General features: G+C 44.4%; 3 protein-coding genes and 2 pseudogenes across 3 annotated transcripts; 4 read left to right on the top strand and 1 right to left on the bottom strand.

The window, feature by feature from the left end:
- Window positions 1-10,081: 10,081 nt before the first annotated feature.
- LOC117846256 (probable LRR receptor-like serine/threonine-protein kinase At2g16250) lies at window positions 10,082-14,442 on the top strand. Its single transcript, XM_034727388.2, has 4 exons — window positions 10,082-11,882; window positions 12,869-12,997; window positions 13,540-13,562; window positions 13,682-14,442. Exons 1-4 carry the CDS (start codon window positions 10,285-10,287, stop codon window positions 14,254-14,256), a joined length of 2,325 nt encoding a protein of 774 aa, XP_034583279.1. The 5' UTR covers window positions 10,082-10,284; the 3' UTR covers window positions 14,257-14,442.
- Window positions 14,443-16,625: 2,183 nt separating this feature from the next.
- LOC117843131 (large ribosomal subunit protein uL5m-like) lies at window positions 16,626-18,717 on the top strand (annotated as a pseudogene).
- Window positions 18,718-19,454: 737 nt separating this feature from the next.
- LOC117843136 (uncharacterized) lies at window positions 19,455-24,870 on the top strand (annotated as a pseudogene).
- Window positions 24,871-26,218: 1,348 nt separating this feature from the next.
- LOC117843145 (BTB/POZ and MATH domain-containing protein 1) lies at window positions 26,219-27,538 on the bottom strand. Its single transcript, XM_034723706.1, has 2 exons — window positions 26,321-27,538; window positions 26,219-26,227 (listed from the first exon to the last, which is right to left on the bottom strand). The coding sequence occupies exons 1-2, from the start codon at window positions 27,536-27,538 to the stop codon at window positions 26,219-26,221; spliced, it is 1,227 nt and encodes a 408-aa protein (XP_034579597.1).
- A 274-nt stretch (window positions 27,539-27,812) lies between these two features.
- Window positions 27,813-32,819, top strand: LOC117842978 (transcription termination factor MTERF2, chloroplastic). The gene is made up of 6 exons (XM_034723515.2): window positions 27,813-28,127; window positions 28,308-28,713; window positions 29,176-29,391; window positions 29,656-29,763; window positions 32,104-32,378; window positions 32,522-32,819. Exons 1-6 carry the CDS (start codon window positions 27,994-27,996, stop codon window positions 32,760-32,762), a joined length of 1,380 nt encoding a protein of 459 aa, XP_034579406.1. The 5' UTR covers window positions 27,813-27,993; the 3' UTR covers window positions 32,763-32,819.
- Window positions 32,820-72,089: the final 39,270 nt, after the last annotated feature.

The raw sequence follows: 72,089 nt of genomic DNA on the forward strand, positions 1-72,089 counted from the left end.
CCTGACATGGTCAGCTGAGAGCCGCTGGTAGTAGGAATTGCTTTCCTATTGTGAGTAAAATCAGGATAACAATAGCTCACCGTGGTTATGTAAGGATATCTCATGCATCTTTCTTTGACTGTGAAATTAAAGCATGTTACATTCGCTGTTAGGACCCGGTACTTCATAAAGATAAAATTAAAGACACATGTTTCCTGTAGTACTACTCTGTAAAAGTTTTTTTTCCTAGACCTGGCTAGATCGGCATGAGACAAGATCAGCGATGTTAGCAAAAAAGGTAGATAGATGGTGTTACTCTATTCATCCTGCAGCATGATGGCAAAAGGTTAGCCAATCATGGTGCCAGGATCAGCACGTTTAAGTAGGGCCTGTCTGTTACTTATGCAAAGATAATCTCTATTTTTCGAAAAAACAACCCTTTTCTAGACAAGTATTCAGTAGATGCTTTGCATTCAAGAGGTGATCCTATGGCATAGTCAATTCTTTAGCTGATGCTTCTCAGCGAAGCACTAAAGAACTATGGTATATGTTCCCTGCAACCAGTTGGTTGGATACGATTTTTGTAGATGCTGCATTAGTGAGGAACTATAGCAATTAAATTCAAGCCATGGTTCTTCCATTTGCAAAAAATTTGTTCGAACCAACTAGCTTGGCCTGCCTGTTTATGGGGGCTGAAATTGGTAGCACTTCTTGTTCTAGTCATCATGTTATTTTGTGATGTATTAATCATTTTGTCCATCGAGTCTAACTGTGGAACATTAACTCATCAAAGACGAAATATGAGGAATCTAGGAGGTTAGAGTCAGTAAATTATCATTTTGTGTTGTTCTACGTGAGCATTACTCATTTACATTGTATCCTAGCTTGTTCACCGTTTTTCTGTTAGGAGAGAGATCAAGGTGTACAGAAGAGTTGCCAAGGTCATGTGGTAATTGGGTGTTACCGCTACCGTTGGGTTATTCATATTGAAAGTGGCTAATAAGGTCGCAGAGGCCGAAAACTAAGTTCCATTTTCTTAAAAAAAAATGTGGCGACGTCATGAACTGCCAGTAAATTATCATTTTCTGTTTGCGGCATGTCCTGTATATAAGTTTTGGAGCAGCTAGTGTTTCTTTTTGCGGAAGACAGGAAGAGAGAACTTGACGTATGGCATGTATTTGCGTGAAGGCGGACATCGATGCCTTGTGATAAGCACGTTGCATTTCTGATGAAAGAAAAGGTACCCAGGCCAGTTATTTCTTTTTTTTTCCTGACGTGCCGATGACAAATGGAAATGCAGGGAGCAACATGCTGCATATTTTTCTTTGTTAGTATTTGATGCCTTGCTATTCCAGCCACATCCTGGCTTTAATTTGCTCCCATAAATCTTCACAAGTACCAACTTCTTCCTCTTCTACCCCCTTTAAAATTGCGGAAATGTGAAATGGGCTAGGGTAAAATGGGCCCATTTGTGATCCTGCTGGGCTACTGAGTACTTGATACAAACGCTGAGGTGGTTTCCGCGCGGTTGGACAGCAGAAGATTTGCTCACGCATTTCCTGGCCCACAAAAAGAGAAGATTTCCCATTTATTTATTTTTAATACATATTCAACATAAACATTTCTCCCGTGTTTTCCTAAATAGACGAGACTTATCGTCCTTCATAATTTTTTTTATATTGGATACTTTTTTTAATCAAGAAAACCAACTTTTTTTTTCAAAAAAACTAGTCATGCTCCAATGAGTAAATAATTCTTGAAAAAAATCCTACAATTAGACTGTGGGTGCACACTGCACACTAAGATCCAGTAACCTCACTTGTAGACGTAGCTCGAAATAAACTTGGCTGATTGGGACCGTGAATACCCGGCAATGCAGCGTGCAAACCGTGTGCTCTCAAGTTTCGAACACGATGCTATGAGTTAGAACAGTAGGAAAAAGAAAGCGTGGTCTTCGCATCAGAAGAAAGCCTTCGTCGTCCAAGTACAGTGGCTACACTAGCAGCCTCTGTCACTCTCTTTCCACACACACGACACACGGTAGGTTTAGGTACAGCGTAGCTAGCACCACCGTTGAAACGACTCGAATTTCTATTTCCGACAATCCAAGTCTCCGCACCTCCGTATTATCACGGAGACTATCACGTATGGCCACGTCACACGCTAGCTGTTGCGTTCCATTCCATCCATTGTCCCCAGGTGATCGAGCTGCCTGTATGTTGACTCAACCTCGGGTGTTGCGTCCACGGAGACGCTGCGCAGAGAGCAGGCCCGGCTCTGACCCCAGGGCCCATGACACAGTGGGGCCTAGAATTCTATACGTACAAGCACATGTGTATACCTGCATTATTTGAGGCCTCGAAGGCTGCTAACTTGCTAGACAGAGTCAATTAACGACTCATCTTCATTCTACTCTGCTCCAATTGGTGACTGAATCTTTACTTACTTCCTTAGCACCTAACAGGTTATTGACTTCCTGTCTAGATTTCTAGAGTTTTATTTTATATTTCTCATGTTTAATTTCCTTTGCAATTTAGGCCGAAGGGCCCATAGTTTTGTATGCTCAAGGGCCCTCAAAATTGTAGAGCCGGACCTGGCAGAGAGCACATCAGTTCAGCACTTGGCTCCAAAACTGCAATCTATGGCGGCTCTCTGACTCAACTTTTGGCCAGGTTAGTTAGGACTTAGGAGAATCTCAATCCATCAATCATTTGTACGTGCTGTGCCCACAGGTTAGGCCACCATATGTTAGGCAGCTGCCCTACCCATGCATCTTTATCAGTTTCGAAGCTTAATAATTATTCCCTCCCATCTTCAAATAATTGTCGTTTCCATCAGCAAGAGACACCGATTTTCACAGCGAATTCATGGTACTACAAAACACATTATATCGAATGACTCCTGAAGACGAATCTAACCATCCCATTTTCAAAAGTCGATTCAAAATATCCGAAAGGAGACTTGACGATACAAACTAATTAAAATGTGTTGAGTGCACGCATCTCAAACCAACAAAAATTTGAGGGCCAGAGGGGTAACTATCAAGTCTAACTGCAACTCTCTCTCTCTCTCTCTCTCTCTCTCTCTACCATCAACAAAGTCGATCGTTCAACTTTGACCATCACTGTATATTTACAGAAATAGCTAGCTAGCTATTAGTCTGCTGCGTTCAACGTTTTTAAGGATGTGACGGGTCTCCCAACCCTATCATGCATGGAAAAAATAACACAGCTGGCGTTGAACGTGTCAGCAATGGCTGCCTCGAGATGAATTATTCTCGCATGATGGCTGCAGCGTTAACAATAATTTTCCTCATTCAGGTACACGGGCTTCCATTCTAATAATTCCCTCGCCGCTCCATCCACCCGTCACTTCTGGATCAGGAGAGATCCCAGCCGTTGATCTACATTCTTGGCGATGCGTGAAGGACATGTCTAACGCCGTTGCGTCACCCGGGCGGACCAGCTAATCATCAACTACTAATCCATCTCTGATTAAGACCACGGCCATCACCACTGGACGCGACGACTTCGAAAACATTAATCTTATATCTCAGCAAAACGAAAAAAAAGGTTGAAATGTCGTACGTGTCCATGGAATCGTACGTTCAGCACCTGCAAGCCACAAAATGTAAACTACGAAACCTTGTAAAACGGGATAAAATTCAGCTGAATTAGCATATCAAAGTCGTCGTGTAATACCTAACTACCCGTCTACGAATGAGACTAGATGTATGCGTGTATAAAAAAAAACACGTCAATACGTGATTGCGCTGCTTGCAATTCCTCTGGAAAATGAGCTTTTTTTTTCCTTATTTTAACTTTTGCGAATGAATCTGGAGAATGACAGTTTCGTCTCGTAGTAGTTGGAGACCTGTATGTTCTTCCTCCGACCATTTCCTTCATTCAGTTTTATATATATGTATTGGAGACTGTTGTAACACCTCAGGTGTTAATCCTAGGATTAGTGAACCTCATTAGAGCATAATAAGCATTATGAATTTAAACTCTGCCTAATTTTTTAAATAAGCATTATGAAGTTAAAATAAGCATTATGGCATTGCATTGCTTAAACACCTCCTAATTGTTGTTTACTTGTCCAAATACAACTTTATGAAGTAACTCAAAATTTTGCTATGTAACTGTGCCTCCTATTATTTAATTTAAATACTAGATTCTAAATTATGAATTTACAGAATTTCCTTAATTTTTGGATGATGTTTGATAGGGCTAAAAATTCAGTGAAGCTTAAATTCAACTATTTTCCTTTTCAAATTCTATGCAAACCAGTTGAGCTCTGCCTTTGGTTACAGTTTCTTTTTGTTCTTTGTGATTTTATTTTTAAATGGGTATTTTTGGGAGTTTTTTATCAGCTCTAGCTTGCTCATTGGAAGAGCGAAAGATATTTTTAGAAAAATGGCGCGGTGCCACATGTCATTGCCTCTCTTCTCCCTCCTCCCTTTCCTCCGTCGCTGCCACTGCCACCGTGTCAGGCTCGCCGCCATGCGCCGGCGTCCGCACCCGCAGGGCCCCAACCCTCCACGCGCCAGCTCTCTCTCTGTCTCGCCGCGCTAAGGCCATGAGTGGCCGTACCGCACGTGCCGCGGCCGTCCCGCTGATGGCCAGCGCCGCCGTGCCCGAACGACGGCTACCGCGACGTCAAGCAGACTAACTCGCCGTCCTTGCCTTAACTCAGCGCCAAGCCATCCTCGCCCCACTATCGCTCGACCTTATCTTCTCAAAGCCGCTGGCCTCCTTCCTTCACCCTCCCTCTCCCTCTCACTTCCACTCCCTACGGCCAAAACCAAAAACAACCGAGCCGAGCAAGCAGCTCCCACCCGCCGGCCAAATCCGCCCAGTCCACTCCATCATTTTCCAATCCACGCCGCCCACGGCTATCAACCCGTCTCAGATACCTCCACCACTACCTCTTGCCTGTCTCTATCAGCCAGAGCGCCGAGGGTTGAAGTTCCCGCCACCGCCATTGCCGCCACCCGCCACCACCCACCTCACCGTCGACGCCCACCTTACCAGCCTCCTCTTCGTCAACCAAAAACCAAAAACGAGCTTTGGTGAGCCCCTGGTAGTGATGCGCCCTATATTTCGTGGAGATAGGCTAGTTGCCGTGCTCGATTTTGAGCTTGCCGCCGGAGTGCCGCCGCCGCTAGCCGCGGGTTAGGCTAGGGTTAGGGTTCGGGGGCAAGAAGTAGGGGAGGAGGTGCGCCAGGTGATTTGGAAGGCGAAAGGGTAGTCAAAGGGGTGGGAAATTCCGCCGCCGTGCCGGCGTGGCTGCGCCGCCACCGCTGGCCATGCACGCGCGCGGGCGAGCGTGAGAAGGAAGAAGGCCAGGGTGTTGTGTGTGAGAGAAATAGAAGTTCCAGGGGGTTTCCGTTAAATCTTGGGTTTAAGTTCTGAGGTGGAAAAGTTCAAGGGGCCTAATTGAAAGATCAGGAGGTTTTAGCGTAAAAGGAAGGGCTGATATGTGATTAAAGTTTGTTTTTGAGGGTTTATTTGAAAATGTACCTTTTCCTTTTCGTCTTCAGTTTTATTTGAAAAGGGCTGAAATTTTGGAAATCCCTATAAAATTGTAGAAAAAGGGTAAAAATGTAAACTAAAATTTTTTAGGCTTCTTATGAAATCTAGTTTAATATAAAAATGACATTGTGCCTTTTTCTGTTATCAATATTTACATATATTTTATCATGTGAAAACCATGTTTAATGCTTAGTAAATTATAGAAAAATACAAAAATGGTAAAATCAGTTTTGTTAGCTTCCTGGTGATGCGTAGACTCTAGATCTGCAACTTTAACTCATGAAAATGGTAGTCTCCATGTAGTTTTAGATTCACTTCTGTTTTGTTGAATGAATCTTGGCAAATGCTAGTAAAATTCTAGAAACAATCTAAAAATGCAATGTAAATTATTTTGTATCTCTGATGACCTTTTTTACTTACTAAAATTACTTATTCTGGTTAATGGTATGTTTTTGATGCTGAATAAAATGTTATTTTTTAATGCCCTTTAATTGGAATAAATAGCTCTAATGTTCATAAAATCTTGATAAATTATAATTAATCCATATTAGTTTTTAAAACTATTCTGAGAAATTTGTAGAACAAAATTATTGATAGAACTATAGCTATAGTTCATTCTTCATATCTGCAGTTTTGTCATGTTTGATTTTTAATAAATTTTGTGGTAGTCCAATCATGCTGAACTTTTTACAGTAAATTTGTGGTGTGATAAGAAAGCTCCTGTACATCAGTCATGTTGGTGTACCAATAGATGATTCCTGAACATTTATTCATGTTGAGAGTTGGTTTATTTATTAAATATAATTGCTACTAGAATTACAGGCTAATGAATTATTCTTTTATGCTCTTTGTCAATAGTATATTTATCTCTGAAAAGTTCACTAGTGAAACCATTATATTTACTTGCGTGTGTCATTTATTGAGTCTCTAGCATGTTGTCACCATAGCTTCATGCATGAACACCTTAGTAGTTCTTGGTTTATATAAATCATGTTCTTGTGTAGATAGCGATACGCTTTTATGCTCTACTTTGAACTTTTAATCCTGTATGATTGAGTTGCTACAGTCTTTAAACTTGATTCTATGCTTGTGTCATCTCTTTTCATTCAGCTCACACATATGCATTGTCATGTAGATAATCCGCTGGCCGACAGTATTTATGAACTAATTGCTGGGCCCGAGAGTAAGCCGCTCGAAGCTTCCCCAGTTGAAGAACCGCAAGCCCTGAACCAAAGTTTGGAAGAGCTCAAAGCTTGGGTTGAAGGCAAGCACCGGAGCATGACCCCTAATTTCAAAACTATGCAATTATCTTACTTAAGTAATTACCTTATGCATTAAGTTCCTAGGAGTTGAATGAAACCTTAGCTGCATGATTCCTAGGACTCCCATTTTCAAATACTAGTATGTATAGGTCGATCGAAATCCCATGCTTAATTAAACAGTAGAAGTCGAGTGATTGTCTGTCACCCGCAAGATATAGGCTCTTTACTAGTCATGGTTAAAATCTGGAACTAATGTGAACATGAGAAAAGTTGGAGACCGGGCGGAGATAGAAATAGTGTTGGTTATTGTTGTTGGTGGCACTCCTCCTGTGTTGATTAAGGCCTGTTCGTTGTGGCCCCTTTTGATCAAGTTTGAATTGTACTATCCACATGCCGGAAGTAAGTGGTAGTTGAAATTGGTAAAATCTAGTACCATATTACGCGATGGTAGATTTAGTTCGGTCCTGTTTCCTATTCGTGTGCTAGTCAGTAACTCACGACAAGCTCGGGGAGGTACTGATGGGAATTAGTACTCGAGGGTCGCCGGGTGGCTCAAATGCTATCGCTCTTTAAGGGAACCGTTTGCCATATGCAGCTTGACGGGGCATGCATATGTCGTGTGTCTAGGTCCACCTTGCAAGGTTATAAATCAAATCGATTCACCACCGCTCTCGGTTAAGATAACCTTGATCACTGAGTCACATCGTAGTAAGAAGTGGAATGAAAGGAATTGCGAACGATGATTATGTTGTTATTTAATCAATTATTTTTCAATGCTGAAAAGTTTGGATGTGATGCTCACTTAGAATGGTTAGTTCAACTTCAATTTAAAGGCTAAAACTTGATAGTAAGGATCCACTCTTAGTTGCTTTTTGGCAAAACAAACTCCTCAGCTAAAAGCCTCGCATCCTAGGAGTCGGCTAAGTATATACCATAGTCAGGTAAGTCTTGCTAAGTATTAGTATACTTAGTCTTGCTTTATTATTTACTTTCAAGTCTTAGTGGGGAAGAAATGATAGAACTGGTTGCTGGTCAACCTTGGGATGGCTATCCTTTGCCTGAAGGATGGTCGGTTGAGTGGTCCTTGGTCTTGCCCTGACGTGGTTTTGTGTTGGATGACATGTTGTTGGGCTACCCATGTCGTATGTATCTTCCTTTGCACTTTATTATTTAGACTTCCGTTGTGTTTTATTTAAGAACTCCGGCTTGTAATCTATTTATGTATTTCGAACTCCATTTGTAAATTAAGTTTAGAAACTTTAGGTTGTAAAATGAATGCCATGTTGTATCATCTGCGCTCATCTTCATATGAGATTTGTTGCATATTATTTCGATCAATGAAATCAGTGGTTAAATCAGGCTTGACTTGACAGACTGTCAAGTTATACCGTTTTAAGTGCGTATTGACCAGATTAACCATTAAGAGGATGGTTAGCACACTTAAGCCAGTTTAATTTGGGCGGTTCTGCCACATCTGACATTTTTCTTCTCCTAGTAGTTGGATGGCTCTCATTTGTTTCAAGCACTCTAAAATTTCCTGTTATATATATATATATATATATATATATATATATATACTTCATTCAGTAAGAAAAATATGGAGTATGCATCAAGTAACATCACCATAAAGCACCGAAACAGAAGAGAAGCATGTGACTAAAAGAAGATATTAATAATATGTTGGAGACAACTTGGGGTATGTTTAACTTACCTGATGAAGATATTTAAAGCTGATCTTATGGTGATTTGTTCAGTACTTCCACCTTTAATTTAGTGTCATCTCGGAACGCGCCAATCGGAAAAATATAGGCAGAAAATGCCATGTGTGTTGCAAAAGACAGTCATTTGGATGCATTTATAGAAAAATAGCACAACAAAGTAAAATAATGGGGTGAAACCTTTTATTTAACACTACAAAAGTTCAAAGTTGATGGTTATTTTTTTTTATGAAAGGGAGCCATAAGCTTGTTTCTTTTGTATGCTTGAAATCCCTTTAAGTTCCATATGTCGTCATAACTTCAAAGAGGTTTTTATCGGTACAGTCACATGCCCCCATTCATTCAAAAAAGTGGCTATTATTGTTACAAACTTGAGTTCTTCGAAGAGGATTGCTCAAACACGTCTCAATTGGAAGTAAGCGATACCGAGCATCTACCATCTATTCAAATATGGGCTTGAATTCAGCTACCTAGTTCGGTGTGATTTCTTCTGCTATTAGGTGATCTCCAAAGTTATGGTTTGTTTAAAAACACTTCTTCCTTTTTTCCCACAAATTATTTATAAATGTTCATCCGCAGCAAAACCTTAGGCAGACATACACATAAACCTACAAATGCCAGCTGAGGGAGTTTTTTGGGCAAGAGAGAAAACAATACATGGGACAAAAGAGAGGTGGGATCACTCCATTCTAACTAGAATTTTGGTTTTGGTGTTCTTGGAACAAAAGAAACATAAAACCTTCCACAATCTTGGAACAAATTATATTGAAAAAAAGAAGAAATCATTGACTGCATGGTTCACTAACCCCTGCGCGAGATGTCATGTTCTTGGTACGTAGACATCAAAGACCATTCAACCGTTCGTGCAACACACCATCTAGTCTCAATAAAAACATTCCTATACATAACACACTACGCTTGTCGATATATGTACACCTGTTGCTTGTTATCAACGTTCGCACGTCACTTTGATCTGAAAGGAAAAGGACATTGCAGTCCACATCTATCTGAACGAGCAAAAATTTAAATACATGAATATCCCATGGATTCGCAGCTATGAAAATCATACCACCCCAGCTAACAACAGATCAGGAGTCGTACAAGGAGCAAACCTCCAAAACTTGAGCCGAGCTGAACATTCCTCGGTATGGAACCTACGACGAACCAGTAAAACCCGGGGCCCCACATCGTTAGAATCAACCGCACTGCCTCCTCCTCACCTGGCCTGGTCACAGACACATGGGCCCCATGTGGTGGCAGCCCACTAGGCCGAGCCCCGGGCCCACCAGCACTACGCGCGCTCTGTCCGCTCCACCCCGACCCGAGCCGCCGCCTCCGGGGCGGCCCCACGCGCCCCCGCGTCGCCGACAAGTGGGCCCCACCATCCGTCCACCCCCCGCGTCGCCGGCCTGCCGGCCGCCTCCCCACCGGTGCACGGCGCTGCAGGCACGGGCGCATTGACGCGCGGCGGCCGCGGCGATGCCCGTGAGCCCGGGCCCACGTGAAAGCGGCCCGCGACGGCTGGGCGCGGGCCCCACATCCCCACCTCTAGTAGTCTAAAACTCGCCCCCGCGCACGCCCCGATGCGCCAGTTTCCTCTGGCTTCTATTCTTCTCCACCCCCGCTTGCTCGCCGTCGTGCTCTCGTGGGTTGGTCAACACCCTCCCCAAGCAATTCCGCGAGCACCTCGCGCGCGTCGCCGCCCACCCACATGGCCGCGCGGTCGCCGCCCGCGGCCCGCTGCTAGACGCCTCGCGCGCCCGCCGCGGCCTCCCGGCTGCTGGTGCTACCATGTTCCTCCTCCCGCGGCAGTGGCTGCTGCTCCTCGCGGCGGTGCTAGCGACGGCGGCGGCCGTGGCGCGGGGGCAGGCGCCGCTGGCGTCGCGGGCGGACCTGGGGGGGCTCTACAGCCTTCGCGCCTCCCTGGGGCTGCGGGCGCGGGACTGGCCGCTCAAGTCGGACCCGTGCGCGGCGTGGTCGGGCGTCGCCTGCCGCGCCGGCCGCGTCGTGAACGTCACCGTCGCGGGGCTCCGCCGCACGCGCCTCGCCGCCCTGGCCCCGCGCCTCGCGCTCGACGGGCTCCGGAACCTCACCGCGCTCGAGCGCTTCAACGCCTCCGGGTTCCCGCTGCCCGGGGAGATCCCCGACTGGTTCGGCTCGAGCCTCCCGCCCTCGCTCGCCGTGCTCGACCTCTCCTCCGCCGCGGTCAATGGGACGCTCCCCGCCAATCTCGGCGCGTCGGGGAACCTCACGATCGTGCTCCTGTCCGGGAACGGCCTCTCGGGTGCCGTCCCGGCGCCGTTGCTCTCCGACAGAGGACCTCGCGTCCTCGACCTCTCCCGCAACAACTTCACCGGCGGGCTGCCCAACGTTTCCGCCGTCGCCGGCGGCGCGTCGATGTTTAACATCTCCGGGAATTCGCTGTACGGCGTGGCCGGCTATGCCATTGCGGCGCTGAGGAGAAGGTTTCAGGTCGTCGACGTGTCCAGCAACTACTTGGATGGAGCTTTGAACGGGTCCGATGGAGTAGTGATTACCACGACGAATTGCTTCCACGGCGTGCCGGGTCAGCGCAGCCGTGTGGATTGCGAGGAGTTTTACAGGAAGCAGGGCGTGAACCTTGTTGATGCTCCAGCTCCCTCGCCGTTGCCGTCGGCTTCGCCTCTGCCACAGCCATCACCGGAGGTGAAGAGGAAGAAGCAGGGTATCTCCAAAAATGTACTCATTGGAGTCCTTGTAGCTGCGGGAGCATTGATGGTTCTGTTTTTGGCTGTATTGCTGTTCTGCTTGGTGAAGATGAGCAGCAGGGGAAGAAGCAGAGGGAGGGGAGTGGAGATAAACGAGGAAGGTACTGGCACACGCTCTGCGCGTAGGAGGGACAGCAGTGTGAATCCAGTGGCGTCATCTCCATCAGCAGTTTCTCCAAGAGCCAATGGTGGACCTAAAAAGGATGTGTCTGCCATTGCCGGTGATTTCAGCTATGAGGAATTGGTAGATGCCACTGGGGGTTTCGGTGACGACAAGCTCATCAAGCATGGGCATTCAGGAGATATCTATCATGGTGTCTTGGAGAATGGCTCACATGTCATTGTTAAGAAGGTCGGTTCAAAGGGTATCAACAAGCATGCTAGTGAATTGGACTTCTATTCGAGGTACTCCCATGACAGGATTGTTCCGCTACTCGGGTATTTGAGCAAGGATGATGAGGAATTCCTGGCTTACAAGTATATGCCAAAGGGAGACTTGACCGATGCATTGCACAAGAAACCTGTAGACACTGCAGATGGCTTGCCCTCGCTGGATTGGATAACTAGACTGAAGATTGCGACTGGTGTGGCTGAGGCAATGTGCTTCCTTCATGACGAGTGTAGCCCACCATTAGTTCACAGGTATGCCTTTCTATATGATCCAGGCATCTACTTTTTCCATTTGGTACTGTGGCGCTATGCTGTTGTTGCTTGGTACAGACCTAATATTCAAAAAATTAGTCATCCATGTACTAGTTTTTATTTTGTCCCAATACTTAGACTCTTAGATCATAGTCTAGAAAACCATGGAAGGTCCAGATGCCTTCCTTTTCAGCATCTTGTTGGCAAATTAAGGAGACAGTTACATCAAAGACCACAAAAGAGGTAGGAACAGTGAAGAAGTATCTAATCTTATGAGATAATTTACATCTTTAGTTTTATAATTGTTGTGGGTCCCCTTTGTTGCTTTTATGATGGCACCAATGCATTTCATGTTATCGAGGCACTGTTGCTGAAGAAAATGAATTTCTCTATGCTTCAGTCTTTTGTTTGTGAATCACTTGCTAGTGTGAAGAGGATCTCAGGCCTGTAGACTGACCATGGTCTGTCTCTGTATATTGACTAGAAACAACCCAGTGTAAAAAAAACATTTTGGTATGATTTGTCGTTTTCTTGTAATTCTTTATGTTGGAAAAGAAGTATTGCTAGTATGTATGACTATCTCAACTCATTTATGCATTATTCTGGAACGGCATGCTCTTTCCTTTTACTAAAGTCTAGAACAAGTATACCATGGCATTCAGTCTCTATCACAGAATTACATTTGCATTTGACAAAATTTACCTTTGTGTTATGCGGATGTCATCAATCATTCAATGAATCTTTGTTTAAAGTACGTTAACATAACTAGAAGTAGCCTTCTTTTGTTCCTCCTACAATTTTTGTTTGACTAATAACTTTTACTTGTATCACCTTGGCTTGTCTATCCTATCAGTAGGTGAGTTCAAGTTTTCTTAGTTTACAGGAATACCTCCAGTTTCATGCATGGTGCTCAATGCCTGTATTTTCCTTTATGTCATTGTTGACATCTGATTTATTGAGTACTCATTTCTTTATTGCGATTGCAGAGATATCCAAGCAAGCAGTGTCCTTCTTGATGATAAATACGAAGTGCGACTTGGGAGTACGAGTGACATATGCGCCCAGCAAAGTGGGGGAAGCCAGAATGTCTTCTCTCGGATATTGAGATCGTCAAAGTAAGATTACTACCTTTCACTTTTCTTTCCTTTTCATGTAGCACACAAGAGAACAATATTCTCATTAAATGGCTGAATTTTATGTTTTTTTAGTTTGCTTTGATTTTTATTGGTGTTAGTATGTAGGCAGTGTTGATTTGGGTACTGAAATGCACTCATAAAAGGCATAGTAAAATAAACATCACCTTTATTCTTACATATAGGTTAGTTTACTTAAGTTGTCTTTGTAGGCTCCGTTGAATGTATTGTGGTTGAGATGTCTGCCCAATACGTGATGTTACCATCGCTAGTTGAGTGGGAGTAGTTAAATGATACATGAACATGTTGTTGGTGATATTGCGCTGAATTTCAGATAACCTAAGGAATCTGCTTTTCAGGCATGTATTGGTTTATTGTTGGTGACTGGTAGTTGGTAGTTCACTGTCTTGTGCTGCTACTGTGTGTAGTTGAGCAAACTCCAACCTTGTGTGTGCCTGAGACCATTTGTGTTTTCCTCTGAAGTTGGTAACTGACCTTTGGTATCTGACGCTTTGTTGTGGCAGGTCTCTCGACAAGCACACATCAGGTTCGTAAATGTTCCACATCTGCTGCTCCTTTTTGTAATCCATGTTCATATGAACAAACTCTGGAAAATTTGTCAACGAAAAACTCCTAAAAAAAATTCTCCTCTACCTTGCATGACAGGTCCACCGGCCACTTGCTCCTACGACGTCCTCTGCTTCGGCAAGGTGCTGCTGGAGCTGGTGACCGGCAACTTCGGCATCAGCGGGTCGAACGACGCCGCCTCGGAGGAATGGCTGGCGAACACTCTTAACCAGATCAACGGCGGCGACAAGGCGAGCGTCACGAGCATCATCGACCCCTTGCTCCTCGTCGACGAGGACCACCAGGAGGAGGTGTGGGCGGCGGCGATCATCGCCAAGGCCTGCCTGAGCGCCAAGCCCTCGCGGCGGCCGTCGGCGCGGCACGTGCTCCGCGCCCTGGAGAGCCCGCTGCGGGTGGTGCGGCAGAGCTCATCGTCCCGGTCCGACTCGGCCCGGCTGCGGAGCTCGTCGTCGAGGAGCTCGTGGCAGTCCGTGTTCTTACAGGGGAACAACCACCGGGTGCAGAGCCTGGACCGGCGGCACTCGGTGAGGTCTCACGGGAGCGGCGGGGAGGCGTCGTTCTCGTTCTCGTTCAAGAGGGCCGTGGCGGCGGCCCCGGAGGTCGCGCCGGAGCCGGTGGCGGCGGCGCTCGACGAGGAAGCCGTTGTTGTGTAGTGTTACTGGTAGCGAGTAGGACGCCATTTCTTGGGTTCTTTCTTACAGGCATTCCTGATTCTTTCCTTACGTGATGTCAGTCACATCGCATTGTGTGTATAATTTGTTGTTGTTGTCTGATGCGTTGATGCGGTGTTCCAACATGACAAGAAAATAAAAACTGTGCATAAAGAGCATGTTTTCAAATATTTTGAGTGAATTTTAAACTTCTTTTTAGGATTTCTCCTCCAGAGTCCTCAGCTTCTTCTCCGTGCAGATGACAATTAAAAACGGAAAGGTGATATGCAAATGGGCCGCCGTGGGCGCACAGATGGCTCTCCGGCCCAGCCTAGCCCACCCAAATTAAGGGCATTGATCCATCACTATATGGTACACGTGGCCCAATAGGGTAAACAAGACGAGAGGCGGAAGCAGCAGCGGCATGGCGTCACGATTCCTCCTCCGCGCTGGCGCCCTGTCGGCGCGCGGCCACCGCCTCCTCGCCGGTCAGATCGTGGGCACGCCGCCGTTGGCTGCCGCTGCAAGCGTCGCACTCGCCGGTCAGGTCTGCCGTCCGTTCCCAACCGTCACCTCCAATCCCGACGTGACGCTGATCACATCTCTTTCCACTGGATCGTGCTAACGCGAGCTAAGCCTAGCTAGATCTGTACTATCGCGTTCGTTCTTCAAAAACGCTGCCTAATTCGTTTAAAACCCAAACTTTGTTAGTTTGAATGAATTAGCCGATCTTGTTTGATTTTAAATCTGTTGTAGGCTGCTGCTGCAGCAGCAGCCGCCGGCCTGATCCTCGTTCAGATTTCAGAAGGCGAATGAAAATTTAAATTCGTTTTCTTTTCACTGAACCCTTGTTACAAGTGGCAATTATCCGGCACCACTGTACAGCAGTGTCATTGTCACGAAGATCAAATACGAGGCTAGAGATCGTCCCCAATTCCCATTGGATGATTGTTGCATCGGCTCTCATTTTTCTTTTCCCCAAAATGTTTGCAAATGCGGTTCTTTACTCTTCCCTATGGATGGCCAATGCAAGTTCAGCAGAGCTTTCAAAAAAGGTGGGAAAAAGTTGCAATTATTGTATGCTATAGATGAAATTTGTTTTCTTTAATCCCTACATTGATGCATTGTAATAATTACTATAACAAGAAATTAAAAATCGATGCAGGGCCTTCGCCATTACCCAGCTACATCCAGACCTCGCAGCAGCATAGCCGAGCTGGACGAAGCCATGGCGAACGTGGAGGGGAGACTGGACGCGATCGAGGCGGCAAACCGTCATCAGCACAGCAGCAAGGCGATCCTGACCAAGAGATCCAGCATCAGATGGGTGCCTCCCGAAGCCGGGTGGGGTCAAGATAAACGTGGACGCCTGCTTCGCGGAAGAGTTCGGCGAGGCCACGACCGGGGTGGTGATCCGCGACGAGCGCGGCGGGGTGATCCTGTCGGCGACGCAGGAGCTCCGATCCCCGCCGTGCTGGAGGAGCTGCCGGCCCGCTCCTCCAAGGAAGAAGCCCGGCTGGCGGCGTGCAGGAGAGGGCTTGCACTGGCTCTCGAGCACGCGCAGGCAACGCGTGCGATAATGGAGTCCGATTCCGCCGCCTGCATCGACGCCCTCACGCGGACGTGCAGAGACCCTTCCCGGCTGCCGGCGATCAACCGGGAGATCATGGAGCTCAAAGGAAGGATTCGAGGAGCTCAGGTTCGCCAAGTCCATCAAGAGGCGCCAGAACACTGTGGCTCACCTCCTGGCCCTGGAGGCTAGGGGCTGGGGCAGCTCCGTGTGCTTCAAGGGGGTTCCAGCCTTCAAGGTTGTGCTCAGCAACAGGTGCTTGCTGAATCATCGGGTCCTACGGTCCTATCCCCAGATGATTACTTGATACTCTGTCCCCCTTTCGCGAGAGAATCGGATTAAAAAAACATTTATTCGTCATAGAAGTAATTAATTGATACTAATGGATTGCTCAATTAGAATCTTTATTTTCTTGTGTTTTTTTGCAATTCTTTATGAGGTGCTCGTGTTTCTTTTCTCATGCCAATTCACAGTCCTTGCCATGTGTAACCTTTTCTGTTTTACTGTTTATGATACATGCGTATGATCCGACGTTCCAACTTGACTAAATGGGAATTGTGCATAAAGAACATTTTCTTAAGAAAGGAAATACCTTTTCCTTTTTTTCCGAGTAAATTTTATTTTTTCGAGGGACGAGTAAGTTTTATAAATGAAACATTCCCCCACGGAATATATCTTTCTCGCTCGCTCGCTCGGAGTGTGCAAATGGGCCGTCGCACACAGGTGGCGGCCCAGTATGGCCAAACTTTTGCTCACTGATGTCGGGCGAAGTGGGAGGAGGTTGCTGCGCTGAAACAGCCGAAGAGCGACGGGGAAAAGAGCGGCGGCGGCATGGCGGCGCGACTCCTCCGCAATGTGGCATCCGCTGCGGCCTGATCGGCGCGCGGCCACCGCGTCACCGACCCCTCTGGCGCCATTGCTGGTCCCGGAAGCCGAGGCATCGCCCCCGCCGCTCAGGTCTGTTCTTTCCCCATCGAATCCCCTTGCTCAGCTTCCCGTGTGTGCTATCCCTAGCTCCGTGCACGCGATGCCCCGTTGCTGCCCAGCTGTGATTGGCTGGGAGGCGAGGATCTCCTCGGCGTCCATCTAATTCATCTGGGCGCAGCAATACTAGCGAGCTTGGGATGTTTCTTTTTATTTTTATTTCATGCCTTCCCGAGTCATGGAGTCGGGCGTGAGCATTTCGAAATCCTGTCTGGCTGTCCGCACTGAAATCTCTACAGGATTTTTAGTCCCGCTGCTCCATCCGCGAAATTGAGCGAGCATATTCACTTTTTACTTGAATCTACCGTGTGTGCTACTTGACAATTTGTAGTTGCAGTAGCCTGAATTTTCCTTCCTGCATGTTAGACTGCTCGATTATTATTATTTTTCCTCCTTTAAAATTGATGATGCATTCCTGAAGACAAGCCAGCATTTTTATCAATCCTTGAATATCAAACAAAACCTAAGGAACAGGGCAAGCAAGGAACAGAACCACCTTATGGCCTTGGTCGAAAAATCAGGTGCAGAACTCAATTATAGGGTCATTTGCATTATTGCGTCCTAAGGCTGAATCTGAATGCATCACAGAAACCTGATCCCTGATTATGTGCGCTGTTTGTTTAGTTCCACAAGCACCTTTTTTGTCCTCACACTGCTTGCAGCAATGAAAGTTTCATTAGAAAGTTTTTCATTGTGTGACAATGCAAAAAGGAGTTTATCACTGATGATCATGTTAGCTAATTGGCTTGATGGTTGGTTTACCTTGCAGTAGTGTGGTTTGAGGAGAATTAGTGCTTGGCCCAAATCCTTGCACACTTTTTTGATGATCGCACATTCATGTTACTGTTTAAGCAAATCAATCTTTGATCAAAGTAGACAGCCTACAACCAACAACTCAGTTGAATCCATAGTGGCATAGTCCCATACTCAGTGTTATGTGTGGCTGGTTGAATGAACAACACCAATTGGTTAAAAATGCAGTCATCTTACATTTTGCATATCTCTAATTGAGCAATGGTAAAACAACTTTCCTTAGTCCAATCATATCAGATTGGACAAACAAATTAAATTAAGATCTGTCCTTGCTCAAAACAGATCAGATTGAACAAATCTATCTCCTTTTTTTTGGGTTTCCTTTTGGTTGTCACTCTACATGGTACATGTAGTTCATCCTTTTTTTTATAATGCATTATAAGAAGGCAATGCTTTTACTGAGCTAATTACAAAATTTCCATGCAGGGCCTTCGTCATTATGCAACACCATCCAGTGAAGCAGTGGGCTCGGAATTGGATGCACCCAAGGTGAAGCGTAATCGATCAAGTATCTCAAAGAAAAGCGGAACAGCCATGATGCTTCCACTCCATCTCCATTACGAAGATGTACTTCGTCAGGATCTGTTGCTCAAACAGAATCATGCCAATATCATGCAAGTTCCTGGATTGTATGAGATCAGATTAGTACCAAAAGCAGGTTCTGATTTGAGGGTCCCAATCGGAAAATTGGCAATGGAGATTTTGAGCGGCCAGAGATTCAAAGAGGCACAAGTTGACCCTTTTGCTAAAGCAAGAAAGTCTGCTCGAACCAATCCATTCATTGGGCAGGCAAAGACAGTGGCAGCGTCTTTGCACGACAGAGTGTTCTCCGAGGGCATGCAATGTACAATTTCTTGGTCAGAATGTTGACAGTGATGTCCATGCTCGATTCTCAGGCTGAAATTCGGGAAAACACCATAAAATTCTTCATGGAGACGGAGTTCTGTGAGTTCTCCCCGGAACTGGAAGACCACTTTGAGATCTTTGAGCATATCTGAGGGTTCAACGTAACTATTGTCACTTTGGCCGACACAAAAGATGAGACCTCACTGCTGTGGAGCGGCTTCATGCTAAATGATGAGGGGGAAACCAAGTAAGGTAATACGGTAATAGTGCCTATCTTTCTCTACGCTGTAATATCCCTGACATTGTACTTTCTGCCCTGCTTGAACTGAACCTTCAGTTGACTGTTTGGCAGGGGCTGAAGGCAGTCGCTGATGTCAAAATGGTTCTGGAGTTTTGGTGGTTCTTGCTCAAGGAGTAGAATGCAGCATCCATCAGTTTTGTAGACTGAATGAAGCCTGCGTGATTGTTATTTCTTATTTGTAGCGATGTATGGAGCTCATGTTTGATTACTACATCTAGTACTATGGACTTAATAATCTAGGCTCTAAAAGTGTCTTTCGCTTATTTCTGTGGTTCCTGATGTGGCAGTAATATAGAATGCTCGTTTCTGTTTGTCAAAAACATTACAAGAGAGGGCAATGAAACGGAGCTCATCTTTACTACATGTAGTACTGTGAACTTATTATTAGTTCAAGTTCCATTTTGCTTGTCTCTGGCTCCTGTCCTGTAACATGGAAAGCCTGGTTGTTTCTCGAAATCACTGTAATAGGGCATATTTCCTTGTCTTACAGATCTTTTTTTTTAAAAAAAAACTGAAGCCCCATCGCAGATCTTTTTGTTAATTTGTTTGATCCGCTTATGGTCCGGTGTTCCAACCTGAGAAATTATGCATAAGGAGAATTTATAACCTTTTCTTTTCAGCTGGAGGGAGAGCCGCAGAGGGTCAACCCCTGCCGGGGAGCACGAAACAGAGCTCGGGTCTGCTCCCATGGCCAAGGAGCTAGATTTTGATAGGAATTTGGAACTCTTGGAAGATGGTGGGAAAAAATTAGAAAGATACGGTGGGCACCGAAGCAGGAAGACGGGCAAAAGTGCACTGATCCTGTTTGTTAGCCATCAGAAGGTGAGAGAGGTATAAAGGAGGCATATAATTAGAGTTTGCTCATGGTTTTATACTAGAGGGTAGGTGGGTTTGTATGGACGTTAACAATGGTAGAAAAATTCACATTCGGCCAAATTTTGGATCGGTTTGGTTTTATTTTGATGCTCACCAAAATGGGTAAATTTCAGGTTTCTTTGGACTGAATTGTAGAGCCCTACTTCTATGCATTAAATGAAGTGCAATGGGAAAGCTACACCTTGATTTCCACGATGAATAATTATTGCCAAAAGACTTTCTAAGGTCCTGTTCAGTTCCCCCAAACTCCCAACTTTGACACTACGCAAAAAGAAGATTCCCCATCATATCAAACTTACGGTACATGCATGGAGTACTAAATGTAGATGAAATCAAAAAACTAATTGCACAGTTTTGTTGTACTTTGTGAGACGAATCTTTTGAGCCTAATTAGCCAATATTTGGACAATAATTCACAAATACAAACGAAACGCTACAGTGTGCTACAGTGCTATAACAGTGATTTTGCATCTTCAAAGTTGGACAACTAAACAAGGCCTAAGTAAAATGGTCGAGGTCCATAAATGTTAGATGAGGATTGTTTAGACTTGAGCAACGTTAGAGGGTGTTTGGATCCATGGATTAATTTATAGTTCATGTCACATCGGATGTTTGTATACCAATTAGAAGGACTAAACGCGAACTAATTATAAAACTAATTGCATACATGAGGGTTAATTCACGAGACGAATCTATTAAACCTAATTAATCCATAATTAACACATGTTTACTGTAGCACCACATGGGCTAATCATGGACTAATTAGGTTTAATATATTCGTCTCACGAATTAGCCCTTATTTATGCAATTAGTTTTATTATTAGACTATATTTAATACTCCTAATTAATGTGCAAACATCTGATGTGATAGAGATTTAGTTCGGGTATCCAATAGATTTGTCTTGCAGGGAGTACTAAAAATCATACCCCAAGACACATACCCAAAGAGATAGGGATGCTATTGAATCTAGCAGTTTTAGATTTGTCTGAATGGCTCGATTCCCCCGAGCCTAGGAGAAAAAGCTAAAATAATACTTGGGTTTCTATAGAAATCTCATACAAGGACCCATTCCTCAGAGTATAGGAAACCTTACGGGACAGAGCTCTCTGATCCTTTCCGATAACTAGATAGCCGGTTCTATTCCTCCGACCATAGGAAACCTTACCAAACTCAACCTGCTAAGCTTGTACACCAACCGAATTGCCGGTTCCATTCCTCGAACGATAGGGAACCTTGATCAGCTGAACATTTTAGAACTTTATGACAACCAGATTGCTGGTGATATGCCCAATGAGATGGGCAATCTCATCAATGTCGTCATCCTGTACCTGGACGGCAACAAGATTTCAGGATCAATCCCAGCGACTTTTGGGAACCTGACAAACATGAGAAACCTGAGCTTGTTTGATAACCAGCTGTCAGGGACTGTCCCGCGAGAATTCGCGAACCTCACAGGTATGGTCAAATTCAGCATAGGGAACAACTCCATCTCGGGATCTTTCCCGTCAGACGTGTGCAAGGGAGGACGGCTTCAGATGTTTGTTGTCTGCATGAACAACCTAACTGACCCTGTTCCGGCAAGCTTAAGGACATGTAACAGCTTGACGCACATCGATATTAGTTTCAACAAATTCACGGGTGACATATTTGTTGCCTGTAGCGAACATGATTCATTAGATTATAGTTCGTGATTTTGGTGATTGAGTGACAACATATTCATTGGGCGTAATGTCTTGTCTAGTATGTATATTGTAGATTTTTTAGTCCTAAGAATGCAAATCGAACCATGGTAAGGTCCAAATCATAGTATTTAAGTATCCAAGCTATAGTATTCTTGATATCCAAATCATGGTATTCAAGTTTCCAAGCTATGGTATTCAAGTGACCGAGCTATGCTGTCTAGGATTATTCTGTGGTATTCAAGCATCCAAATGACAGAGCATCCAAGTGACGGTATGTTTGGTGCTTGCAATGGACGAGTTAAAGAAAAAAAAAGTACCATCAGATGTTCCGACGGTTCATCGGAGCAAGTGTTGGAGTGAGCATCGGACGAATTGGTACAACTGCATGCGGCAACCTGAGTCAAGACCTTTGGATGTTCCGATGCCCATCAGAGCAAGCGTTGGAGTGAGCATTGGACGAATTGGTACAAATGCAGGCGGCAACCTGAGTCAAGACTATTGGATGCTCTGATGCCCCATTTTCAAGAAGCGTCGGATGAATTCTGAGGTGAATGCGCGGGAAGCAGAGGAAACCCTAGACCATCGGATATTCCAATGCTAGGTCAAGAGTAGCGTCGGATGAAGCATATTTACTTTGGAATTGTCCATAGAGGTTTTGGGAGAAAACCCCTCAGCACCGGATGTTCCGATGGTGCCATCGGAGGAACCATCAGATGAATTTTGGATGTGTCAGTGAAGAACTTGGGCGTGGGGAGGCCAACGGCTTTGCACCGGATTTTCCGATGCATGCCAAAATAGACCATCGGAACATCCGATGGTATACTTTAGCTAGCCGTTGGAGCAACGGCTCTTTGATGCCTTGGGCTATTTATACCCCCTCCACTCGTCCATTTGGAGTTGCTGGAGTGTGCAGGAATCCATTGGAGATCAAGACTCATCAAGAACACATTCAAGCCACCAAAAGTGCTTAAGTGATTTATCAGTCTTAGCACAAGCTTAGGAGAGTGATTAGTGCTAGGATAGGCCTAGAGAAAGAGAGAGTGCAAGGTGTACCTACCTTGTGATCGGTTCTAGGAGTGAACCATAGTTACAAAGTGTGCCGGCACCTTGGAGTCTTGGTGGCTCACCGGCAAGTCTTCGACCCTCCGACTTGGTGTGGAGCGGCGTTGACGATCGTGTGCGGGGGACATGGAGACCCCCTTCCTTTGTGGAGAAGCTTCTTAGTGGAGACCGCATCAAGGCGACTGGGGAACTTGATGTGAGCCTTAGTGGCTAACCCTTTATGGTAAGTCAAGGGGTGTCCCAGAGAGACTTGGTAACCGGGAAGCAATACTCTTATGTCAGTGCTTCAACAACGTGAGCTAGTGGTGGTTTAGTGCTTACCGATACCACGGGATAAATCATCGTGTCAAGAGTTTACTTCTCCTCATCCTCACCTCTTACGTTTCTGTATTTCATACTTGTAACTTGTGTGCCTTTACTTTCTTAGTGTAGTATCTTGCCTGAATTGGCTCTAGGTTGCAAAACTTATTTTGGGATGAGGGTTTTACACTAGATCAACCATAGTTGCACATCTTGATAGTATGATCTAGTTTAAATTTGATGTAAAAGTAGTAGAAGCTATAGGTTAACGTTTTAAGTTGCCTAATTCACCCCCTCCCCCTCTTAGACTAGGAGTACCGATTCCTTACGGTGCCTATCCCCATCTTATTAAAGCAAACTTGAGATCAAACAACCTTCGTGGGGAGCTCACCCCAAACTGGGCAGCATCCACCACCATGATTATGTTCAACGCAGGAGAAAACATGATCACCGGAAGAATACCACCCGAACTGTCGAAACTGACCAACTTGGAATCGCTTAAGCTCTAGTCCAATTTTCTCACTGGTGAGATACCACCTGAAATTGGCGACTTAACCAACCTTTACACACTCCATTTAACAAATAACCAGCTGTCAGGGCCAATACCTTCTCAGTTTGGTCAACTAAGCAACTTGCAGTTACTTCATTTGGGTTTGAAAAAGTTGAGTGGGCAAATTCCAGAGGAGCTAGGAAGATGCAACAAGCTACTGTCCTTGTACCTGAACAACAATAGCTTGACTGGAAACTTGCCAGGTGCAATAGGAAATTTGGTGAATCTACAAATTATGTTGGGTGTCAGCAGCAACAAGCTTAGTGGTAGACTGCCACGGCAGCTTGGGAACTTGGCAATGTTAGAATCTTTAAATCTCTCTCACAACCAATTCTAGGGAGGTATACCGCCCATTTTTGCAAGTATGGTTAGTCTGAGAACCCTAGATGTCTCATACAACAACTTGGAAGGACCACTGCCAACGGGGCTTCATCTGCAAAATCTATCAATAGCTTGGTTTGTCCATAATAAAGGTCTCTGCGGCAATCTCAGAGGCTTCCTTCCACTTACAACGCCAGACATCATAAGGGGAAAGAAAAATTCCATTCTCTGATGATTGCAGTTCTTGTCCCAGTGGGTGCTGTTATTGCACTTACAATTGTTGCCGCTGTAATGTTTTTCTACAAAAAGGAGAAGCAGCAAGAAAGGGTTACTACTGAAATAAGAGAAGTATTCTCCGTATGGAACTTTGATGGGAAACTAGCATTTGAGGATATTGTCAGGGCAACTGAGAATTTCAGCGACAAGTACATCATTGGAGTGGGAGGATATGGCTCCGTGTACAAGGCACAACTCCAGGATGGACATCAAGAGGCCGTGAAGAAGCTTCACCCAACTGAAGAGGAGATTGATGATGAAAGAAGACTTCATGATGAAATTGAAATCTTAGTAAAGATTCGACAACGAAGCATTGTCAAGTTATATGGGTTTTGTTCCCACCCACATTACAAATTTCTTGTCTACGATTATATGGAGAGGGGAAGCCTTTGCGCTGCCCTACAACAAGAGGATGTAGCCAAGGAGATGGATTGGACAAGAAGAATTGCTCTTGTAAAGGATGTGGCTCATGCTATATCGTATTTGCACCATGATTGCAGCCCACCAATAATACATCGAGATATAACAAGCAATAATATATTGCTGGGCAGGAATCTCAAGGCACACGTTTCAGATTTCGGCACTGCAAGAATTCTAAAGCCTGATTCATCAAATTGGAGTGCCCTAGCAGGAACATATGGCTACATAGCTCCAGGTATGTCAAAAACTTTTTGTCTGTCAACCGCTAACTGCTACTAGTCTTCTTTGAAATCAAATAAGGCTAATACTCTCATTTATTTGGAATAGAGATGTCGTACACATCTGTGGTGACAGAAATGTGATGTTTTTAGCTTTGGTGTGGTTGTGCTGGAGGTGCTATTGGGAAAGCATCCAGGAGACCTACTTCAGTCTCATTTAGAGGATCATATGTTAGTCAAGGAATTTCTCGACCAACGGCCTCCCCAACCAACAAAAATAGAGGAGAATGATGTGACTGAACTAGCTCAAGTAGCACTGGCTTGTTTGCAAGCTTCTCCTCAAGCACGACCAACAATGAAGGAGGTTTACCAAGGGCTAAACAAGTCTGGATCTTGACTATAAATATACTTACACAAGGCCGGCCAACTAAAGGATGCATAAATGTGTTCCAAAGGACTTGCTGCAATGTTACTCAATTATTTTTTTAATCAAGGAAAATATCCGGTCTTAAATATTCACGTGTGAATGTCTATAACCACAAAGAAATAAATCTGGCTACATAGCCAGATGATACATAAGTACTTGGACTCCAAATCCTCTACACAGAGGCACTCAAAACAAAAAGAAAGGAAGCTAAAGACTAAGCGAGAAAATAAAGACTAAGCTTCAATCTCCTTTCAAACTTGAATTGTCCTCATGCAGCAACTCACGGAGCAACAGTCCGTCGTCTCTCGTCTACTTAAAAACAGTTGATGATAAAACATTACTGCCACAATATAAGCAATCTCGACCATGGCATCGCAGGGCTCAACAACTCCTCCATGGTGACGCCCCGAAGAGGGAAGCGACGTAAAGATGCTGCCGCCGCTAGAACCAGCCAAGTAGTTCAAAGGTTTTCACCTGAAGAAGACGGCAATATCCTTCCAACGACGCATTGAGGAGGGAATGCACAATATCACCGCCGCCGTCGACGATCAAGTAGAGCTTTCACCCAAAAGACCTGCCATGAGCCCAATCCGCTGCACCATCAGTTCCGGCGATGTGCGCGTCAACTGCGACCTGCCGTAGGCAGCCACCCTAGGGAACCGCGCGCCCACTGCGGCCTGCCGAGAGCCTGGCGTCCCCTGGCCGCGCGCCGGTCGCGGGCACAGCCGCTGCCGCGCCACGGAAGGAGGGACGCCGTGCGCTAGCCGCGGGCGCCGCCGCAACCGTGCCACGGAGGGCGCCGGGTCACGCCGCTCGCCGCCCGCTGGGCCCTGCCGCTCGCTGGCCGCACGCCGGGCTCCGTCGCCGCTGCCGGGAGGCACCGCACGGCCCCGACGTGCCGCTGCCCCGAGGCAGCAGATCCGGCGGCTGGGGGTGCGGATCCGGCCATCCACTTGTGGATCCAGCGGCGCACCGCTGGAGACAGCCGCCGCCGCCATGGACGACCAAAGAGAGCACGAGGGGGAGGGAGGAAGGAGAGAAGGAGGGAGGGGCGGTGGAGCTCCGCCGCCGCCTTCCTATTTGTGCATTTCTTTGTGGAATTGAGGCAGATACTTCCTTGTACTATCAAAGAGTGGTTGATAATTTTATCTATAGAACTGACAAAATGTGTACTTGACTTTTCTCATTATCTATTTAAATGTAACTGAACTGGTTCTTGAAAAAGAGTGAAAAATAAGAACATTACGTGTGCAAACCACATGACCTTTCTTCCAACAAAAGACCAACCGCACAAGCTTTATTAGAATTCGATCATCAGCTACGTCATCTACTTAAACACAATAACGCAAAACAGAGCCCATAAGCCAAATAACAAGATGAAAATGCAAGCATAGAAGTAAAACGAGGCATCTACGCTGACCATCAGGGGATTGCTCGGCGTCGCCTCCCTTGCATCCAGAATCTTGCCGAGTATTTCCCTGACAACGGAGGGGCAGCTCCTCGCCAGATGCTCGACGTCGTCGGTCGCCATGACTGCCCTCGTGTTCCTCCCGGAGGCGATGAACTCCAGGCACTTCTTCTTGAGCTTCAAGCACTGGTGGTGCTCCGCTAGCGCCAACATCGGCAACACCGTGCTCACGCTGACACTGTGCCTGCACAGCTTGTTCTCGGTGAGTGACTTCAGATCCTTGAGGTTGAATCGATCCGCCGCCACGAGCAGGTCCTGGGCCAACGCGGGGGCTTCTTCCCGTGCGGTCGCCGTCGTCGCCGTCGCCGGCAGTGTGTCGGTGTAGATGTAGTGCAGCAGGGCCTCGAACGCGTCCGGGTGCATGTCGCAGATGCGGATGTAGCCGGTGGTCTTCTCCTTGTCCGGGCCGAAGAAGTCCGCCATGAAAACCGGTGACCGGGCGGCGAGCACGACCTTGTGCGCGGCGAACACCCTGCCGCAGACCTCGAAGTCCACGTCCGACCCTGCCTCGGTCTCGAGGAGGCGGCCGAGATCCGCCGGCAGCCCGGACATGGAACGCAGCGCCCTCACGGCCGGTGGCGCCGCCGGCAGTGGGGAAGACGGTGGAGGCGCCCTGCTTGCTCCCGCCGCCGGCGGTGCTGCCTGCTGGACGGATGGTTGCGGCGGCGAGGGCCTCGCGACGGCCGGAGTGGCGCCGGCGGTGGGGAAGACGGTGAAGTCGCACCGGATCACGAAGCGATTGTGATTGACGACGAGGTCCAATTTATCGAGGTCCTCCCGCGAGACGAAGCGCTCGCAGCCGAGCGTTTCCTGCCGCCCGCCGCCAATGGCGCCGGCGACCGTGGAGGACACGAGGCGCGGCGCCGCGCAGCCCACCTTGTGCAGCGTGAACCTCGACTCCACGCGGACGACGTCATCGTCGGCGACGGGTCCGGCTCCGGCGTCGTCCAGAAGGAGGTAGACAGATACGGAGCCGGTGGTGCCGGCGAGCCTCCCGTTGGGGTAGAAGGCGATGCGCCAGGAGTGGCCGCCGGCGGCCACCGCGATGGACCTGAGGCACCTGCCATTGCCCAGCTTCTTTGTCTCCGAGTAGCTGTCGACGAGCAACGAGAGCCTTCTGTCGCACCGCGACATCGCGGTGCCCGGCGGCGGCGGCGGTGGCGCCGCCATGGCAGAACCCTAGAGGCGGACGTTGCCACGAATAAACCACGCCTGTAGAGATGGGAGAAACAGGAATTTTTATAACAGAAGATGGCCACATTTTGATACGCTATCATCAATCACGCGTGATCTCCAATCTCTATCTCTATCTCTATCTCTATCTCTACTCCTACTTATACTCCTACAAAAACGCAAAGAGGCGACGCGTCGTACGTCGGGGGTCCTCCGCTCCATCGTCCCTCGCCTCCTCAACCAAGGCCGCCGCCGCCTGATTCTGCCGCTTCCCGGGCTCCGTCTCCGCCCCAACGAGCTCCGCCGCCCCTATTGGGCTCGCGGAGGCGGAGGATGCCATCCTGCGGCGCGCCCTCGAGGTGCGCCGCGCGGTGGCCGCCGAGGCGCTCGTGGCCGCGCTCAGCGGCGGGAAGGTCGGCGGCCTGACGTACGTCAAGAACCTCACAGCGCGGATGGGGCCGTTTGTCGACCGCGTCGTCGTCGAGGCCGCCGCAATGCGGCGGGACCGGCCCGACCTCGCGCACATGTCCTTCAACGCGCGGGCGAAGGCGTACATCCAGGAGTCCGGCCTTGTCGAGCTAGTCAAGTAAAGATCCCAGCTTTGCAATCCTTCATCTGTTTCCTTTGTTTATTTCTGTTCTGTTTGCACAAGAATTGTGATAATTCGAATACCAGAGGCATTGCAAATCATAAAAATGCAAGTTTGTAGTTTATACACGTGAAATTTTCCTATTATGATTGTGATGATTACAATTACATACTTCAGGTGGTTCAAGCACAATTCGATGACATATCCCCAAATTGCCAAAGTTGTTTGCGCTTGTTCTGGCGATTTGGGGAAAGTAAGGACGATGATAAAGTGGCTGAGGTCAATTTATGTAAAAGGAGATTTTTTGGGGCGTGTCCTTGCAAACGGTGGATCTTTTCTGAACCGAAGCTTTGAAGAGTTGGAAGATATTATTGGCTACCTGGAAAGCTGTGGCGTGAGGAGAGACTGGATTGGTTATGTGGTCAGTAGATGTCCCCAGCTGCTGAATCTGTCCATGGATGAGTTGGAGACACGAGTGAGGTTTTATACAGATATGGGTATGGATGAGAAAGACTTTGGCACGATGGTCTATGATTATCCAAGAGCTCTTGGATTTTTAAGCTTGGAAGAGATGAACAGTAAGGTGTTTGCTTTACGTTTAGTTTTACTTCTGTGCTATATTCGTCGCACACTGCACATTGGCAGGATTATTAGCCTCTTTTCTTTTATGCAGTTCATTTTCTGTTCCTCGTTATGAAAAAAGGTAAAGAATTGATCTTCAGAATGGTTGAAGCTCTATTTATTTCAGCTCACTAATCACTATGAAAAAAAATAGGATGAACAAAACTGAGTCGCGGTATGCCTTTCGCCTGCTGAAAAAATAGGATCAATGTGCTGATGAGTAATATGTGGTCATAGGTCTAGAGTTCCATATGAAATAATCTAGCTATCTACTTTGAAAGTGTGAACTGCTAAGGAACTCATTGACTAACCTTCCTTGTACCTTTGGAAGGTTTTTGATAAACTAATTAGTTAGTTGAATATTATATTCAGTTCTTGACTTCTATTTTTCTAGTTGGTAATGAAATATCATTCTGGTTCACAGGTTCAATATCTGAAAGAGTTTGGTTTGAGCACTGAAGAACTTGGGAGGCTACTGGCTTTCAAGCCACAACTCATGGCCTGTAGCATTGAAGAAAGGTGGAAGCCTCTTGTGAAGTATCTGTATCACCTTAACGTTTCACGGGATGGCATGAAGCGAATGCTGTTGGTCCAACCTACAATATTCTGTCTTGATTTGGAGACAGTGATAGCACCAAAGGTAACTTCTTAGTTGCTTTGAAATATATTTGCATCTTTTTAGCTGTTACACACTTCTTTTCTACTTTTGGTATTCACAAAAAATGTTATGATTTGTTAAGCTGCTCCATAAAAATAGTTTGATTTTTCAGACTTGCTCTTCAAAGCTCCAATAGGACTAAGTATTTATTTATTTCTGCAAAGTGTGCCACTGGGATTTAGAGCTCTGAATGTTCTGAAGTCAATTAATATGACTCATCTACCTCTATGCAAAATTCTGTTTCAGGTACAATTTCTACAAGATATTGGTGTACGGAGTGATGCAAGTGGCAATGTGCTTGTGAAGTTCCCTCCTGTATTAACTTATAGCCTATACAAGAAAATACGCCCAGTGGTGCGTTCTTATATCTTGTTATTATTCTTTTCAGTTTTGATAATATTGATTCATTTTGTTTGGATTTTATTACATCGGCTTTTACTATACTTGGTTTCAATAGGAAATTAGTGTACAAATTGTAGGAATTTTATTTCACTGACAGTTGGGACAGTACAAATAGAACCATAGTAAGTACTGAGTAGTACAGTGAGTCAAATCTCAGAAAGCCTCATTCTATCTATAGCATTAACTTCATTTTTTTTATATAATTGGGACCTTTGAATAACGAAACTATTTGACTATTCAGTGTGCAGTTACTTAAATAATTCTCCGTATTGGTTCATCATGATGAGCTAACACATAAGCAGTCAATTTGTGCATATACTAATTGGTCAGACTCCTTCGAGTGATCTGTTCCTTCTGTTTGTTTCCCCTTTCTTTTCTCCTTTTCTTCTCCTCTGTACAGAACTTTTGTTTTTCATATTTAATAATATTACTAGCATAAATGTCCGTGCGTTGCTACGGTTTCTTACCTGCTCCCAAGTTGTCATCCGCTAGCTCCTAGTTTGCTTGCTTCACTTTCTAATCTAGTTTAGAATGTTTCATAATATTTGTATACATCTCTGATAATAATAAGCGGACAACTCCTTTAAATTCTACATGGCCTATTTGAACGGTGGAATCTCAATTTTTATACATACGCAATGTGTCCTACATCTGGTTCAAACATGCATTAAAACTTCTAGTAAGATTCAGTACTAATGCAACTTCTGTCTTTGCTTTTATGAATATGCAAGTTAAACATAAGAGATTGTCCACAAAACTTTCAACCTATAAAAAGAAAAAAACTACAAGGCTAAAATAAATGCTCAGTCCTTGATTATAATATGCCCAACAATTCATGCTTGGGCTTGACAGCCTGACATCATGGCCTAGTTGCTCCAAGAAACATGAGCAATCAACCAATGTAAGTATCCTTCTGCAATTTGCTCCTCGTAATATAGTCAATGATGACCAAATGTTCTACCTACAAATTAAAGACTCGGCCAAATCCGCATTGGAGGATTCGACATTTCTTTCCAGACTTTTTTGCGGGACCCACATCAGGTCGGCAATCCATGGCAGCCACCGGCTAGCACCTTCCTGCCACCATACCCCTGGCCTCGCATGGCCGCCGCAGGACGGGGTGCGAAGAGGATGGGTCGCTACCCCTTGAGCTCACCGTGGCCACATCGCAACGACTTCGCCCAACCTCCCAACGCCGCTCCTCGAGCTCACCGTTGCCGTGCCGCCGCCCGCCTGAACCTTGCCCCCGACCTTTGCCGCCCCTCAAGCTCCCACTGCGGTCTGTGCATTTGCAGTGCTGCCGTCCGCACGTGCTTCCCGCCGCAGCCCGCGCGTCCGTGGCGCTGCAACTTGCAGTCGTCACCACTGGTGTTGGCCATGGCGAACATGACCGGGTTGACGGTGAAGAGCAGCACAAATCGGGCTTCCTGATGTTGAGCGTGAGCTCCCTGCAACCCAAACCGAGCTTCAGACACAAAGCTTGAGCTCTCCGCTTCCAAAATTGATCTTCCAGATGCCAAGCTTGAGCTTCCCACTGCCTGTGAGGATGGACTAGAAGGGTGCGACTACCGCCGCCCGCGGTGTCGGCGCAGGAAGAGGAAGGGGCAACCTCCCTCGACGCTTGCGCTCTGCAGCCACCGTGGCCATGGCCTTGTGCCGTAGATTTCTTGTATCCCGCGTCACTGGGAGAGTTGAGGGAGGGGGAATCGTAGCCTGTGCCTTCGGCCGCCGTTGCCTGCAGCGATTTGCACCGGAAGCAAAGAGGCTGCCGGAAAGAGGAGGGGTAGGCTCGCCGCTTGCCGGTTTTGCTTGGCTTGGGCTCACGAAGGGAGTGCAGGACGGAGAAAAAGAAAGAAGACGATAGGTGAGAGAAAACGAACTACAGCAGTTTAACTCCTAGGACTGCAGGTTGATTACGAAAAAGTTGAGGAATTTTTTTGCAAAATGACCACGACGGTTGGAAGAAACAACCGCACTTAATATTAGGTATAGATATCCAGGAGGGGCTTCTTTCAAAAAGAACTTTGTGCAACATTTTTTCAGTTAATCTATTACATATAAAAGATTTGAACCTAATATGCATCTTTCAGCGATGATGCAATACTTGAAATTGAACATCTCAAATTAACATCAGTAAATTTGATAACTGTCCTAGTGCCTTGTTTGAAAACACAAGTGTTATGGTGGAACAAGGGACATAATTTTTTCAAAGTAGAGTGTTTGTTTCCAGATTTTTTACTTTTACATATTCCTTCTGCTACTAAATCTCTCTTACACGTGTGCAAACCGTAGGTTATTTTTCTGTTGACGAAAGGTGGAGTAAAACAGGATGACATTGGAAAGGTTATTGCTCTGGATCCACAGCTCTTGGGCTGTAGTATTGCACACAAGCTAGAAGTTAGTGTCAAGTATTTCCGGTCATTGGGGATCTACCACTTTGTGCTCGGTCAGATGGTTGCCAACTTCCCAGCACTTCTTAGATACAACGTGGATATCCTAAGACCAAAATACCAGTACTTGAGGCGTGTAATGGTGCGGCCACTGAAAGATCTCATCGAGTTTCCACGGTGAGTTGGAGTTCATGTTTTCTTCTAAAACAAAGATATTGATAGCCTAATTGATGCCTATCCTTGTGAGTTGTAATTGATGCCTGTCCTTGTTGTGAGTTGTGACCCTCACCCCTTGTGCCTCGCTGCTGGATGGTTGTCAGGTTCTTCAGTTACTCCCTGGAGGACAGGATAGAGCCTCGGCACCAAACACTGGTGGCCAACAGGATCAACATGAAGCTGCGGTACATGTTGACTGGATCTGATGAAGAACTTGCAGAGAGGGTGCAGGAGGCCGTCGAGAGGAGAGCGAGATTCGAAGCTGGAAAAGGTGTTGCAGAGACAATTCCAGATGCTCCAGAGACATCTGAGGAGGAAGAAACTACAGAAGCAGCAGCATGCTGAAACAGCGTGGAGGTAAATTAGATAGATGTAGTATTTCTGAAAAAAAAGAAAAGAAAAGAAAGAAAACAATCATAGCTTGCCTCCTTGCCTTGTACATGTTCTGAAGGGAAAAAAACAGGTATTTTAGATTTTTTTTGAACTGTAACCCAGAATGTAAAAGCACTATGTTTGTAATCCATGAGCCATGCCGAATTAACAAAGATAAAAAAGTAAAATATACGGCCGTCTGAACCTGTCACGGTGTCATCTAGGTTACTAAACTTTCAAAATGCATTTTCAAGTGTTTGAACTTATCTTAAGATGGCATCCGAGTCCTTAAACACTCAAAACACATTTTCAAGTCTCTCAACTTATCTCAGGGTGTCATCCGAGTCTTTCAACTCTTAAAGTGTATTTTAAGATCCATTATCAAGTGCCAAGCAACACATGCATGATCACTAGCATTGCCATCAGCGACAAATGACAGGTTTTAGGATTTGAAAATGTATTTTGAGAGTTTAGGAATCCGGATGAAACTTGAGGACAAGTTTGGGGGCTAAATATGCACTTTGAGAGTTTAAGCATCTTGAGACAAGTTTGCGGATATGAAAATGCATTTTGAGAGTTCAGTGACCCGGATAAATACCATCGTTGCTGTATTTTAACTCTAGATAAAATTATAGACATTCTCTCAGTGATCAAAAGTAAAATCATACACGTATAATATTCATGAATACATACATGTGCATACATACAGAATTACAAAACTAACATATGTATGGAAAACTTTACACAAGAATAGGGATAAAATGAAGCCATCACAAGGAAAACACCAACTGACAACAGAACACAGACATCTGTTTGAAACACTGCAGAGTGCGACGTATGCGGCATACGTGGCTTGCTTAATTAGGCCTTGGGAGGTGGCGCCAGGAAGGGGATTGTTGGCATGCCGGGGATGGACACGGACGGCATCGGCGGCAGCGTCACCTTCGGCATGCCAGGGATCGGCGGCAGGGTCACCTTGGGCACGGCAGGCACGACGGTGGCGGGAAGCGGCGGGAGCGCGGCGGCCGGCACGGCTGGCATCGCGGGCACCGCTGGCACGGTCACCGCCGGCATCGGCGGCAAGGTCACCGCGGGCACCGCTGGCATAGGAGGCACAGCTAATAGTTTTAGAAACAAAGATCAGAGCTGGTACATTCCCTTTGACTTTCGTTGTTTTTTTAGGAAACAGGAAGGGTGCAAGCCCCCTACTGATTATATTATAAAGATTGCTGAAGCAGTACAAGTTCAGAAGAACAAAAAGTAAAACCAAATTAAGAAAAAGAGGGCCTAAAAAGGAAGGGAGAATTCACTTAGAAGGAGACAAGGATAAAGACGCTGGGAAGAGGGAAAAAAAACATTGTGCCCCTGCTAAAGGGTGACGAACAATTGGAGCCAATTTTCCATCTGTTGCAGATATCTTGGTTTTGCTCTCAGCAAGATGTCTTTAAATTCAGTGGTGAATTTGTGCATGCATACCCTTGTAGTTGGTGCCAAATTGTAACAACTATACGCTTGCCGAACTTGTTTCCACTTGCAGTCTAGGAGAGTCCGTCCATCTTTGGTGCCGCAAAACTAACACAGCTAGCTCTGCAAATGTTTGCTTGAGTTTTTGATTTGTTCCGATTAGGTAGTACAATACCCCATGGTTAGTGGGGTCTTTAAGTTAGCCGGGGACTAGGATAACTACTATTATTATGCTTGGATGCAGGGGAGTTCTTATCTCCTTTTAAGATCGATTGCACGGAAAATTTGGATCACTAGTGTCTTGTAAACATGAGTATAGAATGTTACTGCTTCAAAGTAATACACGCATGTGAACATATCCATACATTATCTGCCAGTTGCAACGAGGTTCTCACCATTATCTGTAATCTCTGTTATCCAACTTGAGAGGCATGAATTCCGCGACAAGCTACTCCTTGAAGTTGTGGTTTTAAAAAGAACACGAGCCACGTAGTTGTACTACCTCTGTTATCGATCATTCATCCTTGAATACCCAGAAGTTAGTACTTATGCATTGCAATCTCAACTGCATTTCCTTAATCCTAGGGTGGACGCAACAATGGATCTAGAGTTACTAGGAAGCCATTAACGGATGCAGACCTAGATAGAATTTTTAAGATTCAGTCAAATTTCTAATATTTTTAAAGCTTTAAGATTCAGTCTTGTAAGGCCCTTACCAATCCCAAGACTTGCACTAGCATTAACATGATATCATTGCGCGGTGTGCTGATATCTAAATGACTGCGGAAGAGAGTCTCTTGTTCTTCTTGGCTTTCCATTTTTACCGAAATACCTTTTCTCGTAAAGCTGTTTTTATTAGCACAATGCATTAACACATCCTTGCAAGAGTTGCTAATTTCCAGAAAACGATTATACATCCAACTCGAACGAAGGGTTGCGTGCCATTCATCCAAAAATAGGAGAATATAATAGAATGATGTTTGAATGGAGTAAAACCAGGAAAATAGATCTCGCCAAACAACTATTGCATTAACAGTGACTAGCACTAATAGTAAGATTGCGAGCAGGATCACCTGTTTGTATCGAAGAGTTGTTAAGGCAAATATCAGTCGGGGTTTCATTTTCATTAACAGTGTGGCATGCCATCATTTTTGGTCATGTGGCAAAGAAAACAATAAAAAGAAAAGATGCAGTTTATCAAACTACCAAGATGCAGTTTACTCTCTTGCTTATATTGTCTACGAAGTAATAAAAAAATAAATATTGTGTTGGAAGGATTATTACGATCATTAAATAAATATTCTCTTGCACATGTGGCACCAATGAAATGCCAATATGACGCACCTTTCAGCACCAAGGATTTTCAGTAGCACTTGCAACTTTAGCCACCTGTCTTTCGTAAAAAAAAAGAAGGCATGTGTACGTTAAGCACAGTAGAGCACTAGAGCTCCTCTTGCAAACCATGGCGCACAACCGATTGATGTATATACGCAAAGTCGCGGGAACCTGTCTCCCATGGCGCGAAAATTTCGTTTCCCCCCAAACCCACGGCCGCCTTGTCTTCTCGGAGAAGCTTTACGGCCGCGGCGGCAACCGGCGACGACACGGTGTTCCTGCAGCGCTGTCGCCTCTCCAACCCCCGCAAGCTCCCGTCAACAGCCCGAAGGCGCGGCGCGCCCCGCTGCAAGCCTGCAACCACTCACCGCCGTCGACGACGGGACGGCGGCGCTCGCCGCCGAAGAAGGGTACGCGCTCCTGGCTCCTCATCTCGACGCGCCTGCCGCCTACCCTGCCGCCGCCGTCTCCCTCCCCGTGCCCTTCGCCTCCTTCGCCTCGGCCCCCTCTCTCGCGGCTCCGCCATCATCTCCTCCCCACCGCCCCGCAGTTCCTGTGCCTCGCGCGCGCGCTCCTTTCCGTACCGCTCTGCAGCCGGTGGTCGGGCCTCCTCGGCCCCCGTCTCGACAAGCTCCCTGAGCACTTCGACGACGGCGCACCTGACGGGCTCCCGCTGCAGGGCGACGTGGGGAGGCTCATCTTCCCGCTGTTCTGGTGGCTGGATTTCGTCGTCGACGCCGGCGTGCTCATGACAAGCTCGTGCTGCTGCTGTCTGGGGCGCCTCCTTAGCTCCGGAAGGAACTCACCCGCTTGCTCCTGAGATCGTCGTCTACCTGAGCCTTGCCATCATGGTCGCCGCACGGAAGAAGCTTCTACAGGAGGACTAGGACGTTCGTTGTTGGACTTGGACCTGTACCACAAGATGTTGCAGGATCAGGTGATAGTGATAGTTATAGTATACGGTTATTTTCTTCAGATTTATTTCTGTAATCTGGATATGGTATCCTGATGTGGGCTGAGCGATTGTGGTATGCTCTTGTGGAATGTTTGAAGGAAGTTGCATCTGGACTGGGGACCAGATTGCTGTCGGCTGTGCCAGTAAATGCTGGGAACAAATTCCAGATCCACGGGGCAGCTGAAGAATTTTGGTGCTGTGGATCTATGGGCTGCTCACAGTAAGAAACTGAAAGGGAAGGCATCGGCCGATAGCACTGATGAGGCAAATCCTTGATGCACTGAGATCAGACCTGTGGTTTAAGAAACTATATTATTTGAGCCAGCAGTTTATCACTGAGTAATGTGCACTCAAGCTTAATCTTGTCCGTTCTTGTTTTCCTTGCAGATGTCTTGTGAGGCTTTTGTGAAGAAGTAGAACTCAGTTGCAAAAGTTATTGATGTTTGGATCATCATGCTCATCTCTGCCAATGGTGCTGCTCTACAGAAAGACCAGAGAAAATATTGAAGTACAAGATGTTACTGGGATGCATACAAGAGACACTGCTTGATCATTGCATTCACAGGAACACTGAATTGGTACAGGTCAGTTCTTCATTATTGTGCACTGAACATATAATGGTATACAAGGTGCGACTTTAGTGCTTAGGTGTGCCAATGATGGAAGGAGAGGCTTGAAAGAGTCGAGAGAGACTTGAAGGAATGGAATACATTCAAAGAATAATGTTTCGATAGGAACATGTAGAAGTTAGCAATCCACATGCCCAATCCAAAAGTTAGGATGTTGATATCCTTGTACTGTTATTACTAGAATTATAAACCTTTTATCTTTTGTGTACTTTTTGTTGGTGCCTCTCGTCAATTTCATCTCTAGCCTACCCAACTTCATTTAAGGGCTATGTTGTTGTTGTGATTGTAGACTAGCAGCATATGCTTGACTATTCGTGCCAATGGGCAGTCTACATGAGACATTATTAAAATTGAATCAGAAAAATTTCATGTCATACCCTGCAGTGAGCGATTACTTATTGGCTTGCAGGGTAAAACAGAGCTAGAGAGTTAACGACCGGCCTATTTGTTTATGGAATTGTTCAAAGAAGTTAATCATACTTGTCTAGGCAAGAGGAGGTACCCCATTGCTGCCAACAGTTGAGTTGGCTATGTGTCCATGGCCATAATAAAATAATCGAAAATTTTCTTATGTATGCATAACGAGCTGACATGCTCTTTGTTATTTCTAAAATGGTAAATTATGTACCTTTCCTGTTTATCCAGATAGGTTGTTGGTCAATACAGCGGTATAATAAATGGTTTAGACTCTTAATTTGTGAATTAGCATTTATTGTACTGAATGCCTATGTACGGGTCCAGCATATAGTCCAGCTTATATAAAAAACCTATTATCCTAGTATGTCTTCACACTAGATGGAACGTAGTGCTGAGTAACACTTGCAAGTAGTACCCTTTTTCTCTGAGTAAGGTCATGCTTAATGTTACGTATCATTCCAAAGGAACTACAGGGAACCTATGATCCAACACGATAGGTTGCGATGGGAGTGAATGGATGCCTAATGTGCTTCTTTGTCAGGTCCATGGCTTTAACGTGTAACGTGATTCAGAAATGGTAGACATTTTGATAGAGAAAAAGTCTTCCAAAGTATGTTTTGATCCTTAATATCTGTTGCAATATAATGTAGATTGCTAAAGACTCAATATAATCTCAATGGCTCCCCAGTCTCCCTGAGATGGAAGAAGAGGGGCGTTAGTTGCAGAAGTGGTCTGTGGAGGAACGGAGCTGTATCTGAAATAGGAGCGGGACGCATGAGGAGCACCAACGAGGCATGGTGTCCGCAACTGCTAAGGTATCTTTAAGAAGCCAAGGCCGGAGAAGATACCTCTAGTCTGGTGTCGGCAACTGCCGAGGCTGGAGATATCTGCAATGATCATGAGTGCAACATCGGAGTTTGCCACAGAACGCAGCCGGCAGCCATGCACATCTCCTTGCTTATGGGTGTCATCGGTTACTAGGCTTCGAGCTTTGTACGTTACCACGAGAGGATACACTCAGGCCTCGTTCGATTCTTTCGGAACCGCTCGGAACGAGATTTATTCCGCACGGATTGATCTAACCTAATTTAAAATCCAGCCTAACACAAAATAACCGCCGTTCGGTTCGAGCTGGAATAGAGCCGGTCTTGATTCTATTCAGCTCATTTTGTCCGACCTCTTAGCAACCAGGAATCAATCCCCATATTTTAACCTCCGGAACGAAATCCTCCAGAATCGAATGACACAACCGGATCCAGGATCCACTCGTCCCCTCCGGGAACGAATCCATTCCGTGATTCAATCCTTAACAACCGAACGAGGCCTCAACCCTCTTCCGTGACGGACATGACCATTCCGAGTGCATGTATATAGTTGACCAGGGTCTCTGTACTGTGTTGTGTTGATAGAAATGTGCCATCATTTTAGGCTTCGATGCCCTCAAAGCCTGCGGTTACCATGGTAGGGCCGCAGCTGAAGCCTTGTGGCTCGAAAATCACAAGCATGTCTGCACCGTTGCCTCGTTTATTTTCTTCTCGGTACATAAATGTTAGAATAAGAAGTTCATAACTAGTACTCAGCCGAGTGGGGATAACAAGGAATGGTTGGATTTTGAACCAAATTAACAACGCTTACACAGTAGCCGCCCTGCAGGTTAAAATTGAGAGCGTGGACTTGCATGGTTAGCCATCCACCTCACTGTTTTGGTCTTTTTGTGCAAACACTTTCAAAATCCTAATGCTTTTTATCGGTTTCCCCCACACTCATCTTGTTTCCTCGGGAAAAAGAAAGAAAGAAACTTCATGATTGAGCCACGAGGGCAGAAGGCACCATCTACTCTAGAATAAGTTACCTGCTGTCATAACTTCTTTTAAGAAAAAGGGAGCCCTGCTAGAAAATAAATTTATATTATTTCTTATTCTAAGATACTGTACAGATGCAAACGCTCTATTAGTATCTTCGAGAGACTGAGCCGACAAATCTTAAGATTAAAGAAGTTACTAGTAGCGTTTCGCTGTGCCTACCATTGAATGTGTGGCAGAATGTTACCTCCATCTATAAAAGATTAAGGTTCATCTACTTTGGTATTCTTTTTTTCGCTTGCTAGCAAAGCAAGAAGTACTCCTTCCTACCATAAATCTGAAACCAAGAAAAGAGATCAACAAAGGTAGTGGCTTCTTTAATTTCTTAATAAATGTACAAATGGCTGTACACCTTTGGAGTTGGAGTGGAAGGATAGTTGAGGCCAATATATATAAATAACCAGTCAGCCAGAAAACTCTCTACAGTTGAGCTTTAGATGTATCAGAATGGCCTGAAAGTACTATCCTTTTTCAATTGGAAGTACGTTTTTGCTACACTGCTCCCCTATGCTTCCCAAAAAATTAGGACTAGGAGGCATCGGGAGGAAATTAAAGAACATGCAGGTTGTCCGCTTCGACGGGGAAAGAACATGCATGTTGTCCGCTTCAAGCTACCCGGTGTGGTTGCTTCCAATTCATGTGCGGATGGTGCACAATGTGTTAACGTTGCAAGCAAACCCCAGCAGTTTGTGAAGGTGCACAGCGATGAACGGTGCTGCACGCAAAAAGAAAAACTTTAACCCTTGCTGGACAGGTGGTTGACGCTGGACGGAAATCTTGATCTGAACAGGTCAAGGGTTCATTTCTGCTAGCTAGTTTAGACTGTCTAACGTGGTGATAGCTCATTTGAGATGTTACATAAGATCCGATGTTTTCCTGCAATAACTTTGCAGATGTTAGGATTTTGTCTCTGCAGAAGAGTCTTAATTCTTTTCTGCATAATCACACTAAATAATAATTAATGTTGTACAAATAGGGTGTTGTACAATATAATGAGATGATCTGTCGTCTATCGTGCATTCTATCCACAGCATCACTCTATGGGTCTCCATGGATATGCTTCGTTCTCTTGTTTGAAGTCAAACTGCAGCTATGTGTGTTCGTGTTGTTTGATGTAGTTCTGTGGAGGTGTTTCTCTGTTTACTTAATCAAGGTAAAGAATTTAGAGCATCACCACGCAGCAGGCGTGAAGAGCAATCACTCATACATAAAAAGAATTCAGAGCACCATTATTCTTCAATGCAAGCAAATGACTTCAATGAGGTTAATTTTGTTTGTAATAATATATAGTCACTCGATAAATAAAACGGGGCATTGGCCGTGTGCGGCTGCTGAGATCGGAAACAATTTCCTCTTTTTTTTAAAAAAAAAAGCTTATGCCATGGGGCGCTGATGACAAGATTGAGCCATTTAATTTATTCCTGGTTCTGGAAGTACGGTAGGATGGGCATAGCTAGCTGAGCATTCTCTCTTCCTAAAACATACGCATCCGAACCAAAGGCGTCCTTATATATGTACGCTTTACCGTCAGAATCAAAGACAACTTCTCCAAATTGAGCTCAGACCCAAATCAGGAGCTGAAGTGTGCAGAGGCGTGGTGATTTTAGTATGTTATGGTAAAGTCAGCAAAGCGTGTAGGGATAAGAGGTGTCAGGAATTCAAAACATGCCCAAGGCAGACCATTATCAAGTCAACAGCAAGAACATGGGAAAAGCCGTGTATGTTCTAGAATCCAACTGGATCACCGCCGGCGTGCATGCACATACATTGAGCAATAGCTGTCTCTGTATGATATTTCCATGGAGATCAGAGCGACTCACTGCAATCCGTCTCGTAAGTAAATGGTGAGTTCTAAATCCCATCCATATGTAATGCAAATGCGATGAAATTAATTTACACTTTAGCATGTGTTTTTAGCTATCAGGATTACGTTTGGATAACAGTTAATGATCCCGGATACTTATAGGTAGCCAATCAGCCAGAAAACTCCCTATAGTTGGTTGACCTCTCTGCATGAAACTCAGAACGGCCGCAGTGGAGCCTGAACGGTTTGTGAGGTACTCGTCGTCTTCGGTATTTGGTCTCCGGCAGAATGGCTTAATGTGTTGTTGCAGTGGCTAATTATATTTTTTGCTGTAAAAACTCTATGCTCGGACTTATAAATTGTGTAATTTTGTAGTGATGCCCCATGCCTTTAGTCTGCTTTGGACCTTTTTTCTTCAGCACAGCAAGAAGTGCCATAAAACTGAAACCAATAAACTAAAATATATAGTTGTACACATTTGCACCGTAAGCTTGTATAGCACTATGTTTGGACTTTGGATAGTAGGAGTAGTTCACAAACGCTGCAATTTCCGGTTACCCTCTTCCGATCCTTCTCCAATTTTAAGTTTCGCTACACTGCTCTCAAACGCTGGCTGTCAAGAAAACTAGGAGTTGGAGGCATCCGGAGGAAAGAAGACGCGTACAGTGATCTTTAACCTATCTACCATTTCGTTAGTTCCACCAGGAGAAAGGTTTTGCTGTGGCGATCAATCTCCTTCCGTTAGTTTGTAATTAAAGGTGCACAGCAGAAACTTTGACCCTTGCTGGACTTACATTGCAGTCGTAGCATGTTGTGTCCCTGAATCACCAAAGCATGAATATTATACTTGTCTAGCAATATTATTCATCGTAATAGCATAGATCAGAGCCACAAGCCACTATAATGGGGGTACGACATTCCGTATAAAAGCAGAGGTATATGCCAAACTAGTATCCAGTGTTGCAGAGTCCATCGTCTTCTTAAGTGCAGCAAGACTTGTACGTACGGCCTGGTTCGGCACTATTGCTGAAATTGGGTAGTCCAGACCCTGGCTATAGCACCAGCGGTCTTCAATTGAAACATGTACTGGGATAACTGATATATGGTTGCAAACAGCCGTTGGCGTGGACACTTTCGTCTCGTTTTCAAATTACTTGTGCGACGAACATTTAGACTATTCTAGTCAAATAATAGTTTGTTTAGAAATGTTTCTGCTTCAAAGTAACACGCGTATATGTGAAAATGACTTCCATGTATGTGCATTTATCCAATCACAAGTTCAGTCTGAATGAATACACAAGCCGCATTTTTTTTGAGCCCACCAAGCTGGACGGCCCACGAGCCACATTGATCAGACGAGCCCATCAAGCCCGAGACAGCTCTCTCCTCTGTGCGTGGGCTTCGCTAGTAGAACCAAGCAAATCCTAGTTGCGCGCACGTCTCCTATCCGGCGCCGTCGTCCTCCACCAGATCCGGCCGATCGGTTCCATGGCGCTGCGCTACCTGGCCAGGAAGGTCGGCATCCCTGCTCTCCGGCGCGCTTCGGGCCCCCGTGTGTCGCCTTTGATGGGCACAAGTCGGCCTCTCACCTCTGGCTTCAATCGCTAACAGGTTCGCCTGTGCTCCTTCCTGTCTTCTGGTTGTGTTCAGGAAAAACATCATTCCCGATTCCTGGCCGTCGGTGAGGATATTCCATAACTGAGATATCGTTTGCTTGTTCGTAGGGGCCGCCGCACCTCCCCGCCGCTAGGCTCGCACCCACTGCTCCGTGCCTCCGCCGCCGCCGGAGCCGCGAGCTGGAAGTTCGGCGAGCGGCGAGAGGGTGGCGGTGGAGCCACCTCTATCTCTCCCGAATCCCATCTCTAACCCTAGATCCGGTGGCCGCCGCCGCCACTATCGCCGGGGCTCGAAGTGTCGCTCCTCCTCCGCCACGCCTTCGGCTCTTCGTGCTCCACCACGCCTTCAGCTCTTCGTACTCCACCGTGCCATCGGCCCCGCCGCCCGCCACCACCTGGACGCCTCCTTTGGATCCCGATCGTGCGGGCTGACTCGACGCCGCCACTGCCGGCACGGCGGCATGGGTGCCGCGTGAGGGTGCCATCACCAAGGCACGAGGAGGACGCGGGGGGTGCGACGGCTCGAGCGGCTGCAGCTAGGTCCGCCATCCCTGCTCCCTGCCTCCGCCACTGCTGGAGCCAAGGCTTCGATGGGCAACGCTCGGTGGTGGTCGGATTCCGGCGGGGCCTCACCTCCACCGTCGCCGCTGCCATGGGGAGGCTCGTGGGCACAGGAACCACCTGCCCTCCTCCGCCGCGGCCGGCAGCGGGCCATGGGATGCGTGCGCGGCATGTTGCGGGTTCGGAAACCCGTACACTGTCACGGCTGCCTTGGGTACGTCGCCGGATGGTCGCGGGGGTCACCGCTGGTGGAGGTTGCAGCGGTCACCAGACGGCCACACGCGGGTGTGGAGGCGGCGCCCTTGGTAGGGTCATGCTCCGCTCCTGGATCTGGTGCGGTGGGTCTCGTGGGCATGGTCAACCTGCGCGGTGTGCTCGTCGGTGGAAGACGTCCCCTCACCCCATACCATGGTCGCTGGTCGCTCTTCGCCAGCTTGGGCTCCTACCTGCCACGTACGATCCTAACCCCTTTCCCCTACCCTTCCCTTCCTTTCCCTCCTCCCTTCACCCCACCTCACCCTAGTCATGCTCCGGTCGCTCTTCATGGATGGCCCGTGGATGACCCACTTGCTGTCGGAGCCTCCCGCCCTATCCGTAGTGGATTACTCACTCTTCTGCCGATGGTTGTCGTCGAGATGGCGGTCGTTGACCTGCTGATTTTCCCTATCATCGTCGCTGTGGACTGCTCGTTGCCATCCCATCGATTTGCCTCTCATCCAAGCCTTGGCGGTCGGCTGCGTGGAGTTGGTTTTGGGGGCCTTAATGAAAGCTTTGCCCGGCATTCGCCGGTGCCGACAACAGTTGCGTTCCTTAACGTAGCTCACCTCGCTGGAGGTGTTGTCGTGGCCACCAAATCCATTTGGTTTTGCCAAGTGAGACCAAGTCTGCTCCTCCATGGATAGATAGACGATGGCGTGTTGACGTCGCTTCCCCCTTGGAGGCATCGCTTTACCTCCACTGGCTCCGAGTTGTTAGGCTATCGGTGATGTGCGCGTGTCTATGGTATCGTTATCTCCTGCAGGTTTCAGTCGTCTTAGGTCTATTTTAGGGGGTGTTTGGGAGGGGGGGGCTAAACTTTAGCCCCCCCCCATTTTAGCCAGATTTTAGCCTCTCCATGCCAAACAGGAGGGCTAAAATGGAGGGGCTAAACTTTAGCCCCCCATAATCCATTAGCCCCTCCAAGGGGGTGCTAAAATGGACTAAAGGGGCTAAAAGTGGTCCCCCTTGTCCAAAATTCCTCCCCTTGCCCCCCTCTCTCTCCTCCCTCTCACTCCTCCCCGCCAGATCCCGCCGCACGGCACCCCGCCGCCTCCGCCTCGCCCGCCGATCCCGCCACCTTCGACCGGCCCTATCGCCTCCACCTCGCCGTCGCCGCCTCCGCCTCCGGCCAGCCCCGCCGCCTCCACCTCACCCGCCGGTCCCGCCACCTCCTCCCCTCACTCATTCTCTCCCCACGAGGGGCACCACGGCGCCTCACCTCCGCCGGCCCCGCCACCGTGCCCCCCGTCCCACCTCGCTTCACCTCCGCCTGACCCCACCAACGCCGCCGCGGCCGGATCCGAGCCCGACCAGCCCCGCCACTGCCGCCGCCGCCGGATCCTAGCCTGATCGGCCACACCACCGCCTCCGCGCCGACGCCGGGGACACTACCGCGCGAGGAGGACTCGGGCTCCTCTCCACCGCGCTCGACCTCACGCACAACCTTCTCTGCGTTTTGCTACACGGCTTTCCTCAGCACTCGCACCCCCTGCGCTCCCCTCCGCCTCCTCGCTTCCGCCATCGTCTCCAGGATGACGACGCAGTCCATCACGTCGTCCAGCTCCTGGGCGGCAAAGAGGGAGCAGGTGTTGAGGAGCGGTTGTGGAAGTCGGCGAGGTCGAAGGGGACGCGGCCAAGGCGCGCCGCCACTAGTGAGCAGCAGCAGGGGCCCCGGCCTGAGATGCACCATGAGCAGGGCGTGGCATTGCTGCCAGAGGAGGAGGTTGAGGGCGAGCAGAGCGGCCAGGCAGAGGAGGCGGACGGGAGAGGGCAGCAGGAGGGGTAAATCTGTCTTTTGTCAACACATGTGCTAAAATTTAGCATCCTTCCCAAACACCCCAAAGGGCTAAAGTTTAGCACCCCATTTGATGGTGCTAAAATTTAGTCCAAGGCTAAATTTTAGCACCCTCCTCCCACACAGGGTCTTAGTGTGTTGGCGGTCTCGTGGTTTTCTTTTAGTATTGTTGTGCTTCTGTTGTTGGTCGCAAGTGGTGGTTTTTGTAACTCTGCACTTTAGGGTCTCTTCTTAAATTACATCGTTGTAATTCTTTTCTTGTTAATGAAAAATGTGCCACGTCTGTTCAGCTTTTTCATCCCGACGGTAACACTAATGATATGCTTGCCAAACTGATTTATCACTCTAGTGCTACCCAACAACTGTATATGCTTTAATTGTTTCCGACTTGAAATTAAGGTTTGCATGTGAAAAATAATTCCATGGTATGGACATGTGTTTCATATAAGTAAACCTGACTGCAAGTTGAGTGCTGAATTACAAAGTACAACAGGTTGATAGGTTCTTCATATCCATACATTTATTAGCCAAAATGCAGCCATGTTCCCATCGGCATCCATAATGCCTGAAACACTACTTGAGGTACATGAATCATGCTACACCGAAGTGGTGATATGGTTTTGAGCAGGCAGTAGCGGAGCCAGGATATGAGAGTTGGGTATTTCCAGCCAAAAAAAATTATACCATCTAAGCTATGCTCATAGGCAAATATGTTCGCATGAACTAGGTTCCCGTAGGGTTGACCTTTGTCACCTTTTGCCTAACTTCATCCTTGGTACATTCTTTCACAACCTAATAATTGTGTGTGTGTCGTCAGAACATGGTTAGAATTAGCAATCGAGGAACATCCATCTTACAATGCACTGATCGATATGCAGGGTTGATTAATTGCTAGGCTAAGGTCAGAGGGGTCAGCATGGAACGTGAACTTGGAAATATTGGTTTCACTCCTCACTAATACGCTTCCACAGCTTGCCGGAGGTGCACCCCTATTTGGTCCGTCGCTGTGATGTTGCCCGGGGACACCAGTGCGTGCGAGTGTGCTACAACTCCGTTTAAGGATGCGTGAAGTTGGGAAATTGCAGCTAGGGTTAGGGATTTGAGAAAAGAGAATGAATTTTGGGATAAATCAAAGAGGGAGAGGTGAGAGCCTGAGGTTGAGCGGGATGCTATGACAGTCATGGTGAAGGAATCTGTTATGTTTATGGAAGTTGGCACTTTTGGTTTTGGGTGGAAAGAATTAGGCCTTAGCACGGATGATGTTGGTTGGTCCAAGCTGCATGTAGCTTGTTTTACACCAGCAAAATAAGAATTGCTGAGTATCTTCCAATTAATAAGTATACACATATATATAGCAATATATACATGATTTTTACTGAAAAATCTTGGGTATTCCTGGAAAACAGAGGCACCAACGTGCCTCCGCCCCTGTGAACAGGGAACATGTACCACTTGGTTGTACCTCCTTTAGCGATCCATTACTTATGCATTTTGATCCCAGCTGTGTACTTTAAAATCCTACTAGGATGGACGCAACAATGGAGCTGGATTTGGTGGTGCGACGCAACAATGGAGCTGGATTTGGTGGTGCTAGGAAGCGAGTGAAAGGGGGATTGGATATGTATCGCGAGTTTGCTGCAATGCAAGCTCAGTTTGAAGCCAACAGGTAAAGGCAATACGAGATATCCTTGTTTGAATAACTCAAATTGAATTGATCCCAACAATATTCGTGCATTTGTCTGCATTTTCTTTGATAGAGAGGCCATCAAGAAGATTATAAGAGGCGAAAAGATCAACAAGCGTCTTATCATCGGGTCTGGTGTCGCTGCTGTGGCCTTCACATGGGTCATTACAGAACCAGGTTGATAATATAGACAGGTGGAGAAAAATTATTTGGTTAACTAACCTGGAGTTTGATGGCCCGGCATGTGAGACCAAATAATTCGTAGAACAGCTTATTGGAGTCTCCCTGGGCGTCCAAGGCCTTTATTTTTCATAGACTACAGATCATTGGCCAGAATCAGAGTTGGGAACAAGGCTAGCATCTTATCGTAAACGAATATGATGTTGTTGACAGTTATGCCTCTAAAGGTTCTGTGTTACATTGTTCCCTATGTATCTAGTGCTTTGACAAAGCAATTGAAAAAAAAAACTAGCCATATACGCATTGCGTTTCACACAGAATTTTGCACTAACTGCACCTAGTACAACAGGCGAGTTATGAGACCCATGTTTATATATGCACAACAAAGCTCGCTTCGGCTTGTCCACATCCTTGTATAAATTATCCAATATATGAAGAAGCAGGAGCACCTGAGAGGTAGTCTCATGGCATTAACTTATGAAGAAGTACTTCAGAGAAAATAGGAGCTGGAGACACCAGGAGCATTGACGACACTAGAGGTGGAGAGCAGCTGAGATATCACAAATGCAAATTCTGTGCTGTACGGCTGGTATGCATGGGCACGCTGTATCTCTGTTGTCCGCATGAAAGGGACTGTCTCAACGATAACGTCGTGGAGAGTTTCCTAGAAGAGATGGACTCCTTTTCTGGGAGTGAACATTCACGTATCAGACAATTCGGTGTCGAGAATAAAAAGGTTGTCCGGCCGTCCAAGTCCTTTTCCGTAGACTGCAGGTATCATATCATTGGTCTGAGACAGAAGAGTTGGGACCAATGGTTAGCATCTTATCCAATGCGATGTTGCTGACACCTATATGCCTCTGATGGTGCTCGCCTCCTTGAGGTTGTGGTAGTAACAGATCTCCTTGTGCCTATAATTTCAAACATTTATGAATGTTAGCTAACATAATATCCTGTTAGTACCCCCTAAAGAATGCTCAATCCTTCTTCAATTTGCACACAGTTGGTTACTATACATATCAATTCCAACACGCTCAAGCCATCAAAGCATGCCTTGCCTGCCATGGCACCATGGGCGCCATGCATATGCTCGCCCCACCACCAATATGGATGCAGGTGAGCTTGAGCCATGGCACTACCATGCGTGCCACCTCGTCGCAGTATTTGCATGCAAGAACCGTACATGGTCCCATCATGGCATGCAGGTAGAAAAGATTATAAAACCTTTTGTCACACACCCCTTGAGGGCACAAGTTTGACTTAATGTGAGATAAGGGAAAGAAGAATTAATAAGACAATGGTAGAATGTGAAGTTATTAGTTATATGAATCAAATTGATGGCCAAAAGTTATGATGCTTATGGCAACAAGGTATAGGTACTAAGGTGTTCCGTAAAGAAATTGATGTAGTGGATAATAAGTCTTGTAATGACACATAAAAGACCACATAACTTTACAGCGGTAAATAAAATTTACCATTTCTTCTCTGATGAGGTATTGATAGATGCTATTAACATGTGCGTTTTGACTCTCTTAAAACATATACACAAAGCAACTTGAAGTTCATCCTTCAGGACTTCAGGTCAAGCTCAAAAACAGGGATGGACTGGGGTTACACATCGTCACACTGGAAGAACCTAGCTAGACTTATCGAGAAAGACACGGAGAAGAAGATCGAACAAGCATGCTGCTAAGCACACATAGGCATCACCCTTATATTCCTGCCTTGCGAATAACAATGTGTAGCACTAGTTTGCCGGTGTTTGATAAAAGCAACTGAACAACGTACCGTTGCATTATCTGCATGTTCGTTTACGCATGTGCTGTATTCAGTATTAAAAGTTCATGGAACCCACAGTATCTGCAGGTTGGTACATCACACAAAGTAATGCTGTGGATTACAGTTCATAATATTTCCATTAGTTCCTCATTTATACGCGCACCCACCCCTTACATTGACACTCTTGCATTGCACTGGTAATATAAACTGAATATGATCATGGAAAAGAACATGCATGCAAGATAGACCATGGCATCGGTTGTGGTGAAGATGTCGGCAAAATCATAGGAGTTCGAGGAGCCAGGAAGATCATGCACACACGGCTCTGCAATCGCATTTACATATCTCTCAGCTGTTGTCCCTGGTAATGGAAACTCTCTGCCCTCTCCTGTTTTTGTCGGATATTTGGTGTCGCTCAAGAATTATGAGGTTTTGGACCTCCATTTCTACAATAAAAAAGATAAAACTTGAGGTTTTTGGGTCCTGTTTGCGTCAAATAATCCAGTACAATGGCGTGTTTATCCGGCGGAAGGTGGATAACATAGTGGCACGAGAGGAAATAGTACGTTACAAATTCTCTTAGATAAACAGGTCACTGTAACTTGTACCAAATATCATTATGTCTGATAGCATTAATCTGTTCAAGTATATTTCTTTTTTTCTTATCAGTGGATAAAATCTTAATGTTTTGTGCCATATGAAATACATACTTAAAACGCTATAACATGTTACACATTACACTGAAAAAAGGTGCCAAGATTGAAACAAAGCATGCTGCTACGCACTAGTCAGCCTGTGTTTGACAAAGCAACGACTGAAACAACAAAGTGGGACGCTATCTGCATACTTGTGTTTTATTAGGTACGAAAACTAAATAGGATCCATAATGACACGTCTGTACATCACATTGGTAATGCAGTGGCTTGTAGTTCACACATGTTCTTCGATTAGTTTCCCATTTATATGCACACACAACCGTCTCTTCACCGCTCTTGCGCTACATGCACTGATAATCATTTATAGTATATGTGGGATAGAAGAGTTGTTGGGGCGCTGGAAAGGTAGACCATGCATAGCATCAGCCGTGACAAATCATATCTGTCTGCGAAACTAGGAGTTGGAGGGGCCAGGAACACCAACTATGTTCGACAAAGGAAGTTTGTAAGGTCTACCTAGAGCAAATGAAGCAGAGGAACTTCTGCCACCGAAGCAGAGTGACATGTGGGTCCTGAAAAAACGGCAAGATAGACTTCCCACAAAAATTCATAGAATCACCTCATGGTGCACCATTTTATACTAGATGAGGTGGTTCCTCAAACCACTCCGGTACATGTGTTTTCGCAGTTTACTATTTATATGGACAGCTGACCTCAGCTCCCCAATCTCCATGAGATGGAATAAGAAGAGGGGCGTTAGTTCGTTGCAGAAGTGGTCTGTGGAAGAAGGAAGCTGTATCTGAAAGTAGGAGGGGGAAGCATCAGGAGCACCAACGAGGCATGTTGTCGGCAATCGCTAACATATGCTTAAGAAAATGGCAGTGGTGCCCATTTGAGATCCAATGGAAGAAGAGCAAAGTGCTCTCTCGAGGATGGCAAGGCTACCCCGGTTAGCGTGCTACTTCCATGTCACTGTGCCAGAATCTTTCGTTGGAGACGCGGCTCAAGTCTCATATTGGAGATTAAAAAAATTCGCGTCACTAAATTTTCATGTGACGCGGATTTTTTTTTATCACCGATGACCCCTTATCGGAGACGCGTTTCTTATTTAACCACATCTCCTATAAGAGTTATCATTAACGTGGCTCGATACTTCCGCATCTCCGATATTGGATCATTGGTGACGCGCTTTGACGCGGTTCAATTCCGCATTGCCAAATATGGTGTCTTCTACGTTGGATTCTGGCATAGTGTGTGGTCTAGGCTGAAGGTTCTCTGGCAATGATCTTCAACGCAACATCCGAGTATGCCACAGCATGCAGCCAGCAGCCGAGCCCATCTGCTTGCCACTTAGTGTGTTAGAACTTAACGAGAGGATACACTCAACCCTCCATTACAGACACGACCATTTCCGACTGAGTACACGTATACATACAGTTAGACCAGGGTCTCGGTGTAACACACTCTTCAAATACGTCTTCCTCAACATGGATGTTCACGAACGTCGTTGCTGCTTTCTGTAGCCACGTACGAACCATGTATTATTAAATAAATGAACTGGATACATTGGATGTGTGTACCATCTGCATGTTATTACACCTATCTTTCGTAGTAATTCCTCCCAGAATTAAATAAATAAACCATATATTCATTTATTTACGATAAGTAATTCCTTAAACCAAACACCGTTAATGTGTTTTGACAGTTACCCATTTATATCGACAGTTGACCTCAGCTCATTCGATCTACATTCTTGTGCTCCTAGTATCAATGAGATGGAAGAGGAGAGGCGTTGGAGAACTTGTCCATGGACGAAGCTGTAACCGACATAGGACTCGGAGACATCAGGAGCACCAACGATGCATGCAACGGGCAACTGCTAAGTTACCTACTTCCTCCGTTCCAAATTGTAGGTCGTTTTGGCTTTTCTAGCTACATAGATATTATTATGTATTTAGATATAGCATATGTCTAGATGCATAATAATATCGATGAATCTAGAAAAGCCAAAACGACCTATAATTTGGAACGGAAGGAGTATTACATAAATGGAGCTATGCCCACTTGCGATCCAGTCAATGGAAACTTAAAGGTGGTCTCTTGATAACACCATGGTCGGGCCCGGTGGTTGTTGCAGCCATGTGGTCAACCTAGGCTGGAAGGTTCTTTGCCTTTTCTTCTGTTACCGTGTCCGACCACTTTGTCGCAAGGTGACAATCCTGAAGGCAACATTCGAGGCCTCTGAAACAACCGAGGGCCATCACGGTGTTGCTGGCAAGTAATGTAGGTTTAGGTTATGAGCCGAGGATGGAGAAGAGAACTATATGATGAGAAATCTCAAGCAAGGATGCCCTTCGCGCTGTGGGTGTTAGAACGAGAGGATACGTTACCTTCTTCTGTGCTGGACTGGACCCGATCTGAGTGCAATAAGTTGACAAGGGTCTTTGTATTGTGTTGATCGACCGACATGTACCATATTTCTACTCAATGCCATGCATGATTATTTTGTTCTACCGTGTCATTGCTTTGTTCTTTTTGCTATTCGCACAAGCACTGTTTCAAATTCTTAATACTCCCTCCATTCTTAAATATATGACGCCGTTGACTTTTTTCATTTGTTCGACTATTCGTCTTTTCTACAAATATTTTTGCAAATAGATAAATTAAACCTACAAGTTAAATCTATGACAATAGACATAATGATACACATTTTACTTTAATTAACTAACTCGTTCAATAGATATTGGTGGTCAAAGTTGGAGTAAAAAGTTAATGGTGTCATATATTTAAGAACGGAGGGAGTATATGTTTTAATCAGTTGCCCCCACTTCCACTTGTTTCAAAAAAAGTAGGAATAAGAAAAAAATCCATTACCATGCCATGGGGGCAAATGAGACCATGGATTCTAGAATAAATTGCCTGATGTGGTACAATTTTTTTATGAAAAAGAGATCTCTGCCAGTGTTTTTTATGAAATTTGTATTATTTCTTTCTAGAGGTCAATAAACATGCCCTTATTAAACCAACTACAATCTTAATTTGATCGACGAGTTTTATCTAGTGATTAGCAAGCCTAAGCTTGCTAGTAAACATTGAGAAGATGGTCTGCCCGGTGACCTGTGCTGCCATGTGGTCAAGGCTGAAGGTATGCCTTCTCTTCTCCTAAAGCTTCTTACCGCTTCGTCCCAACATCTGATCGGCTACTGCAGCAGCTGCATCGTCCCAACATGCATTATTTTAGCGTAGCAAGGAAAAGCAGAGAGATAATCGGTCCTTATTTTACCAAGGAAGAAAGAACATACATGCATGGTGGCGGACGGCCATGCACCTCCAAAAGTGAAAAACTCTGGTGCTCTATTAAGCGGGGAAATAAGTTATTACTAGCTAATTCGCGGAGGAAACCAAAGCTACAAATCTGGTCCATAAATTGGCATTTCAGAGCACTCACAAGTGCGCAGATTAAAGCTTGATTGCTGTACAGTAAATCATATTGTGTTTCGTTTTAAAAGTTCTATATGGGTATTGTGTTACAAAATGAAAAGGAGAAGCAGTTTTTATCTGGGTTATAAATTTATTCACGAACTTCTAATGCTTATGTCTTGTAAGATGAAATTCTAGCCCATAGAGAAGCAGGGGTTGATTGTCTTCTTCTAATTCTATACCACCAAAAGACCCATCTCAGACAATTGCTCCCCATCAATCTACACTAGTTAGCCGATGTTTCATAATAAAGCAACTGAAACACCAAGTGGGTGCTATCTACACGCTTCTTAATGTGCTGCATTGGGTATGAAAACTATTAAATGGAATGCATAGTTACGACATGTACATACTCCCTCCATTTCAAATTGTAGATCATTTTAACTTTTCTAGGTTCATAAATATTATTATGCATCTAGACATAAACTATATCTAGATGCATAATAAAAATTATGAATATAGAAAAACCAGAATGACCTACAATTTGGGACGGAGGGAGTATATCACTGCAACAAATTGTAATGCACACATGTACTTCCATTACTTCCCCATTTATATGCACACCCAACCATCTCTTCGCCACTTTTGCTGCACTGCAATCTTACTATTACTAATTGGAGGCTCCTTTTCAAGTCTCCAGGTGACGCCACCTAGGATTCCTAGGTGGACACTCTAGAAAAAGAGAGAAATCCTAGAAATTCTCAAAAAAAACAAAACATCTGGCCGTTAATTGGTAGACTCACATCATCATAGCCATTGGATCTATTATATTTTCTAAAAAATTACCCACACATGCCATTATAAAAATAGCCTAAAGTAACCCTTTAAATCTATATCTAAATTACACACCTATGCCATTATATAAAATTAACTAAAGTAACACCCTAAATTTGCAACTAAATTGCCCACTACTAATACCTAAAGAAACTTAAAGTTACCCTTAAATTTGCATCTATATTACCCACCTATGCCATTATTAAAAATAACATGAGGTAACCATACATTTAAAAATATACAGCAATATATGATTTTAAATCATCTATTTCTTACACTATTGATATATGTATAATAATTAAGGTATATACGGTGTGTCATCATTTATAAAGATATAGAGAAAGTGATGAGAATATAGATTTCTATGTTAAAATTGTAGCTCAAACTTAGGATCCATTTAACAAATTCAAGCGCATACCTACAATGCAAAGTGAAAAGTTAAACATTATAAATATGGATAAAAATACTATAGAGTAAATACTAACTAAATTCTACCACAATTGGATGAAGATAATTAGTATATATCTATATAAGTATTGTGTTCGAATATTTAACAAATGAGAGGTAGCTCATGGTAATTGTTTTGTAGCAATGTGGTCTCTTTTTTCATTGGAGACTCCGCATTAGGTTCCACGAGACATGCTAAAAGAAAGAGACAAATCCTAGAAATTCTCATAAAAATAAAAAATAGCAAATATCAATCCTATAAATTCTAATAATCATAGCCATTGGTCTATTATATTTTCTAAAAAGTTACCGACCACTATCATTATGAAAATATTTAAAAATAAACTCTAAACCTACATCTAAATTACTGAGCTTGGACATTATAAAAAATAATCTAAAATAACCCCATAATCTTCGTCCAATTTACTCATACATGTCATTATAAAGCATAACTTAAAATGACATTCTGAATTTGTGTCTAGGTTACCCACACATGTCGTTACTAAAAATAACCTAAAGTAAACATCTAAATTTTAATCTAATTATTTTCATGTGCATCATACAGAAATGTCCAAAAGTAAACTAATATATGATTCTAAATTACCTATTTAAGCCATTGTTAATATAGAAATACTAAGTTAATGTATATACACATGATTAGTGTCACCATTTAGATTATTTATACATGTATGTGAGGAATTGATGAAGAATATTGATTTTCATGCTAAACACAATGTATGAAGGTGCGATACAAAATGAAAAAGTGTGAATGTGGATGAAAAGGTATATAGAGTAATTACTAATTAAAAATCAAACACAACTAGACAAAGATAAGTACATATCTATATAAGTATTATGTTGAAGTATTGAAAAAATAAGAGAGTAGTAGGTAAACAATTTTTATTATTAGCTAGGAGTTTAATTTCTAAATAATTTTCAGATACAATAGTTTTTAGAAATATTAGCCAATGCGGGAGCACAGGTTGATAGACTAGTAATGGTAATTATATATGTGTGAGATGGATGAGTACTAGTAATGGTAATTATATATGTGTGAGATGGATGAGTCGAGGCGCTAAATAGTAGACCATGGGCATCAGATGAGATGAATCTGTCATCTAAACTAGGAGTTGGAGGGACCGGGAACACCAACTAGGTTCGACATAGAAAGTTGCCTAGGTCTAACGAGACAAATCGCTCGCTGCAAAATTAGTTTTTCCTTTCTGAAGCCTTGTTCAATTGTTCGACCGTTCGGTGATTCAATAAATAAATGGGATACATTGTTGGATGTGTGTACAATTTGCAGGTCGGCTATCTTTCATGGTAGTAGGTCGCCCGGTTGTTGTTGCCGTAGAGTGCCATTATAAACATGCATATGTGGAGAGAGTAGCACATCGATCCATGATACTTCTCTGGCGATTAACAGAGAAAGTGAACACATAGTGAGACACTGGATTTTCATTTATTTCACTGCACCATTATGCAATATCAGTAGAATCCACACTAACAGCTCATAGTGCTACACGACTCTGCAGATTGTGGGGCACTTATAATCGACCACAGACCTCGGCTCAACCATACATTCTTGTGATCCCATTATCCATGACATGGAAGAAGAGAGGCGTTGGAGATCAGGAGTGGTCCATGGAGGAAGCTGTAACCGATAATAGGAGTCGGAGACATCAGGAGCACCAACTGTGCATGATCTTGGCAAATGCAAATGTACGAGTAAGATAAATGTAGGGATGGCCACTTGTGACCCGGTGATCCTACGCAGCAAAACGATCTCATGAGAATAGCATGATCTGCCTCGGGGACTGTCACTGCGACGAGAATAGCATGGCCACTTCTGAGTGCAAGTAGTTGACCAGGGTCCCTGGACAACATATATATTCAAGCTCGGATTCTCGATTACATTTTAGGAAACTGCACCTGGCAACCAATGCCTACCCCTGCCACACTTCGGTGGCGCAGTAAGTACTGCTTGCCTAAGGGAAAAGCTTTTCTTTGCCACATGCATGGAACCTCTCGCTGGTTGAACTAGTTCGCGCGGCTTGATGACGCGCTTCTGGATGATGCAGCACTTGTCGTCTATGCAGCACTACAGTCTACAGACAAATCCACCAGTGTCATCTGTGATCTGTCATATTGTAGCAGCTGCGTTCCGACGGTGTGAATCCCCAGCTAGTGCACATGGTGGTAAGCATCATCTTGTATGCAGCGCTACAGTCTACAGAGAAATCAACCAGTGAACGTCGTCTGTCATATTGTAGCAGCTAATCATTCCGAAGGTGTGAAGAATCCCCAGCTGGACAGCTAGAATGCTGGTTCCAATTTTTTTATAAAAAATTCTGAGACCTTTTGATGAGTCTGAAGTTAGAAAAGTTTGTGTTGTGAGTTTGATGTTTGAGGCTCAGGTTTGGACTTATATAGAAGTCATGAAATTCAAGAAAAATAGAGTATATAAGACGCTTAGTTGTTAAACATATTTTTCTGAAAAAAAGTAAGTTCAAACGTATTCTGAAATATTGCGTGCCTCTCTCATATTAATAAAGATTAGGATTGGAGTTTCGAAAAGCGAAACAGAACAAAATGTAGCCACAAGTTGGTGCTCGAGTCTATGCATAGGCTATATGCCTCAAAAGTCGGTGAAGTAGGTTAGGTACTCAATTCAAGTAAAATTAGACAACATATTTTTGTTGCGCAAAATAGCAACCACAGTCATCAATTTCCATCTAAATTATGAGGTCCTTTCAAATCCAAAGCTGTCCATATGATCCTTCTTTGGCTTGGATATATTGTTCAGTCCATTACTAGGTCTTAATAAAATGAAGAATAACTAATGTGATAGATCTTTCGAGTGATAACATCCTATGATGTTCTCAATTGTGCTTATTAGTACTCACATGAGTGATCAATGCAGTTACATTTGATCGAGTTCCTCCCATCATATATATAACATCCTATGACGGCTTCTCCATTTTCATTCAGCTCAAATTCAAAGACATGCTAGTAGCGTTAGAAAAATAAGCAAAACAAACCTAGAGTATATGGACACAAGTATAACGTTACAAGTACTCGAAGATAATGATGGTGCCAAAGAATTAGGATAGATAAGCATTATTTGGAATCGGAGGTATCGGGAGCACAGTAGACGCAATATCCATTTCAGACTCGTTTACAATAAACTACAGAACCACGATCAGTTCACATTGTCTATCAAAGATTTGCCGTACCTCAAATGATGCGCTACTACATCCGCCATCAAACTTCTGATAGGGCTTCATTGGTTGCAAAAACATAATATTAGTAAGCAGTGTTAGATAGGGCTTGCTATTGTTGACTCACGTTCTGAAGCTTTCTGTAGGAATCAATATCCTTTGATTTAGTTACATATCCTAATTATAAATTTATTGCAGATGTAACATGTAAATGATGCAAACAAGAGTGTCACCCACATCCATGCCTTGCCCAGTGTATGGCAGTAGTATTTGCATTATTCATCTGCTCCTACTCTAAAGATGTGAAACAGGTTATGTGGTTGTAAAAACATTTATAGGATTATGTGTCATAATATAGTGTTAGTCATTTTCGATTATATCACCAAAATGCTTATGGTTTTTTCTTCCAAAACCTATGTTAATTTGCGCACGATATCTAGTGTTTGTTGTATTCATGTTCATTTGTTTGGTGCATTTAGCGTGCAATAATTGAACAAGAAAGTGGGAACACAATCCCATGTCCATTTATTTGCTGTATTCTTTACGAATCGTCAATAGAATCCACACTAACTGCATTTTGTACGACACCAATGCGATGTCGGGGTGAACTTACGTGTTCATACATTGTTTTTCCCTTTATATGCACATCCAACCTCGCCTCTCTTCTACATTTTTGCTTTCACTAGTAACCATGAGGAGAAAAGCGATGGCACCAGAGAAGCAGCTGTCCAGTCGATGACAAGTCATTAGCTAGTAAACATAGGAACTTGAGGCACTGGGAACTGCAACTGCAAAGATGTTCATCGTAGGAAGCACCATACGGCAGGAAGCTGCTAAGGTACTTCCAAAATATAGCTAGGCAGCAGTATCTGGCTACAATCTACAGGTTTCCCAAGTATTCCTGTATGCACGGCAAGGCTGCCTCCCACAATCGGTGTTGTCTCCGCATGGCGGTCAAGAAACATTTCCACTGGCATGCTAGTAGACATGAATAGAGCGGAAGGGGCGATCTGGAACACCCAGATGGGCTGGAGCTCGTTGCCACATTTCCACACATGTAGGCTGTTTTGTTGTAAATTGTAATTAGTTCATAGCTCAAGACACGGAGGACACTGGCCAGAAGAATGACCTTGACAATGATATTCTCGTGGTAATAAGTGATTTAAGCACAAGCGGATGCACTCAACCTCTCTTAGGCTCTTACTCAGTTCATTGCGCCGGACTGGATGCAGACTATGTATCGATCTTCCATGAGCATCCACGCGGTGGTCCTGATCTCCTGATGCGTTGTGCTTATTTTGCAACCTCTGTGCACCCTCAGAGCTGGTACTCAACCTGCTTGTAGAACTGCAGCTCAAGCTCTACTGCTCTCATACTATCATATATACACACAACTAAACATAGTGTATATATATATGATCCAAGCTACTTATGTGTCTATAATCGATCTAGTGACTAGTGTACCATGACCTGTGTTGTCTATTCAGTAGCCAAAGCTCATTTTAACTGCTGAACAATGCCTGTAATTGAAACAATCAACAGATCAACATACTAGTGAGGGAGATAAATGCCTGCACAGGCATTATGTGCGGCACTGAAGTTGTCAGCATCAGGCGCTTAATATATAGGCTTCATGAAAAACTTTGGTTCATTGACTAGCTAGCTGCGTGTGAAAACATATCAAATACGACTCCTATGCTGCAGATACATACTCCCGATGGAACACATCCAAAAAGAGATAAGCTGGGCATCCAGCGAATCGGAAAGGAAGCCTCGCTCGTAGGAATCGAGGCCCAGCTGTGTTGAAAATTTGCTAACAAAATTAGGACTTGGAGGCTTCAGGAGCGTCAAGTACACTGATTGTGTAGTTGGGTCTGAGATGTCTATGGGAAAACGAGGAATCACCGGATACACTGGCCAATCAGACTGATGGCATTGTGCCCTCCTGCTATGGGGATATAAAATTACCAACAGGTGTCAACTTTCGCTGTTCCTGAGAAAAAAATAATTAAAAATTCTCATCGCTTTTGTGCAAACATGTTATGTGGTTCGTAAGTGTAGTACTAACATGTCACTAGTTTCCCATTTGTCAGTTCTGTTCCATACGGGACATAGAACAAAGTGAATATTTCACTTAGTTGCGAATTTCATGCATGGGTACCAGGACACCACCTTCCATTACTTTGAGATGTGTAAAATCAGTGCATATCTCCACTACCTGCCAATGAAACTAAATCTTGCTTCTTGCCCGTAGAAAATTGACATATCCTTTTGCTTGTTAGGGGAAGGAACCCTGCAACAAAGTATATATTTCAGTCAAATGTACACATATATTTTCCATACTGCAAATGCAAACAATTTACATACATACATATGAAGACGGTGTAGATTGATTTATTTTTTTATGAAAGACTGAACTTAAAATTAAAATTTATTGACAGTGTCGCAGTATAAATTGTTAATCTGTTCACGACCTGCCATAGTGTCTGATAAAGCAATTCAACAAGAAAATGGGAATATAATCAGCGTTCATTAACGATTGCATTCATTATGAATGATTTGAAGAATCCACACTAATTAATATCACAAAGTACAACATGCATGTGACCCGACATATGTACTGAGCATGGACGTGCTCAATTACCGTTTCCTTTAATTTATATGCACACGCCCAGCCTAACTTCTCTTTGACATTCATGTATGTAGTCACCAGTAACCATGTGAGTAGAAGGAAAGGGACGACACTAGAAAGGTACTCTTAGCCAGGTTTTTAATTTCAGTTTCAGACTTTTCTTTCGCTCACCACCAAAAATACCCAAGTTCTCGAAATTTTACCAAAATTTCTACGAATTTCTTTTAAAGTCTTGACCAAAACATATTATTTTCTAAAGTTTTTAGATCTAAACAAATGATTAGCATGGATTATGGCTATACGTCTATTAAGTTGGAGAATATGCACCAAAAACAACAAAAAAAATATGAGTCTAGAGACTAGAGTAATATATTTACAATAAAGCACAGGCGTAATAGTAAATTTTGGGTTTTTCTTTCGGTCACCACCGAAATTCGCAAATTTTCACTGAAATTTCACCAAAATTTGAAACCTTGCTCTTAGCCATGCATTAGCTATAAAATGTTGTTAGTGAACACAGAAACTAGAGGCACTGGGAATTGCAAAGGTGTTCATGGTACGAAGCTGTTAAGACTCCATGAAAAAATGCAGCAAACTCCAGCTATGATCTGCTGGAAAACTGGCAGGGCCACAGGGAGACCTGGAAATGACAAATGTACTCCAAATGGTTTCTGGTACCTTAATAAAGCATATATGTTTTTTAGATAAAAATAGTTTTATTGTTTTTCCTCTGCATGCATGAGGCATGCACTCAACCAATCCTTCCTACAATTGTCAGATGTAGAAGTAAAAGATATAATTCTGTCTGAATAGTTGATAGTACCATCACCAATCACTAGACAATTTTACTATTAAACGGTAGTTGCGAGACCTGCGCTGAAATTATTAGACTTGCTCATTTCAGTACCTCCAGCTATATATATAATTCCTGGTCCCAATGCAACTTGATCTTCACTATACAACTGAAACTACAAGAGTTGGTGTATATTATATCAGCACCATGAAGTGAAAGAACAAGAAATGCAGATGAGCATATGAGGAAGATGAGGGCCATATACTACTAGTACTAGATGATAATAACAGGAAAATACCGATAGAAGTGTTGTGGTCTTGGAGTCGGAGGCATCTGGAGCACAATGGACACTATTTTTATGCTTAGATTGTGCATTGCATGCCAGGGAAGTGTACCTGGTAGACAATGTCTAGAATATAGCCCAACCACACCTTGCAGCTACCGACACTCTTGTTAGACAAGGCGACCAACTAGGTGCACAACACATCTGATTCCTTTTGATGAATCTGAAGTCTTGAAAATTTGGGTTACAAGCTTGACATTTGAATATAGATTGGAGTTTTGCGTCAAAAACTTAGAGTGGTCAGGATGAAATTTTTAAAATTCTCTGGTTGAAATATTAACAACTGAACATATATATATAATCCATGAAATTCAAGCAAAATGGGGTTTGACAGTGACGGCTTGTTGTTAAAGCAAGCTTATATATGCAGTGCAGGAGTGGAGGTACCAGTCTATACCATGCACAATATATTTATTTTTTAGGGAACACAAGTATATTTATAACTTGGTGAAGATCTTGAGCATTGTCGCTATGCATTGACATTGTATTTATAAGCTTGCATTGCTTATGGCAAAAGGGCAACAAAACACACAACTCACAGACCATAAATGGTGCCATATTGCCGTGTAACCAGTAAGCAAGCTTATGCCTCATAGCTTGAGATCGTGATATTAAGCACAAACAGAAGATAGTCGTGCTCGAACCTCTTCATACTGATTGCAGAGCAAGTTATGGGAGTTGCGCATGCTTGACCGGCTGCTTGCTTTACCCAATTCAATCAAAATTACCCATGAACTTTATTTGAACTTCTAATACATGATTTCTTAGTTACACCAAAGCTACATCGACCCCCTTGATGTTTTTCTGACCCAAAAATGTACCAAGAAGCTGGCGATCAAGCCGAAACATGCACCAATCTGCATGTATTGTATGTGGGTGCTTTCCGGGTCCCGTTGCCCCTGAAAGGTTGCCCGCACGTATTGCTCGTGGCGTCTCGGCGCCTCGAGTGCATCCAGCCTCCTCGCGACATCGCTGACTTTCGCCTCGATGCTGTTCACTGTCCTCTGCACATTGGCCACTGCTTCGTTCAGATCTGCTCTACTGCATGGTGGCCCTGCTGCATAGTGACGAAGCCCCTCCGCGTTTATGTACAATAGCAAATCAAATTAAAGATGTGGTTGATGATGTGTGCTAGCTGGTGTTGTTATACATCGATCGATCATATGCAGGAAGATGATCGACTGAGGGAACCTGAGCGGCGCGGGTGACGGTTCCAAGAGTAGATGGACCAGAAGAAGCTCGCCGGAGGAGACCGCCGCTCGCCGGTGATCGGATGGCAGCGCGACTCAGGAGGACGAATCGCGATGCCATGGCGCCGCCTCTCTCTGGCTGGCTTGTTTCGACGAGCTCCACGAAGAAGACGAAGATGACGACTAGCCCGCGGTGGCCTCATCTACTTATATTTCATCATCACGTGCTGGAAGAGTTACAATCGGTTACGCTTGGCTATTAATCAGTACAATCTAGGTTTCCATAACGTGGGCCTAAATCCCGATTCATGGGCTCTTGTGAGTCACAACTTACAAGTAGTGACGTGTTGTCGAGTTCCGTCCACCTCAACACACAACTTGAGCATGGCGGTTTATATCCTGTCATCCTCTTTTTAGTATAGAGGACAGCCCTCCTGCCGATTCGTTTAAAAAAATATAACCTATCTAAAAAAAGTATCATTTCACTAGTTCATGGTACCTAGTTGTGAGATCGACCTTTTTTGCATTTAGTAGCCATAAAATTCCTTTTATGTTTGCCGACTGTATTCCCTCGGGCACTCAGCGAACAAGTTCTTTGCCGAGTGCTAAGCTGAAAACACTCGGAAAAAAAAAACACTCGGCAATACCGAGTGTCAAAAAAACACTCGGCAAAGAGGGGATTTGCCGAGTGTTTTCTTTTTTTCACTCGGCAAAGAAATAAAATCTTTTTTCTGGAAAAGAAGGAGAAGAAAAAAATGAAAAAAAAACTTTGCCAAGTGCCCAGGACACTTCGGCAAATGAAAAAAAATCCCATCCTTATCCCCCAGCGCCCCTCCCCTCCCGAGCCCGAGCCTCTCCCTGCCACCACCGCCGGCCGGCCCCCGCCCCTCCCCTCCCCTTCTTCTTCCCTGGCCCTCCCTCTCCCGGCCGGATCCAGCCCTCCCTCCCCTTCTTCTTCCCTGGCCCTCCCTCTCCTGGCCGAATCCGGCCCTCCCTCTCGCGGATCCAACCGGTGGCGGCCAGATCTAGCGGCGGGCGACGTGGTGCGTGGCAGCGGCGGGCGTGGCGGCGGTGGCAGGAGGCTTTGGTGGTGGTGGTGGTGGTGGTGGCTGGCGACTGTGGTGGTGGTGGTGGCGGCGGCGGCGTGGTGGTGGTGGTGGTGTGAGCGACTTGTTTTTTTTATTTTTTGCAGAAAATATTTGCGAGTGTTTTTTTTGCCACTCGGCAAAGTCTTTGCCAAGTGCCCGATGAAAAACACTTGGCAAAGTTAGTTTGCCGTTAATTTTTTTTGCCGTGTGCCCTTTACAAAGAGTTTGCCGAGTGTTTTAGTAGCTTGGGTGGATCCAACAGCGGGCAGCAGGGTGGAGGTGGATCCGGTGGGGGGGGGGGATCGGCGTGCGGGAGGAGGAACCGTTGGCCCAGTGGGGGTGGTCGGGTGGAGGGGCCGCCGGTGGGGGTAGGGGCGGCGGGGAGGGGGAGAAGGAACTGGTGGCGGGGAGGGGGCGGCGGGGGTTGGGGGAGGAGGAGCCGGCGGCGGGGGGCGCCCGCGGGGAGGGGCGGCGGGGCTAGGGGACGGGGTCGGCGGGGGGTGGGGTTTTGCTTTTTTTATTATTTTTTAATACCCTTCCAGTACCGGTTGGCCGATCGGTACTAGAGAGGGATTCCCAACCGATAGTAGATCCACTTTTTTCAGTAGTGACTAGAAAAAATACTTTACAAAGCTATACTTTTGACAATTAAAAATAAAGATTTGCGGGAACAATGCTCACCCGTCAGGCCACGACGCCACCCCTGTTGCTCCTCGATCGCCAGTGATGGCACCCGCCGCTCTCCATCCGCGCCCCACGCTGCTGCTGCGAGGGGGGGGGGGCGAGGGAGGTGAGCCCTCCGCACGCCGAGAGATCCGGAGGTTAACAATGTCGGTCTCTGTATTACTAACTCTGGAATGCCCAGTTTCGTGGGCCCTTGCAAAGCTTATTAGTGGAGCTCTTGCTAAACATTCTGTGAGCATGACAGTGGGCTAGCAAGCATATATATGTTGATTATTGTGCATGGCTTGGAACCAAGCGCATAGCAACATCATTATCCATGGAGAATTTTGTTAGCAAAAATAAGATTTGGAAGCACCTGGCCGGAACAGCAAACATGCGTCGGTTCCCCTATGCACGTACCGTGTCTTTGGTTCAACTGCTTAGGCTCGATCATGCGTATCATCTCGGTGACACTGGATCGCTGAACAGTGATAAGTGCAGCTATAATTGATCTTAAAGTACACGTGGCTTGCATCAGTACCAGTGGAGGACGCACTCCTTTGGGTCCAATGGTCTTGGGGGCCATGCATGAGAGGACTGATTGATACTGGTAGTTAATAACATATCCTGTGGCCTTTTTCTTGTGCTTGCCAATTCACATGCCAACAAATCTTTCCGCTGTCTCCGTAGAATTCGCAATCGGTAGAGAACTTGTGGAATAATTGTATAGAGGAGAAAAGGCTTGAAACTAAGTGTTGCTGACATAGAACAATAGACTCTCTCTTCAAGCATTGAAGCATCATTTTGAACATGGATATTGTTCTTAACGTAAAAATTTTGCCATTAACTTTTGCCATTAACATGGATTTGAAATGTGTTACAGTATGGACAATTAGCCAGGGAAATTCAGGAGCAAGCACAATTGTGGTGCAGTGCAGGCGCCAAGTATTTGACTCTCCTTGGGTGGCCAACTGCAGGTCTGTAATCTAGCTAGCCAAGTTCTTTAGGCTTCAGTTCTGGTTGTTGGTAGTGTGTCCTAAGAGAGAATTTACTTAGAGTGATTCATCCGTGTGCATGCGCCCAATAGACCCACGAACGTTCTTTCATTCTTTGCCTTCTTAATACAAAGATACGCAGCTCTCCTGCGTATTCTCGAAAAAAAAATACTTCCATAACCATGGCACATAAACCACCCTGAATAAGTCATGTCTATTGGTGTGGATCACCAGGAAAACATGTCTGCAAGAGCTTCTATATATTTCAGTAACATTTGTTATATTAGGCATCATCGTTTGATTGTGTGAGGTGCAATTGCAGAATCTGAGCATTTAACAAAGATGAATTGAACAGCAAGGCGTGTGGTGTTGGAATTGGGGGCATCAGGAGCACGAGGGATCCTACTATACCTTGGAGTGTCTCAGTTGGCTACAAACGTCTCTCCTGCACCAAACATACATGGACTCTCCTGCTCGGCAAATGTATGTAGGCCAGTTTGGTATGCAAATTTTGTGCCGGTCGATCTGCGGGATGAAAATAGCTCCAGGAAACAGAGGTGGCAACCTTCATTAGCTTTGCAGGGAGATTTCATTCCGCAGATCGACCGGACAAGCTAGTTTGCGACCAACGTTAGTGGATCCCTTTGTCACCCCTGGTTAGTTGATGCATCAATTAAGCTCTTCATGTGGGCAACAATTTACTTGCTGGAAATAACGGTGGCCACATGGAAACAGGAGGGATCGATCCGACCATCGATCTACAGAGAGAAAATCGATCGAGAGGTTAAGATCTGCCGAAGCGAGCTGCCCGAGAGCGGGGATGCTGACGACCCATGGCCCCCTTCGTTGCTTTAAGCCCAACAGCCGAGCTCGAGGGTCAGCATGGTCTCTAAATTAAACATGACTTTGACTTTTTTAACATAATATTTATGATAAATATCTAAAGTATACTTGTATGAAATCGCATTCTGAGACAAATATACTTGTGTTATCCAAATTCAACACATAACATTAATTTATTATAACCAAAATTTGGTATGTATGGTTGACTTAAAACATCCCAAAGCGTAATTTATATGTGACTAGAGGAAGTAACTATATATGTTTACTGTGCAAAATATTCGTATTTCAATTAAATTACTTTTACACTCTTGGTTTTAATTTATAGTTGTACCAGATCTATAATTTTGACACAAAATAATTGTCTAAATCAAAATTCGAAAGCTGGTCAGAACAAAAAAACTGCTTCTTGTACCTTTGAACAGACAAGAGTAAATAGCTGCAACCAATACACATCGCTTCATCAAATAAATAATTATAGTAGTAGTACACTAATTTCGCCTGAGTAAATTAAATGAGAGTATAATAAAAGCATTGGAGGTGGTGATTAATTGAAATGGATTTTGCTCCAGGCTCCAGATCCATCATATATGTGCTAGTGAGTCACGCGTTGAGCTCCAGACATGAGAGTCATGATAACCAACTTTCTCACCATGTTATTTTCAGTCGGGTGTTTATAGTAGCCCCGGACATGAAACATCATGGTACCACTCGATATAGGAGTGGGAGGCACTGGGATCACTCAAGGTGCAACCAATCAAGCATGACCAACTCGATCCTCCTCAACCTCTGTCCACATGGTACTCAAGCGCAGCTAGTGCACAGACGACGAAACAAGACCTGGGAGCTCTCAGATTGGTATTCTGGACCTGATGCTCAATCGTGTACATAGTATTCGTACAAGTTTTATTGCTTCTGATCGTGGACACATTTTCTTCGTGTTGTCAATGATCGATCAAACACTCAGCAGCTTGAGTGGCACGACTAGTTTTCATGTCTCTTAATATAGTTCAAGCATCAGAATAATAAATGTGGTTAGATTTATTTTTAATTGAAATGGATTGCGCAAGGCTCCAGCTTATCTATATGCACATTGATTGCCATATTTGAAACAGAAATAAGAAAAAAAATTATTGCATGAGCATAGATTATTTTACTACCTAGACAATTTGTTTCGTCTTCTTAGCCCATAGATAGAAAATTAGGCTCGATTTACTCTATTTCAGTTGGTCCGATCCAACTCCTAGTATAATAGTCCGATCTAATTGAGTTTTAAGTTCAAAGTTTTAGTGTGACATAGGAAATCATAACTTATGTTAGAAAAGATAAATTAAGATTTTACATAAGTATTTTTCATAGATTAAATAGCACCATCGATCCGGTACTAATTTTATCCTACACATACTAAATTTCATAAAAAAAGGGAATTAATGACAAAATTTTCTCCCAGTATTTTTCTAACTACCATATCATATTCTTTAGCAACTCACCAAATTTGAACTTTAAACCCAGCTTGTATGCTGTGAAATGAAAAGGTAAATCTGAATATGGGGTAAATTGGACCAATAAAAATAGTTTGGAGGAGTAAATTGAACCAAAATTTGTTTAGGAGTCAAACAGACAAAGTGGATAGCTCAGTGTTGTAAAATAGTTTTTTTTTCAATAACAATACTACAGTAATTAGGTTCCAACAAAATGAAGAACAATAAATGCGTTGGATTTGGTGCTTATTGAAATGGATTGTCTGAATAAAATGAAGAATAACAAATGCATAGGATGTGGTGCATAATTGAAAAATCGATTGCTCTCCTGGCTCCAGCTCCTTCATACGTGCAAGCAAGTCCAACGTTTGAGCTCCACATGTAGATCGGAGTCATGCATGACACATTCTCATCTCTTTGGTCTTTTCCACATGTAACGTGATTGTAGTGATTGGTATATAGGAGTAGGAGTCACTGGGATGCCCCGAGATGCGTCGGCTCACGCTTGATCTACATGGTGCACTCTCCATCAACTTGCTTGCTACATGGGTGCTAGCACTTGCATGCTTCCTGTACCAAAATTTGGTATGCACTAGTCCATGAACCCGTGCTCCCGCACGGGCTAATATTTTTAGAAGCTATTGTATTTAAAAATTATTTAGAAATTAAACTCCTAACTAATAATCAAAATTATTTATCTACTACTCTCTTATTTTTCAATACTTCAACATAATACTTATATAGATATATACCTATCTTTGTCCAGTTGTGATTGATTTTTAATTAATAATTACTCAATGCACTTTTTCATCCATATTCATATTTTTTCCATTTTGTATCACACCTCCAATCCTCCATACATTATGTTTAGCATACAAATCAATATTTTTCAGCGATTCCTCACATACATGTATAAATGGTCTAAATGGTGGCACTCATCATGTGTATATACTTTAACTTAGTATTTTTATATTAACAATGACATAAATAGATAATTTAAAATTATATATTAAATTACTTTTTGATATTTCTGTATGATGCACATGAAGATAATAAGATTAAGATTTAGGTTTTACTTTAGGTTATTTTTAATAAAGACATACGTGGATAACATAGATAAAATTTTAGAATGACATTGTAAGTTATGCTTTATAATGATGTGTATTAGTAAATTGGATGAAGGTTATGGGGTTATTTTAGATTATTTTTTATAATAGCTGAGCTCGGTAATTGAAATATAGGTTTAGAGCTCATTTTTGAATATTTTCACAATAATAGTGGTGGGTAACTTTTTAGAAAATATAATAGATCAATGGCTATGATTATTAGAGTTTACAGGATTGGTGTTTGACGTTTTTAATTTTTATGAGAATTTTTCTCTTTTTTCTAGCTTGTCTCGTGGGAACTAATGCGGAGCCTCCAATGAAAAAAAAATAAGACTACATTGCTAAAAAAACTATTACCATAAGCTAGCTCTCGTTTGTTAAATATTCGAACACACAATGCTTATGTAGATATATACTTAATATCTTCATCCAATTGTGATATATTTTAGTTAGTAATTACTCTATAATATTTTCATCCACATTTATAATTTTTAACTTTCCACTTTGCATCGCAGGTATGCGCTTGAATTTGTTTAATGAACCTTAAGTTTGAGATACAATTTTAGCATAGAAATCTATATTCTCATCACTTTATATCCTTATAAATGGTGACACACATCATGCGTATAGACCTTAATTATTATATCGTATAACAATAGTGCAAGATATAGATGATTTAGAATCATATATTGCTGTATATTTTAAATTAAGGTTATTTGATTCATACGTAGAGTTGCCTCATGTTATTTTCAATAATGGCATGTATGGGTAATATAGATGCAAATTTAAGGGGTTACTTTAAGTTTTTTAAGTAATATTGGTAGGCAATTCAGTTGCAAATTAGGGGGTTATTTTAAATATTGTATATAATGTCATATAAGTGCGTAATTTTGATGAAGATTAGGGGGTTACTTTAGTTTATTTTATATAATGGCAGAGGTGGGTAATTTACATATAGATTTAGGGGGTTACTTTAGGCTTTTTTCATAATGGCATAGGTGGGTAATTTTTTAGAAAACATAATAGATCCAATGGCTATGATGATTTGAATCTATCGATTGATGGTAGGATGTTTTGCTTTTTTGTGAGAATTTCTAGGATTTTTTTCTTTTTCTAGAGTGTCCACCTAGAAATCCTAGGTGACTTCACCTGGAGGTTTCAAAAGGAGCCTCCAATTAGTAATAGTAAGATAGTTGACTTAAAACATCCCAAAGCGTAACGTCTATGTGACTAGAGGAAGTAACTATATATGTTTACTGTGCAAAATATTCGTATTTCAAATTACTTTTACACTCTTGGTTTTGAATTTATACTTGTACCAGATCTATAATTTTGACACAAAATAATTGTCTAATCAAAATTCGAAAGCTGGTCAGAACAAAAAACTGCTTCTTGTACCTTTGAACAGACAGTAAATAGTTGCAACCAATACACATCGCTTCATCAAATAAGTAACTAATAGTAGTAGTAGTACACTAATTTCGTCTGAGTAAATTAAATGAGAGTATAATAAATACATTGGAGGTGGTGATTAATTGAAATGGATTTTGCTCCAGGCTCCAGATCCATCATATATGTGCTAGTGAGTCACGCGTTGAGCTCCAGACATGAGAGTCATGATAACCAACTTTCTCACCATGTTATTTTCAGTCGGGTGTTTATAGTAGCCCCGGACATGAAACATCATGGTACCACTTGATATAGGAGTGGGAGGCACTGGGATCACTCAGAGATCCATCCGTTCAATTGTTTCTACGTGCTTTCATTCATTCTCTATCGACGTACGGAACTCATATCATCAAAGACGCCAAACATATCTGATTCAGCCTGCGAAAAAGGTGCAGTACGGCCCAACGACAAAGCTGTTACTTAGATGATTTAGTAAGTCTGGCACGGCCATAAGCAGAGTGCATGCATTTGCACTATCACACATAGCCGGAGCAGCAAACCATTTCTAAAATGTCTGGCCCTCTTCTTTTCTTCATCAACTGTACGTGTAGCCAATAGTTCATGGTGCCAGGCCCAAACCAGCAGCACCAGATCGACCTATCACAATGCATCTGTCGACCTCAGTCTTTCTTATTGCCTTCCAGCTGATAGCCTATTTTCATGACAGGGCTTTGTTGATTCCTTCTCCAGCGAGGAGATTTGTTTAACTGCGGATTTCTCTTGTTTTTAAGCCGTTGGGTACAAAATCCACCTAATCGTGGGTTCCATTAACAGTACCAAACCCTTTAAAATTGCTCCAAATGTTGGAGCTTTAATTAGTATAGGAGTACAGAGGTGTCTCCGTCAGTTGCCAATTTATATGCCTAGCTACCCAATTCTTGTGTTCCTTAGTAACCAGATATAAGAAGAGAGGTAGTCCATGGCCTTGGCCATGATGAAGTTTACATTAAAAATAGGACTTGGAGACACTAGGAACATCAGTGGTGCACAAGAAGAGAATTGCAATGCTTATGTGCATTGCAAACCGATGCGTCAGTCGTCGCTCAAGGAATTTTGGGCAACTTGTGAGCAACATCCTATCGAGGATCCTAATATGCAGAGAAACACCAGTGGTCCTAACTCAAATATGGCTTGTAGAATAGCAGTCAGCTGGGTCAGAAGGATGCGGACAATGACATTCTTGTGATGTGGAGGTATAATTCCAACAAAAATTCCATAAGAATGACCGACCATGATAATGAAAAGCGTAAACAATAAATTGCCCGTATTTTTTTGAGTTTTGGGGGTCAATTTGTCTTTGAATACAACTCAATATGGGTTTAGATCCACATGCATCCCATTATGGTAGGGGCAATACACAAAAGGTGCACTCAAGACATCCTGTGTGAAATGCAGAGTAAGATTTCCAAAATAAAATTAGGTCTCCGCATTCACCGAGTAATGCATGCAGTAGTTATTGGGCCTGAATAAAATGAAGAATATTAAATGCAATGGATGAGATGCTTAATTGAAATGGATTTGCTCTAGGCTCCGGCTCCTTTATATGCACAACCAACAAGTCCCATATTTGAGCTCCAGAGACATGATATTTCCTCATCACTTTGTTCTTCCCCTCATGTTATTTCTCTATTACCCTGTGTTTTCAGTAGAATGTTTATAGCTCCCGACAGAAACATGACAATAGTGCTTGCTGTAGGAGTGGGAGGCACTGGGATCACTCAAGATGCAACCAACCAAGCATAACCAACTCCTCCTCGTGCTCTGTCCACATGTTCTTCAAGCGCAGCTAGTGCACAAACGCCG

Source organism: Setaria viridis, chromosome 2, assembly GCF_005286985.2.
Source record: "Setaria viridis chromosome 2, Setaria_viridis_v4.0, whole genome shotgun sequence".
In the NCBI taxonomy this organism is placed as follows: Eukaryota; Viridiplantae; Streptophyta; class Magnoliopsida; order Poales; family Poaceae; genus Setaria; species Setaria viridis.

Bases quoted from the DNA above. Each gene is read 5' to 3' on its own strand.
- LOC117846256 (XM_034727388.2), top strand. From the start codon at position 10,285: ATGTTCCTCCTCCCGCGGCAGTGGCTGCTGCTCCTCGCGGCGGTGCTA. The intron at 12,998-13,539 runs GTAAGATTACTA...TTGTTGTGGCAG, and splicing joins CGGATATTGAGATCGTCAAA to GTCTCTCGACAAGCACACAT. The intron at 13,563-13,681 runs GTTCGTAAATGT...CTTGCATGACAG, and splicing joins TCTCGACAAGCACACATCAG to GTCCACCGGCCACTTGCTCC.
- LOC117843145 (XM_034723706.1), bottom strand. From the start codon at position 27,538: ATGGCGGCGCCACCGCCGCCGCCGCCGGGCACCGCGATGTCGCGGTGC.
- LOC117842978 (XM_034723515.2), top strand. From the start codon at position 27,994: ATGGGGCCGTTTGTCGACCGCGTCGTCGTCGAGGCCGCCGCAATGCGG. The intron at 28,128-28,307 runs GTAAAGATCCCA...TACATACTTCAG, and splicing joins GGCCTTGTCGAGCTAGTCAA to GTGGTTCAAGCACAATTCGA. The intron at 29,764-32,103 runs GTGCGTTCTTAT...TGCAAACCGTAG, and splicing joins ACAAGAAAATACGCCCAGTG to GTTATTTTTCTGTTGACGAA.